Source organism: Nuphar pumila, chromosome 5 (assembly GCF_984573655.1).
Source record: "Nuphar pumila chromosome 5, dmNupPumi1.hap1.1, whole genome shotgun sequence".
Classification (NCBI taxonomy): domain Eukaryota; kingdom Viridiplantae; phylum Streptophyta; class Magnoliopsida; order Nymphaeales; family Nymphaeaceae; genus Nuphar; species Nuphar pumila.
In genome coordinates, this window is record NC_143253.1 from 134,289,327 (window position 1) to 134,361,415 (window position 72,089).

Sequence of the window (72,089 nt, forward strand, 5' to 3'; positions counted from 1 at the left end):
TCGCCCTTGTGAATAGCGGGATGGTTATAAGGATGCTGACAGGAAGGCATCAGATCAAACCCGGTTGGTGCATAGATGTATTTGTAACTTTCAGAGGTAAAGTGATTGTGGGGCTTGATCCTAAGTTTTTCTCGCTTTGGTGAGTAAGGATGGTAGCGGACCGGGACGGAGGTGGGGGACAAGGTCTCCACTCTTATTCCGTCTTAAAATCCTACCCTCTATCCCTGCATGGGTTTTGATTTTAACTTCCATCCCCGATTCAAACAGAACGAGATGGGGGATAGAGTCCATTTTTCCTCGATCTACTGCCATTTTTAAAGAAGGATCGGAGACAGGGCGGGGCAAGGCGGTTATCGAGAACGGGAATTAGGCGGGGCAAGGCGGTTATCGAGAACGGGAATTAGGCGGGGCACGGAAAGCATAAGTCCATCCCCACACAGGTTTTTATTTTAACCTTCATTCCGACCTCCATCCCGTTTGATGTCCTCCATCCCCGGTCCAAATTGAGGAAATGGGATGACATCCATTCAAACAACTGCCATCCCCGTCGGCGAGCGTTCTTTATCATAAAAAAATAAAATAAAAAAACTTGGCGGCAAAGAACCGATTCTTCTCCAATGGCCAAGAAAGGTTCTCTAAAGAGCCCGATCTGTCTCGCTGAGGACAAAACCCAGCCTACCAAAAGTCAAAAGCTACAAGCTCATTCTGTTGACTATTCTCTACGCCTGCAAAGCAACAAAAGAGACAAAGATGTAGAACTTGACCCACAAGAAATATGGGGGAGTTGGTGGACCCCAAACCTGACCTAGGTAGGCTCTTATCAACTGGTCAAACCTAACCTAACGTGTAGGCAATATGAGTGAGAACATGCCGATTCAGGTGATCAGGTTACAAATACTTTGATGGATAGGTGCAAGTGGGAACCCTGCTCAGGTTCAGGCCCACAAGGGTCCGACCCGTTTACATGCTCCATTTCCGGTCTCATCCGCTCGGCATTTCTTCTCATCACCCCACCCAATGTTGTCAATGTCAATATCGGTATCGGCCGATACCAATACTCAAATGAATCGTTCTATATCCCTCAAGGTGACACATGTTAAAATTACTAAAATAATATTAAAAATAGTTTTTAGTATTGTTTTACATTTATTAAAAAATATCCGATTCAGGAGTGTTGCGAATCGATTTTCTGCCCATATGATGCAGGGTGATACAAGCCGAATACGCACCGATACTGATAACAATGTCCACCCACTTTCGGCTTACAATTTAAGCTAAAAAAAAACTTTGGTTTTTTTGAAAAACCAGATTCAGAGCCAAATCGGTTCTCTCTAAGACTCGGATTGTTATGCGTGTCCCTGGACTCAGCTGCGCCTAAAGTTGCTTTATTGGATATTTGAAACTACAATCCAACCCAAATTCATTAATTTACATGTAAAGAGCTTAGTTTTTATTGTTTTTTTTTTTTCAGATCCATTATTACAACACATGGTTCGGATCTGGATTCAACTATACCATATCGGATTTCATTCAAATCCATATTCAGATTTGGATTTGGATTTTACATTTAACATTCAGATTTGGATCTGACAAGATCTAACCCGATGGGAGCGATTACTCGCTCATAGCCGACCCGATAAAAGCAAAAAAAAGTACAAGTTTAGAGATCCAAGTAATAAAAAGATAAAAAGAAGAGCCTTCGTCAAGAACTATCTCACTCCTTTGACTTTCGTACTGATGATGTTCAGCAGGTCACATCCGTCCGATTCTGCATTACTTTTGCTCTTTACTTTTTTTAATTAATTAACAAAAAGAAAAACCATGATAATTTCGTATAATATGTATGCCTTGAGTCGCTACATGATGCTCTACGCCAAAAACAGCTTTTCTTGTTTTTCTCTCTCTCAATTATTTCTAATTTATTGGGTTTACAATGATTCACTTGAGATCTCGAGCTTGACCTGTTTAATTAAAAATAGATATTTTTAAATTAAAATATTTAATCTATATAACACTGTCAAGATTTTGCATCGTGTTGGCATACATCGGATTCTAATGATCCCAAAGCTACTTCTTACACAAAGCATATCTATGAGGTTAGATTTATCAAAAATAAGAAAAAAATGAACAATAATTTAAAAAAAAAAATTATAAGTACACTTGGTTGCAGCAAGTTGTGTCCATGAATAAGAATAAAAATACGGATAAGATACGGTATACAGTAAATTGATACGTATATTTCCTGTACAGAATCCATTGGCTGAAAAGCAATGGTCCCATGTGAGTCTGCGACCTTACGTTCATGTTGACGACTGCTGACCGTGCTGCTCGTTCGCGTACGTGAAAGGTGGGGCCTGCTCTTACGTTGAAGTCAACTCTACCACTCTGGCGCCAGCTAAGCAGCCCCCCCCCACCTCGTGCCCCTTTCAATCACGTATCGGACGGTCAGGATTGATCGTCACCTCCTGGCCACCGGCTGTCGCCCGTGACTAGCCACGTCGATCGGAGCGCCCTCAGTCAACACTCTGACACTCTCTCGTCATAATTAAAGGCCCTCGATCCTGCCGTTTGACGGGGCCCGCCTTCTGGTGGTCCCCACCTGAAGGAAAACTGACCCCTCGGTCGCCCTCTGCCTTGTATCCCGAGAAAGCGGGTTTGATTCGATTCTCTCTATCCTACATCGAAAAATGTCCTTATTATCCTCATACAATTTTCTTGTGACGTTTCCATCCCCACTAGAGCGACCGCTAGGTAGGGGTGGCATTTTCTGACACGACCCGCCAACCCGACCCGCCAACCCGCCTCTTAGGCGGGTTCGGGTTGGGCTTAAGCCAACCCGTTTAATAAACGGGTCGACCCGCCTAACCCGTTTATTAAACAGGTCGGGTTCGGGTTGGGGGTATGCCAACCCGCCAACCCGGCTGACCCGTTTAATAAACGGGTTAGGTGGGTGGGTCAACCCGCCAACCCGTCTGCCAACCCGCCAACCCGACCCGTCAACCCGTCGACTCGTCAACCCATCAACCCGACCCGTCAACCTGACCACGAACCCGAGAACCCGTTTACCCGACCCAACCCATGTATTAAATGGGTTGGCGGGTGGGTTACCCGTTTATTAAACGGGTCGGGTTCGTGTTTGCCACAGCCGACCCGTTTAATAAACGGGTCGGGTTCGGGTTGAGGTATGCTGACCCGCCAACCCGTCGGGTCGACCCGCCAACCCGACACGATTGCCACCCCTACCGCTAGGGCTGCACAGCACAACTAGCCGAGCCCGCTCGAACTCGACTCGTTTAAACCTGACTCGGGTTTGTCTGAGTAATTAAACGAGCTGATATTGATCAGAGCTTGATTAGCTCGATTAAGCTCAGTTAATAGAGAGACATATGAACTACTTTCAAGATATGTTGTATTTTTATTGATTGATATTTGTAAAACTTGCCTTTAAATTGGGTAACGTGTTTGCTGTGCATGTGTGATGTCTTGAGTTCAAATCCTGCCTTGTATCAATAAATTTTATTTTAAATGAAAGTTAGTGAGGCTCGAGTTGGGCCCAATCTTGAACTCGAGTCAAGTTTGTACACAACCTTAAGCTCCCCTAGATTCCACTTGAGCTCAGCCATGGTCTTACTTGTCAAAACCTCAGTCACAAAGATACAATCACGAACCGACGCTATTGGAGAAAAAAATTTGATAGATGTTTTTTCTAATTCTTAAATATAAGCACTATTTTTTGATATTTTAATACGTGAAATGCATTTTTACCGGAATATTAACTAAAGTTATTGAGGTGTCGTATCTGTATCGTCGTGTCCGATCTTGACATACATCAAAACCCTCCAAGTACCACAGATGTCATTTTGGCAAAAAAAAAGGATAGAAAAGTCATTATGGATGCAAAGCGGCACAGACACAAGTCCACAACCTTCTTCCTTGCTATCCAATTGAGTTTTACTTTTTTAAGTTCTATTTTTTTTTTATTTTTTATATTTTGTTTTCTATCTCTAACTACCCCCGTCCTTCGCTTTTATAAAGGAGCTCCCCCTTCTCCCCACTTTTCATTCCCCCCCTACACCCGCCGGAAAACATGGCCGTCCAGCTGATGGGCTACCGAAATAATTTCCCGGCTTCCGCCGAGGTGGAAGAGCGGGCGGTGAAGGAGGCAGCGACGGCTGGGCTGGAGAGCATGGAGCAGCTGATCCGCATCTTCTCGCAGCAACCGACGGCTGCGATGGAGTCGGACTGCGGGGCGGTGGCGGATCTAGCGGTCGCCAAGTTCAAGAAGGTGATCTCCCTACTGAGCCGGACTGGCCACGCTCGGTTCCGGCGGGCTCCGCCCTCCTCCGCTTCATCCTCCTCCTACTCCTCCTCCTCCCCATCCTCCTCCTCCTCCCCACCTCCGCCACCAAAGGTATACTGCCCGACGCCCATCCACCGGCTGCCACCCTCTCTCACACCACCCCCACCACCACCACCACCTTCCCATCACCACCACTTGCAGTCTCTCTCTATCACTAGCTCCTTTAGTGTGGAGCCCACCATCTCCAAAGAAAAACTCCACCCTTCCTCTTTAGCCTACGGTAGGCCTCCTCTCTCTTCCTCCTCTTCTAAGAAGTGCCACTCTAAATCTGAAGATCATGGTGCTAAGAGTGGATCTGCTTCGAGGTGCCATTGTTCCAAACGAAGGTACCATAAAAAATAAAAAAAATTTCCCACCCGTTAATTCAGCCTTTCTTGTCTTTGTTTTGGAGTCAGAGTCGCTGAATCTTGACCGTTGGATTGTAGGAAATCAAGGGTGAAGAGGACGGTGAGAGTCCCGGCTATTAGTCTCAAGATGTCAGACATTCCTCCAGATGAGTACTCATGGAGGAAATATGGTCAAAAACCCATCAAAGGATCTCCTCACCCTAGGTATATACGTCTTATGCCAACATAAATGAGCAATACTCATGTTGTATTTTTTTTAATATGTAAACCATATATATTCTTTTCTTGGAGTCTTTTACAAGTGAAGGTTGTGATTTTCCTTTTGGCTATAACTTATAATATTAGAATGTGGTGACCATTGTGTTTTATCCCTTTTTTTTCCGCTGGTTATTGACTTGGGGTGTTTGGTTATGCAGGGGGTACTACAAGTGCAGTAGCGTGAGAGGGTGCCCTGCGAGAAAGCATGTGGAGAGGGCTTTGGACGATCCCTCCATGTTGGTTGTTACTTATGAGGGAGAGCACAACCATTCACAGTCTCTCTCAGAGCCAACGGGCTTGCTTGTGGACTGATCCCTTGTATAAATAATTAAATTTTTTTGGAGTTTTTCCCCTTTCTCGTGAATCCCCATCTTCTTGAAATCTCTAGTATGTTCGGCAATCAGCAACTACAAAAAGGAAAAAAATTTGCTGGTCTTCACTTCGATTTTTTTTTCTTGTTTGGCAGTAGGGGTATCTACTGTGTGAAGATAGGGTGTATATGGCGAGAGAGAGAGAGAGAGAGAGATTTGAGAGATTTGTTCGTGGTTGTGGTTACGATTTTCTACGTCTTTTTTGTTTTCTTCATCTATGTGAATTTGATTGGAGTTGTGGCGTTGGTGATGACGCAAATGAAGTTGGGGGAGCGTTGAATTTTGTTGGTGGGGATCATTTATTGTGGTTTGATCTTTGGTGGGCTGCTTGTCCCCCACTTGCTTTTCTAGCTGTGACTAACTGCATGGCCTTGTGACTGTGAGGGCATCCTTTTCTGTGTGTGAGTGAGAGAGTTGAATAAAGTGTGGTCAAGGGGGGCTGGTGGGAATTCGGGGGTGGTGCTTGTCTCGCCATAAATGTCTTTCTTCATTGTGGTCGACCACACCTACCACTCTCTCTCTTTCTCTCTCGTGAAGTCAAACAGAGGCTGTGGGGTCTTTCTCCATTAATGGTTGGGTATGGGGTCCCCCCCCCCCAATTTCCCAAAGTCTTCAATCTTAATCCCTAATAAAAACTGGGTGCCCCCTAATAAATTCCCAGCCCAGCCCAGCCCTTCATTCTCTATTGAAAAACTGAAAATGGGCAGTACCTGTTTCAGATATCCAGATCCTGGTTCTGTAAGAGGGCATTTCCCTGTATCCACATAGGTGGGACCCCCCCTCACAAATTAATATATCAGCAATTTATTGCTTGCCATTCATATCCCGTAGTGGTATATATTGTCAAATTAATGTACCGGCAATCAAGTTGCTATGAAACATAAAAAAAAAATCAAACATGCACTGAATGCATTAGCTCTAATGTTCAACTATTATTGGATATAACTAACATGTTCTTCCAACCTACAAGGTATTGAGAGGATCAATCATGTGGATTGAGGAACATACTCTTATTTTTCTTAACTGAATCCCTAAAAAATCTATAGTTTTGCTTATCTACATTATTTGAAAGGTTAAAGATTTCAATAGAAAAAATATGCCCAAAAGCTAGTGCCATCCTCTTTGTTGAAATATCAAAAGAGGATCAAGGTCCGAATGGTATTTGGATCCTAATTAACCGTAGCTGGATGGAGGTGCCTTTGGTCTACTTTCTCGGATTCTTGGCTATGATCAGACCCATTGTCACCCTTATTCTGCTGGGGTATATCAATAAAGCGTTTTTACCATCCTCTGATTGATTTGACTTCACCTTGACAAAAGGCAGTGGGGGCAACAGTCTCTGCAGGTGTCTCTGCCTCTTCTTACCTCACGAAAATTCAGGCCCATGTGGTTTTGTCCCCACCATGGGTGGGGGGAGTTGATTCCCTAGGTCTAACGTCAAAGGGCCTTTACCACATGGATGAGGTCATTCGGTCATGGATCCCTTGTCAATACACTGGATGCCAATAAGATTATGATACTTTGCTTTTAATCACCAAGGTTTTGTGTTTTTGTTTTCTACATAGAAAGCTAGCTGGGGTTAGGCTGACCTCTACCAGTTTATCGAAGGAAAAATAAAAAAAGAAATTTACATATTTACATCAATAGAATCCACTCAGGATTCATACTGAACCAGTGTCTGTCATTACTGGTTGTAGCCATTAAAGCAAGGGATCTTGCAAGATTATAAAGTACTTTAGGTACAAACCCAACCACAACTATATTAAATTGAAGCAAGCTTTGAGTGATCTCTAATAACATGAACATGCTACACATACACTTTCTCAAATGAGAGGAGGGCCTAGGAAACATTTTTAACCTTCCTTTAGTACACCAGTCATTGCTTCTCATCTTATCCTCTCTTTCTCTCTCTCTATAACTTAGATCCAAAGACACTCATTTCACAACTAATTTTATTCCAAATCCACTTTTTTAAGAATACCAATAATAGGGGCCGACCTTGATCCATTCAAATAAACAATACCTGTGTGGGTTGGGTTTAAAAATAAAGATCCCATACACAAATCGGTTTCATTTTTTCAATCTTAGTTTAAAAACTCAGAGGGTTGACCCGGTGACTCAGCCCAGATTATCCATTCACTGGGTCGAAAGGTCATGCATGTATATATGTATATATATATATAATTCTGGCTATACATGCATTAATAAATTATATATTATAAAAATTATCATATAATGCATATTATATATAATATATTAGTAAAATACTATATATATATATATATATATATATATATATATATATATATATATATATATATATATATAAAAAGTTAACATGTCAAAGTCAATCAAGGATGAGCTGCCGAGTCACTGGGTTTTAAAACCATGTTTTCAATTCTTAAACCCCATCATATTTATTCGAATGGATTTAATGCACATATATTATTTATTAACCACAATAACCAGTAAGCTGTTTGCGTTTTGCCTTTCAAATAAAAAACCTGGAACAAGTCCCATTAATTTTTTTAATGTAAGTTATAATGGCAAAAAAGATGTTTTAACAGGGTAAAATGGTAACTTCAACATATGGGTTAGTGTTAACCTAGTGACAACTCGACGTCAGTTTATGACTGGTCACTTTTGATTAAACAATAACAAAACTTTTGTGGGAAATTTCTCTCTCCCAAACTTTTGGTGTGCATGTGAATTGGCCCTAAAAGTTTGGTGGGTATTTGAAAATTCTCTTTTATTTTTGAGGGGCTGAAAGACTTGTTAATAACGGGCTCACCTCCCTGCTAAATTCAAACGATTCAAATCCGGAACAGCTAAATACATTGGGGGAGTCAGATTTGGTTGGATCCATAACAACCAAAATATGCAAAAACCTTCCTCTTGAATCTGACCCATTTCATCTCTACTGTGAGGTAAACCTTGGGGTGGGGTCGACGACATTCAAGCCCTTCCCGAGCCCACCAGTTAACACCTGTTGGGAGTTGAACATAGGACTAAGGGCTCAGCACTAGGGGTGCAAACAGGTTAGATTCAGGAAGAAAGGCTCTCAGCTAAAAACTGTGTCAAGTAAGTACGCCCACCCAACCCCCAAAGGGGGGTGGAGCCTTTGCTACTAGACGGGCAGTTAAAGTTCGATTCATTAATATGGTTTTAGTTAAGATGGTAAATATGATTTTAGTTAAGATAGTAAATTTGATTTTCGTTAAGATCATAAAAATTAAACTTATTTAAATAAGCAATCAAATATGTCAAAACAAAAAATCGTTTGATTGTTATACTATTTCATATTTGAAAAAAAAACAAATTTGACTTGAATAGGATCCGGAATTTGTTATACTATGTCAATGTCAAAACAAATTTGTTATACTATGTCAATGTCAGCATGTGCCATGTCATCGTGTCTGAACAAGTCCGATTCGTGTCCTTCTTGACACAAAGCATAAGTGGCGTGTCACTGTGACACAAGATGCTAATGATCAGGTTGAGTTCGGGATTAAATGAAAATATACCCAACCTAAACAGACGCGGCCCTTATTCTTGGGTTTGGGCTGCCTAAAACTTGGGTTTCAAGCATCATGTGCCATGTTTCACAAAAAAGGATGATAATTTCATATGAAAATGACTATTTTCCTGCAGGACGTAAAGCAAACGTGGCCCGTGTCGAGAAGCCGAGACATGGGTTTTCATATGAAAACCTTTTTCTAATTGCATCTAATATCCAGAAAACTGACTAATAAAATGCGTCCCAAGCTGAAATATCACGAGTACCACCTCATCTTGTACCATAGCTGTAAAAGCGAGAGTCAGGTGGGGGAAAGGATAAACCTCACACCCCAACCCCCAACGATTTCGCTAGGGTGAGGTTTATCCTGACCGACTGTGAGGGCTCTATTAAGAGCCCCTCACGGTGAGCCCATGCTCCACTACACAGTGAACAGAGAAAATTTGAGAGGGTTGACAGAGAAAAGGAGTAAAGAGAGGGAAGAGGGGTTCCGCCGGAGCACCACCGATGGGAAGAGCCACCACCAGGTAAGCGACTTCCCCTTTGCCCCTTCTCTTGTTTTCTTAGTTTCTATTTATTTTTTTGGGAAGGCCGGCAACCATGGTGGACGGCGTATTCGAAAAGAGAAGGTCGACAACAATTAATGACTTGTCGTATGTGAAAAGAAGAGACTGTCTGCCATGGCTGCCGATATCGTTACATAGAGAGAGAAAGAGAAAGAGCGAGAGGGAGGCTAAAGAATCCAGTCCAGTTATACCAAATTGGAATCGGATTTGCACCATTTTGTAAGCAGATCTGAGATGAATTTTAGAGAATCCAGATGAGTCTGAACCCAAACTTAGTTAGATCTGAACTAGGTTCAGTAAACCTAGTGTCTCTAACTCAGACCGAACCCAGTTTGACTTAAGTCAAGTAAGGTCTAATCAAAGAAAGGTGAAACGACAAAACTACCCTTGTGTATAACTCAATATTTTATTAAGTAAAATAAATATAACTTTGCACCGGAACTCAGAATTAAAAAAAAAATCATTTAAAAATTTTAGCAAATTTGATAAGAAAAATAGTCTAATATTTTGCAAACCATAAGAAGCCACCTTTTAAGTAAAGTACTTCAAGTACAGTAAACTTGAACACTTTAAGAAAGATTGTCAGAGTCACTCGAACAACAATAATAACAAGAACAACAAAAATACAAGCAAAAGGAGAGACATGATATAATCTATGTGATATCAAAATGCTCGTATATAGACTAGAAGCTTTCTAGATGGTAGGTGGACTTGTGAGTAATTTGACACATTGCCAAAAGCAAGAAAGTTGTGATGGACATGATAGAGTATAAACCCGAAAAAGATCGGGTGCACATGAGCAACAACACCTATTTTGATGTTATGGGTGTTGATAGTTATCGCATTGAAACACATGAATATAATATTTTGTTGATTGATATGCTTTATGTATCATCCATACGACATAATTTAGTGTTTGTTCCTGCCCTAACTAATAAAGGATTTGAAGTCAAGTTTGTCCATGAGAAGGTGACTGTAACGACCCCAACTCATCCCCTCGAAAATGCGGAATTTTTTTTTTGATGTGAAAATATTCCCAGAGACCTGGGGCCTTTACAGTTCCACTCAGCGCTGGATAACCACACACCACGATAGAGCTTACACTTATCTTCCAAACCAATATCAAATCATTATTCATTTATTGAAAAACTGATAAACATGTCTAGAGACACTTGCATAATGAATTACTGAAAGTGCAACATCAATTAATAGAACAAAAAAGGAAAACAAAAGTAAAGCCATTATGTTCCTCTAAGATGTATCCAGCAAGTGCGTAACACCCGTGACTTGCCGAGACACCAGTCGCTTCAATGAGTTCCTGCTCCTGTGAAAAACCATAAAAAGGAGGGGTCAGAAATCTAAAGGATTCTGCGTACACATCCCTCTAATGAAAATAAATGAGCATAAAGAACACAAGTACAATTTTATGCAATTCTCCTTGAGGAAAAGCAATTATTACATCTACTCAATCCAACTTAAGCATCCATGCAACATCATTTAAGTATGCATAAACTTTAATCAATAACAGGTATTCACTTTGAGTAAGCAGGGTATTCTACATACATTAAAGAGTAACCATCACCCATCAACAACATATATCAGGGAAAAGAAACAGACCATGCCTGATCTAATGCATAGCAAAATTATGCATGATATATGTGTAATGTATGAACACCTTATTTTCTTTTATCTAAGTTCATGTTTCCATATGCATGCCCTATTAAATGCATACAATTTTAAGTTCATCTTTTTAATTCCATCGCCCGCGGATACACCAAACGGGTAAAATCCCCGAGGTCAAGTTAGGTTCCCAGGGTAGCTTAGCACACAATTTATATTTTATTACTGGATTCCAACTTAGCTCTCGACCGAATCACCTTTGGAACATTTAGACCTCCACATCTAATGTCGGGGACACAAGGGACACCCCACGCCCACAAGTGCCACTTCCTTGGTACCATAACCTCACAACTGTGACTAACACACCACTTCCGGGTAAAGTGGCGGATTCTCCCTAAAACTGTGGCTAGGAGAAGAACCTCAATATCGGGTTCAGGGGCAACAACGCACACGGAGTTTTTGTATCCTCACAGTCTCCCTAAGACCGGATAGCTAAGATTCTCATACTCCAGATGAGATATCTCACAATGTATATTACACTGTTCTTGTTTCATTATATTTTTATTAAAGTCGATTCTTTAAGTTTACAACCCCATATGCAAAAGTAAAGTGAAAACCCGCATCCTCTCTGGCGGGAACCCTTACGGGACTCCAACCAGTGAGGACAACGGGAACAATGTAGTAGTGTGCCCTACCAACTTGTGTGGTTTGAGTGATGCTATTAAATATATCATTTTTACATTCTCACTGCGTGTACTACCTCCATCACATATGAGTATCCACCAATACATATCTCCTGTGACTATGTGCACGCGAATAAACCCCGCAATTTCGCATACTTATGTTAAATGAGACATCAATAGTCTAGTAGAAGCATGACTATACATTTTACACGTATACTCATAACACTACTCATTCCCATCAAAATGTACATCTATTAAAAACTCATACTCTTCCTGTCAAACCGAACAATATATCACTGAAGAAGAAAAGCAGGAATCATATATTATTTTTTTTTCTTTTTTTGTTTTAATAAACAAATCCAGCCCAGCCGACCTTGTCGGCTGGGTCTGACAACATATGCACAGGCCCGGTCTGGGCCTGTGTATGCTGTCAAGACCTAAACAGCATAAAGAAAATCCCCTTTATGAAATTCTGTATATATATTATTTCTTTTTAATCCTGCGAAACCCAGCCGACCCTATCGGCCTGGCCCAACAGAATACACACAGACCCAGTTTGGGCATGTGTGTGCTGCGAGTAAACAACATCTTACATGTTTAACAACTATTTATGTATATATTTTCCTGTAACATCTGTACCACAAGCCAGCAAAAGCAAGTCATTCATCACATGGAATAGACTACAGATTTCTCTCTAATTTAACTATACCATGAAGACATTATTTCGATAATATTCAATCATATGTAAGAAAAATAAAGAAAGCAAGAGTGTGAATGAATAACATGATTTCAAGCCCATCTCAAGCGAAACTCCATCCTGAAAGAACATGAACTGTACTATCAGCCTAGTGTGATCTCAGCCCACGACAACAAGGTAAAAATAAGCAGGCCAATATACACAGTTGAAGTCTTAAACAAAGCACAAGCTGCATTGTGAAAAGGCAATCCAACATAGGTTCATAAACACCCATTACTTGGTGGAACAACTCAGCGTGAACCCGACACGGATGTGTCCCTAATCATATGTAGAGTTCTCCCCCTACTTCCATTTAGACTATTCCAGAATATGCAAGAAGCTACACAGGGTTTTATCCATGGGTCCTAACATAAAAGGAATCCCACTACCGATACCCAGCCCATAGCCCCTTAAGAAAGTTTCTTAACGTAAGCCCACAATTCCAGATTTTTCCTTTACAGACAAAAAAAAATTATCACTATTGAAAAACATGCACAGGCTGATCAAATTTATGAAACATACAAAAAAAAAGAAATGACTAACGTCACATTCGAGTCAAAGATGTCAATGCACTTATCAATGCCAAGCAAGAACATCAGAATACTGAACCTAACCCCCCCCCCCTTTTTTTTTTTCTTTGCTTTACCTGAGATCCCAGGCCAACACCCAGCCGATTGACTGAGTCAGTTGGGCCTGCTCTGGCCCTGCCACAACCAGCACCTGTACCTAACCAACCGGGTCGGTTGGGTCCCTGCCAAAACTAACACCACGCCCAGCTGACTGCGTCGGCTGGGCCTGTCGCCTACCACCATCAACTAAAGTGATGACCCCAAATCCCCTTTATTTTTTTTCCATCCTAAGGAAAAACACAAAATCGAACCAGGGTTTCGATTTCTCATCCATTTCCATGAGAGGGGACCCGTAACTCTTACAGTGATTTTCCGTTGGCCGGAGACGGCCGTCGCAGAGGGGTGCCGACTGGTGACGCTCCTTCCAACCGCCGTGAAGGGAGATGCTCGAGGGGCCCTTGACGCCTGTGGTTGGCCGGTGATGGGCTCCTTCCTCCGGCGTGCGCACACACATCGAGAGAGAGAGAGAGAGAGAGAGAGAGAGAGAGAGAGAGAGAGAGAGAGAGAGAGAGAGAGAGAGAGAGAGATCTTTGGGGAAACAAAAAGCGAGAGGGGGAAACCCACCCGAGACCCCCCCTGCTTTTGAAAGGGATAGCCCGGCAAGGTCGGGGCCGAACCTCCCGCCGGCGGCTGCGCCTCAAGGCCTCCTCCCCCATGCGATACCGTTAGGGTTCTCTCTCAGAACCCTAACCTCTGAGTCCCTCTTTTGCTCCAGACTTATCGGGCAACCATTATCGGGTTGCCCCTTCTTCTATTTTTTTTTTCGTTTCAGATTTTATCGGGCAACCCTTATCGGGTTGCCCCTTACACTTATAAGCCCTGTTACACAAGGCTCGGCTCGGGTCCAGACCCGAAAGCCAACCCCAATGATATGGATCCACAGTTGGATCCAAATGGATCCAACTGTGGATCCCCAGATTAACCTTATAATAAATTTTTTTTTATTTTATTATTTTTTTATCTCCTTTTGGTTGATACTATTTATAACTGCTTGCCCCTTTATGGGTCCTAGATCCGAAATGTGGATCTAGGCCCAAATTGCCTTTTTTTTTTTTAAATATTTTGTAAGATAAACAAAAAATTTAGTAGCAACATTTTTCGGTTTTTACATCCTTTCCCCCTAAAAAGAATTTCGTCCTTGAAATTAGAACGTACCAAATAAATGAGGGTACTGCTGACGCATAGCCGCCTCAGGTTCCCAAGTGCACTCATCCAGCCCGTGATGCTGCCAACGCACTTTTACGAACGAAATCGTCCTATTTCGCAGCGTCTTTTCTTGATGGTCTACAATCTCTACTGGCTTTTCCTCCGCAGTCAAGTCAGGTTGCACCTCGATCACCTCATAGTGAATCACATGTGAGGGGTCAGGTATATATCTTCTCAACATCGAGACATGAAATACGTCATGGATCTGCGAAAACTGGGGAGGGAGTGCTACTCGGTATGCGGTCTCCCCAACGCGCCCGAGAATCTCGAAAGGTCCAACATATCGAGGACTCAGTTCCCCTTCTTTCCAAACCTGAAGACACTTTTCGTAGGCGAAATTCGAACAAACACATGATCGCCTACCTCAAACTTGAGCTTCCAGCGTCGTTGATCAGCATAGCTTTTCTGCCTGCTCTGTGCTGCAATCAATCGCCGTCGGATCAAACGCACCTGGTCCGCATAGTGCTGGATGATTTCGGGAGACTCCGTTGCTCTCACTCCAACCTCATCCCAGCACACTGGTGATCTACATGGTCGGCCGTACAAAGCTTCATACGGGGCTATGCCAATACTGGCATGAAAACTGTTATTGTACGAAAACTCTGCCAACTTCACATGTTTGTCCCAATCGCCTGCCCAATCTAAAACACATGCTCTCAGCATATCCTCAAGCGTCTGGATCGTACGTTCTGACTGTCCATCCGTCTGCGGGTGGAACGCAGTGCTAAACTTCAATGTTGTGCCTAAAGCTTTCTGAAGCTGGCGCCAAAATCAAGATGTGAAACGCGGATCTCGATCTGACACTATCGAACGTGGCACCCCATGAAGTCTAACTATCTCATCGACGTAAAGGTTGGCCAAACTTTCCAAACTCTGACTGATTCTAATTGGAAGAAAATGGGCACTCTTTGTCAACCGATCTACTATTACCCATATGGCATCTCGTTGTCGTCGGGTCGTAGGTAACCCTACTATGAAATCCATCGAGATGTCATCCCACTTCCACTCTGGAATCTCAAGTGGCTGAAGAAGTCCACCAGGTCTTTGGTGCTCAATCTTCACCTGCTGACAGGTAAGACACCGGGACACGAACTCCGCGATGTCCCGTTTCATCCCATTCCACCAATAGGTCCTCTGAAGATCTTTGAACATTTTAGTGGAACCAGGGTGAACAGAAAATCTCGATCTGTGAGCTTCACTCATCAGCTCTTCCCGTAACGCTTTTGGAACCCACCATCTGTCTCCGAACATGATGGTTCCGTCCTCCTCTCGACGAAACTGCGCTTCTGGCTTTTGGGCACTCTCACAAAGCTTCTCAAAATTCGGATCGACTGACTGGAGCTCCTCGATCCGATCTATGATCTCCGATCTTGCCTGCATCCCCGCACAAATGATGCATCCAGAATCTCCCGCAAATGGCTGCCATCTGACCAGCTCCTCGACCAAATTCCAACTGCGTCCGATCAGGCTAGCAGCTGTGACCGTCGTCTTTCTGCTAAGTGCGTCTGCCACCACATTCGCCTTGCCCGGATGGTAAGCGATGGAGAAGTCATAATCCTTCAAAAACTCCAACCACCTCCGCTGCCTCAAATTCAATTTCCTTTGAGTGAAAATATATTTGAGGCTCTTGTGATCGGACATAACCTCAAATTGTTCCCCATAAAGGTAGTGGCGCCAAATCTTTAATGCGAAGACTACTGCCGCCAACTCCAAATCATGCGTGGGATAATTCTTCTCGTGTACCTTCAATTGTCTAGAAGCATACGCTATAACCTTGCCATGCTGCATGAGCACACAGCCCAGTCCGGTCCCGGAAGCATCACTGTACACGACGAAACCACCTGCCCCAGAGGGCAATGTCAAAACGGGAGCAGTGGTCAACCTATTCTTCAACTCTTGAAAACTGTCCTCACATCGAGGTTACCACACGAACTTTACTCCTTTCTGCAACAGTCGAGTCATAGGGGCAGCTATACGCGAGAAGTCTTGAATAAATCGACGGTAGTAGCCCGCCAATCCCAAGAAGCTTCTGATATCAGTCACCGTCTTTGGTTGCTCCCATGACAATACAGCCTCTACCTTGGCTGGGTCAACCTCAACTCCTCTCTCGGAAATTACGTGACCGAGAAACATTACTCTATCAATCCAAAACTCACACTTTGAGAACTTAGCATAGAGTTGATGTTCCCTCAGTGTTTGTAATACGATTCGTAGATGTTCTCGGTGTTCTTCTACACTCTCTGAGTAAATCAGAATGTCATCTATGAACACGATGACAAACGAGTCCAACCATAAACTAAAAACCCGATTCATCAGGTCCATAAACGCCGCAGGGGCATTTGTAAGTCCAAAGGACATCACTAGAAACTCATAATGCCCATATCTGGACCTAAATGCTGTTTTTGGAATGTCCTCCGTCTTGATTCTCAACTGATGATACCCAGAACGAAGGTCAATCTTCGAGAACACCTTTGCCTTCCTCAGCTGATCAAACAGATCGTCAATCCTCGGCAGTGGGTACTTGTTCTTCACCGTCACTTGGTTTAGCATACGGTAATCGATACAAAGTCGCATTGAGCCATCCTTTTTCTTAACAAAGAGGACTGGTGCACCCCAAGAGGACACACTTGGTCTAATAAATCCTTTGTCAAGAAGCTCCTGCAACTGCTTCTTCAATTCTACTAACTCTGCAGGTGCCATGCGATATGGAGCTCGAGAAACAGGTGTTGTACCAGGCACTAGCTCGATTGAGAACTTGATTTCCCGATATGGCGGTAAGCCCGACAAATCCTCTGGAAAGACATCCGGGAACTCACGAACAACATCTAACTGCTCCAAGGGTGTCGCCTGACTATCTTGAGCAGACACACTGGCCAGAAACATCATGCAACCTTGTTTGTGGTACTTGAGGACCTTCAAAGCTGAGACAACTCTCACCCCGTCAGTCGGTCTCGTTGAACGACGCAATAACGTAGACAAATTGGGACGCTCCAAGATAACCTTCTTACCCCGACACTGGAGGGTCGCATTATGCTTGGACAACCAGTCCATGCCCAAAATGACATCATAAAATGTCATATCTAAAATGACCAAATCGACAGACAAATCATGGCCTTCTATCACCACACAAACTGCTGGGAAATATTTCCCGCAGGAGGAGGATGCACCCATGGGTGACATCACATCCAGAGCCCTTTCGAGGCTAGAAGGTACCAAATCAAGCAACTTTGTAAACGAAGAAGAAATAAAGCTGTGTGTTGCACCAGAATCAAACATCACACGTGCAAAGTGTTCAGCAACTAAGAATATACCTTCGATCAGATCAGACTGATGGCCCTGAGTAGCTGTTGTAGCCGCGTAGACTCGCCCATTGGTCCTGCGCTGATCTTGTTGTTGTTGTTGCCTCTGTTGTCGCTGTTGTGGTGGTTGCTGTCCTCCCGGAACCGCAGGCTTGTTCGAACAGAAAGGAGCGATGTGCCCAGGTTGCTGACACTGAAAACAGACCCCCTTGAACAAAGGGCAAAAGCCAGGTTGATGGTTCTTGCCACACTTGCGACACACTGGCAGGGCCCTTCCCTGTTGCCTCTGCTGCTGGAATCGATTGTGTTGTCGCCCATCATGGGTCCGTTGTTTCTTGCCACCTTGAACCCTTCCGCCTGCTGGTGGATTCTTCCTTGCCGTGACCGAAAAACCATCTCCATTGCCACCCCCTTTCTTAATTGTAGCCCTGGACTTCTCCCAATCTTTAGTCAGAACGGTAGCTGACTCAATCGCATCGGCCAAAGTAGTAGGCCGACTCGTCAGGACGCGAGTTCGCAACCCATCCTTCAATCCGTGCACATACTTCCCCGCCCTTGCTTTCTCACTCTTGAAGAGGTTCAGACAGTACCTCTCGAGGTTCCGGAACCTTGTAGTGTAGTCCACTAGACTCATGGTCCCCTGAGTCAAATCGAGGAACTCTCGTTGCATTTGTTCCTCGGCATAGGAGGGAAAGTATGCATCCAGAAACTCCTCTCTGAACGTCTCCCAGGGAATCTCGTCCCAGTCAGCGAACTTCACCCTTCGCAGGGTGTCCCACCACTTCTTGGCATCGCCCTTCAAACGGTACGTGCCAAAAGATGTCTTTCTGTCCTCAGGGACAGATAGGACGTCGAACGCCCGCTCCACCTCCTCAACCCAGTTCTCCGCTGCCTCTGGGTCTGTCTTTCCTGAAAAAGTTGGCGGATCCAACTTCAGGAACCTTTCGAAGAAAGCGCCGCCCACGTTTGGAACAACATTGACAGGTGGGTCGCGAGCTGCTGCTTGTGCGACTGCCTGCGCAGCTGCCTGGGCAGCCTGTGCCGCTTGAGCAACCTGTGCCGCTTGCGCAGCCTGTGCCGCTTGCGCCACCTGTGCCGCCTGCATAGCCTGAGCCGCTTGCACGACCTGTGCTGTCTGTGCCGCCTGAGCCGTCATGGTCTCGGTCAGGGTGTGGATGGCTTCCATCATAAAATCTCTCTGCTCCTGCCAGTTTGCGGGAGCAGCAGTAGAGGACGAGGCACCTCTGCGAGTATACGACATCTACAACACACATGCATTTCACAAATTAGACCCTCTCTGATCCTATCCCTCTTGAGTTGATACCGAACAACTATATATATATATTTTTTTAAAGATCACATACGATTTCTAGTGTATTCTATAATAAAGTTTACTCCTACATACAATCAAGCATACTAAATATCAATGCTTAAATAAAAGTACTTAAATAACCTTACCAGTGAAGACGACTGCTCTGGAGTACGAGACACGACTTGCTGATACTTCAGGACATGGCTCACTTTCAAAAATTAAAATTTATTGCAAAAATAATGATAAAAGTATAAGATATTGTGGTGGCTCTGATACCAAACCTGTAACGACCCCAACTTATCCCCTCGAAAATGCGATTTTTTTTATGTGAAAATATTCCCAGAGACCTGGGGCCTTTACAGTTCCACTCACCGCTGGATAACCACACACCACGATAGAGCTTACACTTATCTTCCAAACCAACATCAAATCATTATTCATTTATTGAAAAACTGATAAACATGTCTAGAGACACTTGCATAATGAATTACTGAAAGTGCAACATCAATTAATAGAACCAAAAAGGAAAACAAAAGTAAAGCCATGATGTCCCTCTAAGATGTATCCAGCAAGTGCGTAACACCCGTGACTTGCCGAGACACCAGTCGCTTCAATGAGTTCCTGCTCCTGTGAAAAACCATAAAAAGGAGGGGTCAGAAATCCAAAGGATTCTGCATACAGATCCCTCTAACAAAAATAAATGAGCATAAAGAACACAAGTACAATTTTATGCAATTCTCCTTGAGGAAAAGCAATTATTATATATACTCAATCCAACTTAAGCATCCATGCAACATCATTTAAGTATGCATAAACTTTAATCAATAACAGGTATTCACTTTGAGTAAGCAGGGTATTCTACATACATTAAAGAGTAACCATCACCCATCAACAACATATATCAGGGAAAAGAAACAGACCATGCCTGATCTAATGCATAGCAAAATTATGCATGATATATGTGTAATGTATGAACACCTTATTTTCTTTTATCTAAGTTCATGTTTCCATATGCATGCCCTATTAAATGCATACAATTTTAAGTTCCTTTTTTTAATTCCATCGCCCGCGGATACACCAAACGGGTAAAATCCCTGAGGTCAAGTTAGGTTCCCAGGGTAGCTTAGCACACAATTTATATTTTATTACTGGGTTCCAACTTAGCTCTCGACCGAATCACCTTTGGAACATTTAGACCTCCACATCTAATGTCGGGAACACAAGGGACACCCCACGCCCACAAGTGCCACTTCCTTGATACCATAACCTCACAGTTGTGACTAACACACCACTCCCGGGTAAAGTGACGGATTCTCCCTAAAACCGTGGCCAAGAGAAGAACCTCAATATCGGGTTCAGTGGCAACAACGCACACGGAGTTTTTGTATCCTCACAGTCTCCCCAAGACCGGATAACTAAGATTCTCATACTCCAGATGAGATATCTCACAATGTATTTTACATTGTTCTTGTTTCATTATATTTTTATTAATTCGATTCTTTTAGTTTACAACCCCATATGCAAAAGTAAAGTGAAAACCCGCATCCTCCCTTGCGGGAACCCTTACGGGACTCCAGCCCGTGAAGACAACGGGAACAGTGTAGTAGTGTGCCCTACCAACTTGTGTGGTTTGAGTGATGCTATTAAACATATCATTTTTACATTCTCACTACGTGTACTACCTCCATCACATATGGGTATCCACCAATACATATCTCCTGTGAGTATGTGCACGCGAATAAACCCCGCAATTTCGCATACTTATGTTAAATGAGACATCAATAGTCTAGTAGAAGCATGACTATACATTTTACACGTATACTCATAACACTACTCATTCCCATCAAAATGTACATCTATTAAAAACTCATACTCCTCCTGTCAAACCGAACAATATATCACTGAAGAAGAAAAGCAGGAATCATATATTATTTTTTTTCTTTTTTTGTTTTAATAAACAAATCCAGCCCAGCCGACCTTGTCGGCTGGGTCTGACAGCATATGCACAGGCCCGGTCTGGGCCTGTGTATGCTGTCAAGACCTAAACAGCATAAAGGAAATCCCCTTTATGAAATTCTGTATATATATTATTTCTTTTTAATCCTGCGAAACCCAACCGACCCTATCGGCCGGGCCCAACAGAATACACACAGACCCAGTTTGGGCATGTGTGTGCTGCGAGTAAACAACATCTTACATGTTTAACAACTATTTATGTATATATTTTCCTGTAACATCTGTACCACAAGCCAGCAAAAGCAAGTCATTCATCACATGGAATAGACTACAGATTTCTCTCTAATTTAACTATACCATGAAGACATTATTTCGATAATATTCAATCATATGTAAGAAAAATAAAGAAAGCAAGAGTGTGAATGGATAACATGATTTGAAGCCCATCTCAAGCGAAACTCTATCCTGAAAGAACATGAACTGTACTATCAGCCTAGTGTGATCTCAGCCCACGACAACAAGGTAAAAATAAGCAGGCCAATATACACAGTTGAAGTCTTAAACAAAGCACAAGCTGCATTGTGAAAAGGCAATCCAACATAGGTTCATAAACACCCATTACTTGGTGGAACAACTCAGCGTGAACCCGACACGGATGTGTCCCTAATCATATGTAGAGTTCTCCCCCTACTTCCATTTAGACTATTCCAGAATATGCAAGAAGCTACACAGGGTTTTATCCATGGGTCCTAACATAAAAGGAATCCCACTACCGATACCCAGCCCATAGCCCCTTAAGAAAGTTTCTTAGCGTAAGCCCACAATTCCAGATTTTTCCTTTACAGACAAACAAAAATTATCACTATTGAAAAACATGCACAGGCTGATCAAATTTATGAAACATACAAAAAAAAGAAATGACTAACGTCACATTCGAGTCAAAGATGTCAATGCACTTATCAATGCCAAGCAAGAACATCAGAATACTGAACCTAAACCCCCCCCCCCTTTTTTTTTTCTTTGCTTTACCTGAGATCCCAGGCCAACACCCAGCCGATTGACTGAGTCGGTTGGGCCTGCCCTGGCTCTGCCACAACCAGCACCTGTACCCAACCAACTGGGTCGATTGGGTCCCTGCCAAAACTAACACCACGCCCAGCCGACTGCGTCGGCTGGGCCTGTCGCCTACCACCATCAACTAAAGTGATGACCCCAAATCCCCTTTATTTTTTTTTTAGGGTTTCCATCCTAAGGAAAAACACAAAATCGAACCAGGGTTTCGATTTCTCATCCATTTCCATGAGAGGGGACCCATACCTCTTACGGTGATTTTTCGGTGGCTGGAGACGGCTGTCGCAAAGGGGTGCCGACTGGTGACGCTCCTTCCAACCGCCGTGAAGGGAGATGCTCGAGGGGCTCTTGACGCCTGTGGTTGGCCGGTGATGGGCTCCTTCCTCTGGCGTGCGCACACACAGCGAGAGAGAGAGAGAGAGAGAGAGAGAGAGAGAGAGAGAGAGAGAGAGAGAGAGAGAGAGATCTTTGGAGAAACAAAAAGCGAGAGGGGGAAACCCACCCGAGAGCCCCCTGCTTTTGAAAGGGATAGCCCGGCAAGGTCGGGGCCAAACCTCCCGCCGGCGGCTGCGCCTCAAGGCCTCCTCCCCCATGCGATACCGTTAGGGTTCTCTCTCAGAACCCTAACCTCTGAGTCCCTCTTTTGCTCCAGACTTATCGGGCAACCCTTATCGGGTTGCCCCTTCTTCAATTTTTTTTTTCCGTTTCAGATTTTGTCGGTTAACCCTTATCGGGTTGCCCCTTACACTTATAAGCCCTGTTATAAAAGGCTCGGCTCGGGTCCGGACCCGATACCCGTAAGCCAACCCCAATGATATGGATCCATAGTTGGATCCAAATGGATCCAACTGTGGATCCCCAGATTAACCTTATAATAAAAAATTTTTTATTTTATTATTTTTTTATCTCCTTTTGGTTGATACTATTTATAACTGCTTGCCCCTTTATGGGTCCTAGATCCGAAATGTGGATCTAGGCCCAAATTGCCTTTTTTTTTTTTGAAATATTTTGTAAGATAAACAAAAAAATTAGTAGCAACATTTTTCGGTTTTTACAGTGACTGGGAAAGCATGGTTGTGTCAAGTTTATAGAGTTTTTTTTATAAAGAGGATGGATTGTACAAATTATAAGTGTCTCAAATGAATAAAACTACATCTTCAGCTGTTTATATTGATAGTGTTTTTAATGTGGATGTGAATGCATGACACCAAAGACTAGGTCATATTAGTCTAAAATAAAATAAAAAAACTTGTCAAATTAAATTTAATAACTAATTTTTGAAGAAACATCATTATTTCTTATAAAGTAGGGTCTAGATCTGGATCATCTGGGAAAGTGGTGAATAATAGATCAAGTACGTCCAAGTTCAAAGTCTTGAGAATGGCTGATGCCATTGAGAAAGGAATTCAGACCTTACAACCCGACATTCATGGAGATAGGCAGAATATGTTGCAGGCTGGTCTGTCAATGTCTAATCCTAGTGAGGTGCGTTCCCTCGAGTCAGATTTGCATGCTCAGATAGAAGGTTCATCTACTGAAACTTTGAATTTACTTTCTTTTGCCATCACTGGTTAGAAGATGGGGTGGCTTGCTAGGCTTCCACAAGCTTCCACTAGGAAGTGGTTTTGGAGGAAAGAGCTTCTTGGTGAAGTGAATCACTCTCACATTGCAATGGAGAGTTCAAGGAAGGATGTCGTCTGTAGGATCTTCAAAGCTATGACTCAAAGCATTCAGCAGAAGCACAGTGTGTTCAGAGTTATTAGATTTATTTAGAAAGTTTGATTATTTTGTTTGTAGGTGGACCCCAAAGGGATGCAACAATGTGCCATTTCCTGTAATAATGAAGATTTGTTTTAGATAAGTAACTTTTGCCTTCAATCCATGATATTATTTCTAATTGTTGACTGCATGTGTGACTTGTTTTCAGAGTCCTCATATTAAGGGTAATTTTTTGTCAGTACGTAAACTTACTGTATTAGAGCTCATGAAAATAAATTTCCACTATAATGCTAGCTGCACTGCTGCAGTTTTGATTGTTACATTGTAGTCCAGAAACTTGGTTGTTTTTTCACATGATGTCCATTAGAATGCTATCATGGTCTTTGCTTTGCCTGCCAAGAGAGGATTAACAGAGTTGGCTGGTGACTTTATGATCCATTTTCATTATCGTCAAGGAGATTTTTATTTGTAAATAACTATTTTGCTTTTCTTTTTTGCTGGTTGAATATGATTGATGTTAAACAGGAAAACCTAGAACACTTCTTAACATGATGGTTTTGACAAGGTAATGCTTTTGTTAAAAAGAAAAAAAAAACATAATCTTTGGGTTTCTGTTCTGTGTGGTTGTTGGTTTCTTTTTAGTTAGTTTCCGTCCTTAAATTAATTTTCTTCCCATTCAAAAGATATTCTGGGTTGCTATTTTCTATAGATCAGAGGAATTCATAAAAAGATCAATTCAGGGTGTCTAAAGAAGCCATCTTTATCGGTGACTGCTTTGGCCCTTACCAGTGAGTCTTTTCTTTTAATGGTATATGAAAGCATTGCTGACGGCCCAAAGCCGTCACCGATGTTAACTGTAGTAGCTAATTTTGCTGTAGTGTCCTCATGCGGATTGATCATACAAAACTCAATTGAGAACGTGTTCTTTTTTTTTCAATCAAACATGGAAAGGTTAAGAGAAAGAAGGAACTTCATTTTTTTTGGATTGCTGAACAAGAACTTGTTTTCAAACTTTTAGATCATGAAAAATCAAATTCATCAAGTATACGAAGCCACTTTCTTCAAACATAAGGTTTGAATCATGTTGAGCTAAGAAAAATCTCATGTATATATAGAGATGGGAGTAGGCGTCAGACAAACCTCAGCCGCTGATCGTGCGAACAATCAACAGCAAAGAAAAGTTCTGCCGCCGTGCTATTGTCGGACAAGATAGGCGTTCAACAATACTTTCAATTCTCTCTCTCTATATATATAGTAGAGCATAGGTGCTTAAACATTAGGTGCTTGATGGGGTTTTAAGGGTTTTTTTTAATCTTATTTCAAAATTCTGACCTTACAGATGTGATCTATTTTCTTAATTTTATAGGGGTCAGCTTTTGAAGTGTTTGATTCAGACACATGGGTGAATTTTTATAAGGTTTTAAAAATCAACCGTTCAAAATCTTTATCATTTTCTTCATTGAAAACAGATGATCCATGTGTGGATTCCTCATAAATCGACCCTGCCCAACACATTTATGGGGCTTGAAAAGACACTGGAAGAGCAGAAAAACCAATCAAGCATGTATTGCAAGCACCTAGGCTCTACTATATATATACACGTATGTTTTTTATGAAAAAAAAGATATTTGAAGCCTAAAAATTTACAAAAATTTTGGACTGTTGATTTTTTGAACCATATACAAACCCACCCATGTGTTGGAATCGAATACTTCAAAAGCTGATCCCTATAAAATCAAGTACATAGATCACATCTCTACTGTCAGAATTTAAAAATAAAACAAAAAACCCATCAAGCACATATCACAAGCACCCACACTACTCTCTCTCTATATACATATATTTGTTAATGTTCACTACAATTAGTTGTATTTACAATAGACTTAGCAAAAACTTTTTTTTATTTTTTCTCATATATAACACAATAAATGTGATCTACATGTTTTTATTAGTGGAAGCCGACTTTTATATTGCCAGAATCTGACATGTATGCAGGGTTTTTTAGCGATCCAAAAATCAATGGTTATAAATGCATCATTTTTTTAACTTATAAAAAAAGAACTTTTTTGGTAAAAAAAACTTGAACTGAAGGTCAATTCATGCTAAATGAGTGTGTTGAACACATGTATGGCATTAGATTGACTCAAAACAACTTCCATCATGAGATCCCAACTAGATTATAGCAAATATATATCCTACTGTGTGAACTTAGATTTTTATCGGGTTTTTGATCTTCTCAATTAAATTTAACCGGATGTGATCTACTTGGTTTGACATCAAGTTACATAGTTTTCATTCTTAGATGTATAATTATGAACGACTTATATTGCACTACAGTAAGACCATCATCTTTGGAGAACCGAAGTGCATAAGTGTGTTTCGTGGCTTTTAAGACAAGTGAAACGATATACACTATACACTTGAAACTGCACTCAAGGAGTGCAAACTGACAAAGGGCAAACCCATGTACATACTAATACAATGGCAAATCAAGGGGCAAGACTCGATGCGTGAAGTTGCACCTCGAGTGCAAAACGCACAAGCCACACATGAGGTATGAAATCATACCTTGACCATCGAAACACACAAGCAGACAACTACATAAGCAACTCACAATGTATGAGATCCTATACTGACTAAGCAAGTGTAAAGGATGACTCACGAGGCATGGGGTTGTACCTCGATTAAACGATAAGCGTAAGCAAGTAAAGGAGCATACGATAGAGATAAGAATACATGCAGGAAGTGTAGCAGCAAAGTAAGGACGAACAACACATACAAAAAGTAAGTGCAAAAGAAGTACGACAACAACAGAAAAGTAAGGTACGAAGAGCAAAAGCAAGTAGTAAGGCCATGGTGCATAAAGCGCAGGGCAATAAAGGTAAATGCAGAAAGCAAAGTGCGAGAATGTAAAAGAGGACCAGGATTGCATCCTGGAGTAAAAAGGTATACAAGTAAATGCCATAACACATAAAGCGTGGGGCAACAGAAAAGACAAGACATAAAGTAAATGCCAAGGCGCATAAAACGCAGGGCAGCAAGCAAGTAAAGTACGAAAAAGTAAAAAGGACAAGGATCGTGAAACAACGTCCTTGAGTTAAAAGACATAAAATATAAGGACATGAATTAAAAGCCTAGGCACATATAGCGCGGCGGCAACAAAAAGAAAAGTTCAAGAAAAGTAAAGAGAACAATGATCGCGAAACCACATCCTTGAATGTAAAGACATACACACACACACACACACACACACACACACATATATATATATATTATATATCATCCTCTTTTAGTTATCTTTTCTTATTTTGGCATTTATTCGTTCATTGTCCTTTTACGCAAGAATCCCCTACCTTGAGGGGTTGCGGGTCCTCGTACGCCTGCGGCGTAAGTAAGCGCAAACTCGAGCCACTATGGCGAGCTCGATCCACCATTCAACTTGCCGAGAAGCAAAACAAAGGCAGGGGGACCTCACCCCCTACCGAGAAACACAAGAGGTGGGGGAAACACAAGAGGTGGGGGGGGGGGGGGAAGAGAGAGGGGGCGAAGCCCCCTTCCGAACATAGGATGGGGGTAGGGGGCAGAGCCCCCTAACAGAGGACCATAGGAGGCATGGGGGCAAAATCCCTTGCTGAAAAACAACAAAGCGACGGGGGGTAGAGCCCCCTGTCGACGAGAGGCAATGACAGGGGGGCTCAACCCCCCCTGTCGTCAACAATCTAAGGTTTTTCATTAAATCAATTTGATGTAAATCATGCTTTTCAATAAACTATAGGATTAATAACTATGATTCAATAGTATGGCTGTTGGCATTAACTCATCCAACCAATCAAAGTTTAAGGCATGTAAAAATTGGATTCGATCATCTCGTGTACATTAATTTCAATTGTTTTCAAACGACACCAAAGTGATTGTTGAGATGCCATCAACAAAACACCTCCATCCTTGTGCCCCACACTCCTTAAACTGGTTGTAGACGTTGGATGAGAGGTACGACTCAACCACACAAGGGCATGCACCTACTGTCCCCTTCTCAAGTTAGCTATACTTTGCCCTTATTACAAGCCTCATTGCTCTCTCTCTCTCTCTCTCTCTCTCTCTCTCTCTCTCTCTCTCTCTTTCTCTCTCTCTCTCTCTCTCTATATATATATATATATATGTTACTAATGAATGTACATAACTATTGAGCTAGAAATCATAGTTTCAAATCGTATAAACTAAATCTGATCAAATAGATGTATTCAGCATGGTTTATTTGCTATGGACCAAACTTTGGATAGTAGTTTTTTGATGTAAAAATGACATTTTAAGATATCAAATTTTGGTAGATTGTAAGCTGTTGATTTTTGAAGCCTTTAAAAAACATACTTATATGTCATAATCATGTGATTTAAAATGCATTTCGATTACACAAGTCTTTTAGATCACATCAATGGGGTCGAATCTATTAAAAATTCAAAATAAATAAATAAAGGTGATTTCTATTCAATTATTCTTCACCTCCCTTAGTAACAAATATTACCCTATATATATACAATCCAGTTTGAATCTCACAATGAGAGTTGTTTTGACATAATCTAGCCTCATAGATGTGTTCAACATGCTCAATTGAGTAGGCATTGATTCTTAAATCATGTTTTTGGATGAAAAATATATTTTTATGAGTAAAAATTGATATCTTCATAGTCATTATTTTTGGATCATCAGAGAAACCTGTATACAGTCAGATTCAATGAAACATGTAGATCACATTTAATTAGACATGTGAGAAAAAAAATACCAAAGTAGGGAGTTCTGCCCATTTGCTAGGTTGATTGTACCTATATATAATTGACTGTAGCATATATATATATATATATATATATATATATATATATATATATATATATATATATATATATATATATATATATATATATATATATATGTGTTTGGTGCTATTGAAAGCAAGAAACTATTGAGTATGAAACAGTTTTTTTTTTTTTACATTTTTGGAAACTTTTTTTTTGTAGAGTGGACCTTATGGTGGATGTGATCTACAAGGTTAATTTAGCAGAAAATGAGTTTTGATTCAAGTGATCATGGTTTTTAAGGGCTTCAAAAATCAAAGGTCTACAAAACACTAAAATTTTATGATTAAAAAAATCATATCTTTATAATAAAACATGTTTCAAAGTTTGATTCTTAGCAATCATGTCCATAATGCTTGAACCTATGATTTTCAGTTTAATAGTTTCGTCTCTTCAATAACACCATATATATATATATATATATATATATACCAACTACTGATGAAGGTAAGAAACTAATGAGTAGAAATCATTCTTTTCTTCAAAAATTTATAATTTTCTGTGGATCAAATGTTACCATTGTGATCTACATGCTTTGTTGAGTAGAAAACTTGTTTTGAATCATGTGGTTATGACAAGTAATTAGGTTTTTAAAGGTATCCAAAATTCAACATCCCACAATGTGTTAAACTTTCATAACTCAAAAGATCACATGTTTACATATAAAAAAAAAATCCAAGACTTGATCCTTAGCAAACAGAACATGTTAAACACATCTATGTGGTTAGATTGAGTCGATACAGCTTGCACCTATGATTTCTAGCTCATTAGATCCTTACCTTCATTAATAACAAATAATTTCTATATATATAATGAATCAGTCTCGTTGACAACAATAGTTGCAACACTGTAGTTTTTGTGGAAGAAGGGGCTTAACAATTAATTGGTATAGTCACTCTCTAATAACAGAGCAATAAACAAGGAGATGTGCGCTATCATATCTGTCTCTATTATGGTAGGTGCAATTTATGATACTAGAAGGCCAAAAGTAGACAAACTTTAACATAAATCTTTCTTGATTCTACTTTGAATTTCTTTTGCCACACAGATTTGGTGACCTATGATTAGGGGTGTCAACGGGTCGTGTTTGGTTCAGACTCAGGTGAAACCAGACTTGTACAGATTTTATGGTATGGTATCGGGTTTGTACCTGGGTCTAATCGGGTCCACTATAAGAAAAACAATATCTAGACCCGATAAGATCTACATGAACCTAATTAACCTGGACCAAACCCAATCAAACCATATTTTTTTTATCATTTTTACATTGAAAAATTGCTGGTCTTAATTGAAACTCTGGTAGGGTATGGGTCTGGTATAAAATTTCACAAACTATAACCAGGTAAAAGCATGAATGAGAACTTGAGGTCTAGACCCAGGTCTTCTTATTTATCACCGTACCCGAACCTTATAGGGTTTGGATCGGGCCAAATTCGTGTAAACCATACTCATTGACAATCCTCTACCTATGATGTTTCATTGTGTCAAATAGGTGTGCACCTATAATTTTTAGAGGGGCCAATATATATATATATATATATATATATATATATATATATATATATATATATATATATATATATATATATATATATATATATATATATATGATATCTATTGAATAAATAATGATAAACACAACTTATGATTCAGATCTTTCATAAAACATCTAAAAGTATATTTTTTTAGGCTCTTAAAAGTGAATTACACTACAAGAAAAACTCTAATTAGTGACAGAAATTTGCAACAAATTTTTTCCGTCACAAATTTGTGATGGATTAGCTAGAGAAAACTATCCGTCACTAACATTCGAATTATTTGCGGAATTAGCGACGAAAAAAATTCTGTTGTGAATCTGTCGCTAATTAGCAACAGATTCACGATGGAACAATTTTGTCTCAAACTCCATCGCAACTTAGCGACAGATCAGCAGTAGAAATTTTTCGTTGTCAATCTATCGCTAATTAGCGCCAGATTCGCAATAAAAAAATTCTGTCGCCAATCTATTACTAATTTCTCCCATAAAACCCTAATGCGAGCCCTTTTCTTTTCCTTTCTGTTTCATCCCTCCTCCGTCGCCCACCGCCCTTCGCCTGTCGTCGATCGCCCATCGTCCGTCGCCTGCCGCCCGTTGAGCTCCCCATTTGACTCAGTCCCCCTCTCACCTCCGCTCCCCTCTCTTTCGCTCTCATCATTTTTCTGGCTGGCGAGCCCCATCTGGCAACCCCCTTCCGACCTCACCCTGTCTCCCTCTCCCGACTCTGGTCTCTCTCATCTGCCGACACCAACACCGACTCCTTTCAGGTAACCCCTGACGCCCCTCTCTCTTTCCTTTTTCGCCGGCCAACGATCCCCTTTCATTCCCTCCGTTTCCTTTTTTGCCAAGGAGGGGCCGAGCTCCCTAACTGTCTCTTGATCTTACGAGATGCGAGGGAGGGGCTCAACCTTCTCCATGTTCTTTTTTTGCCTGGGAAGGGCTGAGCCCCCTCCCTGTCTCCCTGTCTTACAGGATGCAAGGGAGGGGCTCAACCCCCTCTCTGTTTTATTTTCACTAGGGAGGGGCTGAGTCCCCTCCTTGTCTCCATGTCTTACGGAATGCGAGGGAGGGGCTCGACCCCCTCTCTATTTTATTTTCGTCAGGGAGGGGCTGAGCCACCTCCCTGTCTTACGGGATGCGAGGGAGGGGCTCAACCCCCTCCCTGTTCTATTTTCGCCAGGGAGGGTCCAAGCTCCCTCCCTGTCTCTCTGTCTTACAGGATGCGAGGGAGGGGCTCGACCCCCTCCCTATTCTTTTTTTCTCCAGGGAGGGGCCGAGCTACCTCCCTGTCTCTCTGTTTTACGAGATGTGAGGGAGGGGCTCGACCCCCTCCCTGTTCTTTTTTTGCTAGGGAGGGGCCGAGCCCCCCCTCCCTGTCTCTCTGTATTATGGGATGCGAGGGAGGGACTTGGCTCCCTCCCTATTCTTTATGTGCCAAGAAGGGGCCGAGCCACCTCCTTGTCTCCCTATCTTACGGGATGCGAGGGAGGGACTCATCCCCCTCCTTGTTCTTTTTTTGCCAGGGAGGGGCCGACCCCCCTCCTTATCTCTGTTTTACGGGATGCGAGGGAGTATATTATTTTCTATTGTATTGTTTTGTATATTTGTGCTTTACAGGTACGTAGCTGAGCTAATTGCGTGATGCTTAGTGCTAAGCATCACATGCGGTTAAAAATGCAATGTAAAAAGAAAAAAGAAAAAAATGCAAAGGCAAAAGCAATACAAATCGGGTAAGTACCTGTGCTGAGTAAGTGATGCATGCGCATCACAGGTTATTTAATTTCTTGGATGCAACACTTTTCTGTTCAGACACTCACTTAGTTGTGGATATCTAGGACTGCTTTGATGGAGTTCGGAGATCATGCTGAGCATGATTTTAATGTATGAAAATAGAAGTATTTTTATTTTTGAAGTTCGGATTTCATGCTAGTCATGGTAGTAGTTAGCGGGATATTGGAGTGTATTTACTGCAGGTACATATTTGACATTGTTTTGATATAAATGATTTGAATGTATTGCAATGTTTGATGTTACTGTATCCATGCTTGCATGAAGTTATTTTCAATTTGATTATGCCTTCCATATGAAATTGTATCATGAAAACATGCTTCAAATGAATGTATCATGTTATGAATGAGTTTGTACATGAAAATGAATGATAAGTTATCAATGCTACAAATGAATGGTTTTGCACATGAAAATATTAAGTTATTAATGCATGCATCATAGTTCTTCTGATTGAATGACATCATATATATATATATATATATATATATATATATATATATATATATATATATATATATATATATATATATATATATATATATATATATATATATATATATATATATATATATATATATCAAACCATTACATTTACCATGAATGCATAATAAATTAGATATTTTCTTCATCATAGCATTCTTATGATTCTCTTTTAACTTGTCACTACAAGAAAATCATGGATTAGCGACGGCTTATATCCATCGTTAATCTGTCGCTAAGCCGTCGCTAAACTGTTTAGCGACGGATTAGCGATGGATAGAGGTCATCGTGATTTTTTGCTCGCTAATTAGCGGAAAAACTTATCTGTCGTTAATTTCGTCGCTAATTTGCGACAGATTAGCGACAGACATTATCCATCGCTATTCCGTCGCTAAATTTAAAAAAGAAATAAAAAAAAAATGATCCTTGTCGGGCGGTATTCCGGCAGCAATAAGCCAGACTTATACCACATCTGACAGGCATTGCACATAATGATCACTCTGCCTCATCGCCGGACTTGTATCGTCCTCCGTGAACCAGTGCTCTCCGGCATCGCCGTCCTCCGTGAACCGGCGTCGTCGTCCTCCGTGAAACGGCGTCACCGTCTTCCGTGAACCGTCCTCCGTGAACCGATGCTCTTCGACGCCATCCTCCATGAACCGGTGCTGTCATCTTCCGTGAACCAGCGTCGCCGTCATCTTCCGTTAACCAGCGTCGCCGTCCTCCGTGAACCGGCGTCATCGTCCTTCGTGAACCAGCGCCGACGTCCTCCTGTAAACACCCCAAATTTTCACCCTCATCCAGTACTTGCATTTCATGTGTCATTGCATATCATTACATGTATTCTGCATATCATTTCATCGCATTGCATAGCATTGCATGTCGTTGCATGTCATTGCATTTCATTTTCGAGATCTAGCACTCCTATTTCAAAACATTCAATCCAGATTTGAATTTTAAAGCTTTTATTTCAAAATCAATTTCAAAACCTGGGTTTTATTCAATACTCTGTCATTTTCCAACCCCAGGACTTTATATTTCGAAATATTTTCTCAGAAAACAATCTGGATTCATTTCAAATTCAAATTTTAATCGATTTCAATTCACAGATGAGACCCATTGAGGTGGTGTCGCTTCTGAATTCCTCTATTCATCAAATTTCTTAAATTTTTGAAAGTTTCAGTCCGATCAGGACTCTATCTCAGAGTCCTAATCCGGTCAGAAGTCTGTTTTGAAATCTGTTTTACTTTCATTTTCAGTCTTTTTCGATTATTGTCAAAATTTAGGTCATTTTACAGAGTCCAGTTAGTTCAAAACTCTATTTTAGAGTTCGGTCGAGTTAAGAGTCTAACCCTGACTGTGTTTTCCGACTTATTTCATCATTTCTTGATAAAATCTTTCAAAAAAATTTACATTTGAATTCTAAAATTTAAAATCTCAGAGTCCTAAGAGTTCAGGACTCTAACTCGGAGTTCCAGTTCGCTTGAGACCCTATTTTCAAAGATCTTGCATTCGAGTAAGTCAGGGCTAGACTAGGGTTAGTCAGTGTCTTGGTTAGTGTTAGAGGTTTAGAAGAGTCAAAATTCATTTTAAAAACTCATTTTGAAGTTTAGTTTTTAAAACTAGTGTTTTTAAAGGTTTTTAAAAGATGTTTTAAAATTCAAATGTTAAAAATGCCAAGTGGCATTACATTTGGGGATTTTTTAGGAGAGTCTAGGGGTTAATTAGGTATTAAATAGGATAATTTAGGCTAGGGGTAGGATATTCTTTACACCCCAAAATCGCCCCCCTTAGAGAGTCCAAAAATTTTAGAAAAACTTGATTTTTTTAACCTAAAAAATTTTCTTTATAAAGAGGCCCTATGGGGGATGATTTTTCCAGCCACCTCCTATTGGATTCTTGGAGCTTCTCTCTCCTCTCCAGCCTTCCTCCATTGCTGCAACTCCAAGGTAAATAATTTCTTCAATTTTTAATATTTTATTTAGTGTTTTTAATGATTTAAACCTAGATCTAGGCTTGGACACCCCTCCTTATGAAGATCCAACCATGGTTTAACCTCAAGAACCATCAAGAATCAGCAAGAACGATCCAAGAAGGTGATCTAACCCTGTTTTATGTGATTTACAGGGATTTTAATCCATTAGAATTGATTTTAATATGATTCTTTACATTATTAACCAATAAAATATATGATTTACCCTTTTAATGGGTTAAATCTATGTTTTAAAGGTGATATCAAATTCCAGCCATTGATTCCCTGTTTTTATTTTATTTTCATGGTTTATTCATGTTTGTTTTACGTTCTATAGCATAAAATTAATTTTTATTTACTGTTTTATGGTTTATTTTATTGATTTACCTTAGTTAATGCATGGTTTTTTAAGTTTCTTAAATTTCTGTGTGTTTTAGGTTTAGAACAGTAAAGATAATGTTATTTCGGATTGAAGTACTCATTGTTTATTTCTGATTTTTTTATATGTAGTGCATGCATGAGCTATTGAGTTACTGTAGAAAAATCAGAGGTTTTGGATCTCAGGAACCCTGTCAAAAAAATTAGACATCAAATCGGGGTTTTAAAGCTTTAAAATCATGGTTAAAATCAAGAAGGTAACTTGCTGTTATGATATTTCTCTCATCTTATATCCGATTTTAGATCTGTAAATTGCTATGGATTCACATTGAGTAGATCTGTCTGCTGAGAAATTTTAGGATTTTTTGGTTACTGTTTAGTATTTTTCCCCTTTCAGGGAATCTGTTTTTAAATTTAAAACTCATTAGGGTTTACCAAAACCCTAATCAGACTTGTGTTAGTCATAAATCCCAAACCACAGATCCGATTCATGATCTGTAAAAAGTGAGTATTATTATTTTTCTGTATACTGTTCACCACTAAAATTTCAGAGATTGTTGTTTAGAATTACTATTTATGTATGTATTTTCAATCTGAAGTAGCCGTTTTAATCCCTGTTAAAAGTGATATATTTTAGCTCAGATTGCCGGAAGGGTTTCTCCCTAACCGGAGATGATTTTTCCAATCTGTAAATTGGGAAATCTCTGTATTTATTCTTAGTTAGTCTCTGTAAATTTTCATAAATTTCCATAGAGATTTGACCCCTGGTTCAGGTCTTGGATTGAAACTGGTTGGTGAATTAGGTCAAAAATAGCATATTTTTAGGGTTTAATGCAATTTTCGGATTAATTCAATGTCAAAAAATTATTTTTACAATTCCAATTCGACATTAGGGTTATAAAAAGTGCAGGTACCAATTTTTATGGATTTTGGAATCCATTTGATCTCTGAATTAAGCAAATTGCAAAACCGGGTTCCTGAAAGATCCAAAAACACTGCTAAAATCACAGTTTTTGTGATATTATTGGATTTTCGTGCATGAGCATATATTTTTAGGATTTAATCATGTTCATAATCATATTAGGATGCTTTAGGTTTAATTTTGTGCTCATTTGATTTCATTTAGTGTATAAAACTTAAGTTTTTACCAAAAATCTATTTCTAAAAACCCTGATTTCAAGGCCATAGTCTTGCTATCAGAGGCAATTTAGTCATTTGACCTAAATTTCGAAATCCCTAACCTTAATTTTCATGTGTTTAAGTATGTCATATCATATTTTAGCCTAATTTATTTGCATTCAAATTTCAAAACTTGCATTTTACCAAAATATCTTTCTGAAAACCCTAATTTCAAGGCCATAGTCTTGTTATTAGGGGTATTTTGGTCATTTTGACCCCAACTTCGAAATTTCATATCTTCTCTTTCATATTTATTTAATTTTATTTCATACTTTATCAATTTTGATTTAAGGGAATCATGGAAAAGGCTTATATCTAGCAAAATCCAGTAATTTCTAGATATTACTGGATAAACCTAGAAAAGCCAACATATCATCACTAACAAAGTTTTCTAGTTTTGCAGGTACATTGAAGACTTTATTTTTCATGTATTTAAATTTCAATAGTGATGTAATTTGTAATTAAACTTTGGAATAAGAATTTACATTTCCTGCTTAGCTTAGGCAGCATTGCATATAGTTTATTTTTTTAATAATGTGTGATGGATGATGATTCATGCATATTTTTACAAATTCACCATGGTCTACACGAATGGCATATGCACTAGCTTCTATGAAGTTTATAAACTTGGTGGAATTTGTATTTATGGCCATAGTCAGAATACGAATGATACTTAGATTTATGATTTTCACATTAGCCACATTCAGCCTACACTCTTAGGCTAACTTAAAAAAATGCACTGCATTTCTCAAAAATACAAAAAGTATTTCTCAATTCCTCAAATCCATATTCATTCATTTCATGCATTTGCCAATTCCAATCTCAATTCAAAGAAGTTCATTTTCTCAAAATCTCCTAAGTCTTATAGCAAAATCGATTTTCCCAAAAGCATTGAATTTCAAAGAATATTTCAAGTGTTTTTCAAGTTCATAAAATCAATTTTCCAAAGTTATGCAGTCAATTTCAAAGTTTGAAGTTAGAATTTTTCTAAGTCTTATTCAAAAGAATATGGATTTGCCAATGATATTTCAAGCATTTCCCAAGTTCCAAATTCAAATTTTCTAAGTTAGAATTTCAATTTCAAAGTTTGAATTCAGAGAAACCAAGTCTCTCAGAATCGATTTTCACCAAATGTCAAGGATTCCTCAAAATCGATTTTTACTTTTCTCAGAAGTACATTTCAAATCCCATTTCACGATTTTTCATATGATATCATTTCCAAGATTTACATTTTCTAAATATTTCAATCATTCAAAGCAAACATCATGTTTTCAAATGTGCATTTTCTGAAAATTCATAGCACATGCCTGATTCTATGTGCATTTAGAAATTAGAATATGATTTAGATAAGTTGAATAGAGCAGAGCAGTAGATTGATCCTTGGTTCGATTACGCCTGTTAAAGGTGGCAGGAACGGTCGAACCTCGAACCGACAGGCGAGTCCCATTCTACGGAATTTTCCCGCATTTTAAAACGGAGGCGAGTTATTTTCAAAAACTATTTCAAAGGTCAGTTTGATTCGCAAAAAGTTAAAAATTTTATGATGATAACAGGTTTGGCGACCGTGATGGGACCTGTCTTTGCCTGATCAATCTAATGCTCTACTTAGTTCAAATTGTCAAAATCGATTTCCATGGAATGTCAGCTTTGCTTTATGATATCATGTGAACCTAGGAGCCTAGAGTTCAACCCAGCTGACATGAAATGCATATAGACTAAGTATGGTTTGGTAGGACCATATTGAGGAGGAAATTTTCATGCTCACATAGACTTAGGTCTAATACAACCCTCCTCAATCTAGGCTTGATTGAAAACAATGTTTGCTCCTTCAAAATTTTCAAAATCTCTATCTCTTTAGGTTTTAGAGCCTTCTGATTTGATTGCATGTGCTCATGTTTTCAAAAACCACCCCACCTATATTGTCCCGGTCTTCACGTTGCTGGGCTCTCTTCCAAAACCATAGTTTGGGACAGAGCCTCACAACTGGGCCACCTATTTGTGTGAAACCCCCCCTGCCACGTACCAAGGGCCATAGTCCAACGTATATCGGCAGGTGCTCAAGGATGTTGGAAAACTTGAACCTAGAATCGGAGAAATTGATTTTATGCCACGTACATCGAGCCTTGACTTGAGTATATAGGCATAACTGGATTGGATACAGTTGATCTGAACCTTAGAGTTAGGATTAAGGTCCTACAACTATTTCAAAATTTGTGCATCTAGAGTCAGCTTTTAGGGAATGCTGTTTGTGCATACTTGTTTATGCAGAATTTGATTGAATATGTTATTTCCTTTTTATTTTCCATATTTTTCCCAATTTTCTAAAATACTGGACGATTTTCTCAAAATTCCCCAATCTATGTCCATGTACTGTCCATGTTTTAAACCTTGAATGATTTTCCAAATACTTTATTTTCCATTTATTTCTTCAAACCCTGGACGATTTTTCAAATTTCCCTTAATTTTCTTCAAAACTCCAGGTGATTTCCCATCTTTCCTGTCTTCTGGATCTCGAATTTCCTACTTTATTTTTATCCTGCCTGCATTTTCCTCAAATTTCCTGTATTTTCCCAAGTCTTATTCCAATTTTCCATGTTTTCCAGTCTGATGGCATCCAGTCAGCTTGATTCAGTCTTCCCTGAGGGTCACATCTCCTACGAGGTGCGACAAAGTCTTCCCGAACATCGAGTCCTCAGCACCGGATCCTTCTTTCCCCGGTGGTACTATTTATGGTTCAAAAACTTCTATCGTATGTTTCCGGACCATTTGGACGATTGTGGGTTAGAACTGGCGTTCGCAGTGGGAAAGCAGACAGTCAACGACAACTTGATCCATGCACTAGCAGAACGGTGGAATCCGAGCACTTCTACCTTCTGGTTCCCGTGGGGCGAGATGACGGTGCTGATAGATGAATTTTCAGAGATTATGGGATTGCCCGAGCCAGCCGGTCAGCCTGGAGATCCATTGGAGAAGCAATTTTTGATCAATGTCAAGGGCCTGGATCCCCGAGATGCTTTAGCTCGCATGACAGGACGCAAGTCTTGGCCATTGATAGAGGAGGATGAAAACGAATATGTGGACCTGCTCGAAATCTACAGACAGTATGGGACATTCGTAGAAGTCAGCTCGTTGTTCAGGATAGCTCGAGAAAGAATTCAGCATGCGATGGTTCTGTGCACGGTGGGATTAGCTTTCTTTCCCGACGGACAGAATTATATGATATCAGAATAGTTCAGCTTCTTAGGAGATGGGGAAGTCGACAGACCAGCCGCCTCTCCATTGCCATGGCCGCACTCGCCTTTTTATACCGAGGATTGACCCGTTTCACACTCGGAGAATCAATTCTAGTCGAAGGGTGCACCTACGCGTTGCAGTCTTGGTTCCTCCGACATGTGCCAGCCCGAGCCAGTTCCTTCAGATACAATGGTGAAAAGCTTCTACCAGTTGCGCGATATCGGTTCTTGATCGATAACCTTCAGAAGGAAGAAGTCGTATGGGACTACTTCGATCGTCAGAAATCACCTCCCAGATATACCTACGCTTATGGCAAGCGATTCAGGCTACTTGGCCCGTTCTTCTGCGCATACTATCATCCAGAGCGGTGCGTCAGGCAGTTCTCTCAGAGGCAGAAGCGCGTAGAGATTCATCCACTAGCAGGGGTTCTGCCAGAATTCGACCTCGCATCAGATCAGTGGTCCGGAGCATACCATTCTGCCAGACATGGCTGGGATTCCTTTGTCAATCTTACTATTTTTCCCGGTCCTCGTGTATCCTCTGATTATCCGGAGTGGTGAAAATTTGTCTGTCCCCCTCCCCTCTGTCAAGTGTATTATTGATGAAATCATGTTTTTCCCCTTAATAAAATTCCTTTATTTTACATTTCACTTTGGTTTGACGACCTCGCCTAGGTAACAAGGCATATTTCCAGTTGTTTATCTTGCAAAGAATAGCAACGCAATTGTCGTAATCCCAGCGACGACTCAATCCTTAGTAATGGGATATTATTTCAATTGTCTACCAAAATTCTCAACAAATATTTTCCTCCAAACCAAATTTCCTTCAGAAGCCTAATCATCAGTTCTACCTTGCAGAGAGCATCAGCAATATCCAAGAGAACATTTGTGATACCCGATGGGGAGGTCCACAGTTCTTCAAGATTGGGGGACGAATTGATTACAACACACTTAAGGGTCATCCTCTATTCTCCCAATTTATGAAGGCTAAAAAGGGATTTGATTTACTAGTAAAGCATGGCTACCAGCCTTTCCAAGGCTTAGGCAAAAATGAAGATGGTCGTCTTGAACCAGTGATTCCTCAACACTGCCCTAAAAGGGCTGAATTGGGCTTTAATGGCCGAAGATCTCAGAAAGGGACTGTTTTCATTAAGGGAGTGCATTAGAAGAATTTATTTGTCTTTCCTTTTCTATTCTTTTGTCGAGATGATATCCCATTTCATTTTCATCATTGTCATTTTGATTAATTCTATCTTTCAATAAAGTTGCCAGTTTCCTTTGTCTATCTTGGTGTCATTTGTCTCTTTACTCCTCAATATTAAATCTTCACAAAATTGAAATCATTTTGCTCTTTTATCTTTCCAATTATTTTCAATAAAAGTAATTTATTTCATGATGAGCAATTTCCCTAAATCAATTTATCCTCCAATTTTCAGAATGTCTTCCCGATCTATCAAGAAGCTCGTCTTTAATCCAAAAGCTTGTTCGAAATTAGCAATAATTCATCAGGTCAGAATAAGAACAGAATGTAGTCAAACTGCAAAGCAGTCAGAAGAATCCGCAGAGTTCGATTCAGCTCTTCAGGAACTGCCAGAATTTGCATCGGTTCAGAAACAAGATGAGCCATCATCCTTAGTTCAAGACCCGACTGAGGATATCAATATCGGATCAGAAGACGATCCTAGAATTCTCAAGATTGGCAGTGGTTTGAGCCCAGGAGAGAAAGAAAGGCTCACTAATTTCCTCAAGCAGCATGAAGAAGTATTCGCATGGACTTATGAGGATATGTCAGGTTTAGATCTGAAATTGGTGGAACATCGCCTCGTTTTGAAGCCTGAGGCGAAACCAGTCAAGCAGAAGTTGAGAAAAATGGATCCTCGAATCGAGCAACAGGTCAAGGAAGGACTTGAGGATCTGCTTAAAGCAGGATTCATTCGAGCAATTGATTACCCGAATTGGTTGGCGAATATCGTAGTAGTTCCTAAGAAGAATGGGAAAGTGCGAATCTGTATCGACTTTCGTGATCTCAATAAAGCCACTCCAAAGGATGACTATCCGCTCCCAAACATTGATCTCCTAGTCGATAACACAGCCGGGCATGCTATGTTCTCCTTTATGGACGGATACTCCGGATATAATCAAATCAAGTTGGCCACTCGTGACCAATCTAAAACATCCTTTACCACGCCATGGGGCACTTTCTGTTACACGGTTATGCCTTTTGGGCTTAAGAATGCTGGAGCCACTTATCAGCGCGCTATGGCCGTTATTTTCCATGATCAGATGCACAAGAGTATGGATGCATATGTCGATGATATTCTGGTGAAATCCAAAGAAGAGGAAGATCACATCGAAGCTCTCAATCAAGTCTTCAAGCGACTCATTCTTTACAAGCTAAGACTCAATCCACAAAAATGTGTCTTTGGAGTCGAATCAGGCAAGTTGCTAGGCTTCTTGGTCAGCAAGAAGGGGATAGAAATGGATCCCACTAAGGCCAAATCTATCATTGGCATGCCGCCCCCGACTAATCTCAAAGAATTGCGTAGCCTTCAAGGACGCATGCAATCAATTCAGCGATTCATTTCTAATTTGGCCATGAGATGTGAGCCTTTCAATCATTTGCTCAGAAAAGGAGTGAGGTTCGAATGGGGACCAGAGTGTCAGCAGTCGTTCGAACGCATCAAGAAATATCTTCTCAATCCTCCTGTTTTAAAGCCGCCAGAATTAGGGAACCCCTTATTGCTATACATTTCAATTAATCGAGTTGCTTGCGGCGGATTCTTGGCGCAATACAAAGAAGGCAGCTTGATAGAACATGTCATTTACTATGTGAGCAAGACCTTTATTGATTACGAGAAGAAATACTCTCAGATAGAGAAGACATGTTTAGCTCTGGTATGGATGTGTCAGAAATTGAGACATTATCTATTGGCGTCTGAAGTCAAGATTCTATCTAAATTAAATCCTCTCAAGTATATTCTTGAACAACCATTTCTCAGCGGACGAATCGCCAAATGGCAAGTCCTATTAATGCAATACGACTTGGAATATGTCTCTCAGCAATCTATCAAAGGCCAAGCAATTGCAGACCAATTAACAGATTTTCCTCTAGCAGAGGATGTTAAAGCTGAGGATGATTTTCCCGATGAGCGGATCTGCAATATTCAACAATCCCCAATTGGGAATTTATTCTTCGACGTTTCCAAGAATATGGCAGGCATAGGAATCGGAATTCTGCTAATTACATCAAAGAAGGAGATGATTCCCTTTTCTCTTAAACTGGATTTTCAGTGCACTCATAATATGGCCGAGTATGAAGCTTTGATACAAGGTCTGAAAATTCTACAGGACTTCAATGTCAAAAGAGTGCATGCTTATGGCGATTCTTTGTTAATCGTCAATCAAGTTCTAGCCGAATGGCAAGTGAAAGATCAGAAATTACTTCCTTACCAGAAGATTGTCTCAGCTCTTGCCAACAAATTCGAAGAATTCTAACTTTTTCATATCAAGAGAGATTTCAATCAAGTTGCAGACAGTTTAGCTAATCTGGGATCCATCATGTCTTTCAGGAGTGGAGAATCTTGTCGCTCATTTGAAATTGGCAGACTTGATCAACCCGCTTTCGTCCCAGTAGAGCAGATAAACCAGGCTGAGCAGAAGAAGAAGCCTTGGTATCATGATATCAAGAATTTCATTAAAACTGGCAAATTTCCTCCAGAATTATCAAAGAGAGAGCAACGAGCAATTCAACGCATGTCTGCTCGATATTTTATTCTTGCCGACGTCCTTTATCATCGTGGATTCAGTTCTGAGTATTCCAGATGTTTGGACGAAGAAGAAGCCAAAGAAGTTGTGCAAGAAGCACATGAAGGCATTTGCGGTGGTCATGTTGGCTATCAGACTCTCGTCAAACAAATCATCCGAGCAGGATATTATTGGAGAACTATGCAACAAGATTGCTATCGTTTTGTGAAGAAGTGCGTTCAATGTCAGATGCATGCGCCTTCCTTACATGCGCCAGCGACATACTTGCAATCTGTCATCTCGCCATGGCCATTTTCCATGTGGGCTTTCGATGTTGTAGGTCCCATCACTCCTTCAGCCTCCAATGGTCATAAACATTTTCTGGTCGCAACAGAATATTTTACTAAATGGGTAAAAGCAGTCACTCTACGCACAAAAGGTCGACACGTGGTTTCTTTCATCCATAAGAATATCCTTTGTCGTTTCGGTATACCGCATGATATTGTGTCGGATAATGGCAGTCATTTCAAGAATGAGAGAATGAGGACATTCTGCTCAAAGTTCAAAATTCATCATCATTTTTCCGCTCCTTATTATCCTCAAGGGAATGGTCAGGCAGAGGCCACCAACAAGATTCTGATTCGAATCCTGGAGCGAACTTTAGAAACGGGCCGTGATTGGCATGAAAAGATTCATGATGCATTATGGGCATACAGAACCACCATTCGAACTCCAACGAATGCTACTCCGTCAGAACTTGTCTACGGAACTGAAGTAGTACTACCTCTACATATTCAGAAACCTGCTCTGAAATTTGCATCACTTCTAGAATTACCTCTTGATCAGTATCAGCAACAACGACTGGTACAACTTGATTTGCTCGATGAAAGAAGGCTCAGAGCAGCAGAGCATGCTCAATCCTATCGCCAGAGGATAGCCCGACAATATGCAAAATCTGTCATTGAGAGAAAATTTCGGGTCAATGATCTAGTGCTCAGATCAATAGCTTATCTCAAGCACCGCCCGGGTGGCAAACGGGCGCCAAATTGGGAAGGTCCTTATGTTGTCAAAGAGGCACTACCTCGCAATTCATATCGGCTCATCAATGCTGATGGAATAGAATTACCAGATCCCATCAATGCTCGACATTTGAAAAAATTCTATACTTGAACAATTCCCTATTCTTTGTAATTCTTCCAAATTTTCTTCAATAATAATCAAAATTCTTTTTCCCAGTTACACTGGGGCATCTTAAAATTTTGTTTTTATCTACAAATATCCTGTATGCAGGCAGGATAAACAAGTCTCTCATTTCACGCACTTATGCATTCATGTGCATCAATTTGCATTCATTTGCATACAATCGCATTAATAACGATCTGGTCAGTATTGAGATTTCAACTATCAATCCCATCACAATTCCTAATGATTCAAGATTGAAAGACAATCACCAGAACTGAACCAAAATCCAGTATCCAAACTGGTACATTTTTAAACCGGTATGCATACCGGTATCTTTTCAAAATCGAGCACTCGTGTTAGTGTTCCACTGAATGGTCATGTCAGTCGACCTCTTGAGTTCAGTCCTCGTGTTGATCACTCATAATATTTCAATTTCCAATTATCAATTTCCAAATTCCAAAATTCCAAATTCCAATTTCCAATTTCCAATTATCAATTTCCAAATTTCCAATTTCCAATTTCCAAATTTCCAATTTCCAATTTCCAATTTCCAATTTCCAATTTCCAATTTCCAATTTCCAATTTCCAATTTCCAATTTCCAATTTCCAATTTCTAATTTCCAATTTCCAATTTCCAATTTCCAATTATCAATTTCCAAATTTCCAATTTCCAATTTCCAATTTCCAATTTCCAATTTCCAATTATCAATTTCCAAATTCCAAAATTCCAAATTCCAATTTCCAATTATCAATTTCCAAATTTCCAATTTCCAATTTCCAATTTCCAAATTTCCAATTTCCAATTTCCAATTTCCAATTATCAATTTCCAAATTTCCAATTTCCAATTTCCAATTTCCAATTTCCAATTTCCAATTTCCAATTTCCAATTTCCAATTTCCAATTTCCAATTTCCAATTATCATTTTCCAAATTTCCAATTTCCAATTTCCAATTTCAAATATCAAATTTCAAAATTCCAATTTCCAAATTTCGACCTTTTGGTCACCCAATACCCAATTCCAAAAAAAAAAAAAATTCTCTTGCGAGAGACCCTTTTTATAGGGAGAGTTCGAGGGAGCTCGCTCTTTTCGCATGCTATCCAATTCGTTCACTTAGCCCCTTTTCAGGGAGAGTTTGAAGGGACTCGTGTCTTTGTGAACCGTTTGCAAAACAAAATTCTAAATTTCACACAAGAAACCCTTTTTATAGGGAGAGACTCGACGGAGACTTGCCTTCCTTGTGGCCCCATAATTTCAGACTAGGCCATTTCATCATGAAGGACCCTCTTTTCAGGGAGAGTGTGATGAACTCGTTCCTTCATGACCAATTTACCAATCTCACCAATTCCGGCTCCCTTTCCATAAGAGAAGCCTAATGTTAGGAAGTTTTGACGAAAGCTTAATTTCTCTTAGAAAGTTCGTTTTGCAAACACGTCCTCTTCAGGGAAGAGAGGAGTAATTCCCAATTCTAATTTCTGAATCTTCTCCTTTGGGGAAAGGAGAAGATAATTTTTGTCATGGATGTGTTGCGTTGTGCTTCAAATGCTCGATTTCACAAAAGGATTTCAAGAAAATTTTGCCAATTTGTCATTAAATATTTGTTGATTTCAAAAATCTTTATTGCACAAAATTATTACTTCAGAATACCTCCACTATTACTTCCGAAAGGGCAATGCTTTCACGAAAAAGGATTCAAAGTTCAAAATCTTTTTATTGGCCAACCAAAAGGATGAAGAATAAATCCGCGATATGGCCAGTAAAGAGAATTCAATGTTGTTGCAAAGCCATGAGTGATCGATATTGATCGCAGTCAATGACACATTTTTAAAGACCATTCTTGAAGAAAAAAGCGGTCGAAATATCCTGAGTGATACAGAAAAATCCACTCAATTTTTATATCTCCTCAATCACCTAAGCTGCAATTAAATATCTGCAAAAGGGATCTCTCAATTGTCGTCAAGATGAAGGCGAATTAAGCGAGTCGATCCCCGGGGCCAAAGAAAATTTGGATCATCTCCAAGATGACGGAGTTTGTGACGGATCCTTCCAGAAAAAGTTCAGATCACCGTCGAGATGAAGGTGAGTGTGATGAGCCTACCGACAAACCCTAAAAGATATTTGATTCCAGCTATCATCAAGAGATTCCCAACCAATGAGCCAATAACTATCATGATAATCCCTGAGAGAAAAGAAGGATCGGAACATCTCTGAGATGAAGGAGTTTGTGACGTACCCTTCCAAAAAAAAAAAAGAGAGAGACAAGTCAGGACATCTCCAAAATGAAGGATGATGTAATTCCCGAAAAATCCAAGAGAGCTCCAATCTGCTAAAAAGAGAGTGCAGAAAGATCCCAGGATATCAGACTTCCAAATCTATCAAGAATCTTCTTTAATTTTGTGAAATTCTTTTATCAATATTCTTTCACCAATAGCTCTCGCAATATCAAGAATACTTTCTTTTTCGTTCATATCAAGGAAATTGATAGCTTCCTTGAAAGAAAGTCAATCGCAAGCAATTTGAATTCGAATCTTGATTCTACGGAGTTAAGCTCAGTTGGAGATAATACTTCAGATAGAAAAGAGGGAATACTTTCAAAACAATGTGCATCATTTTCAATTATTTTGAATCAACAACAATTTTCAACATTCTGACAATATTTTCTAGTTATCCTGGCATGAAACGAGAGCTTTGGGTTCATCTTTGGCGCATCCTGACACCATCCCTTTTTAGGACTTGATAACGGGAGTTTTCAATATTCCTTCCCTTCTTCGGTATAATCTGAGCGCACGGGCTCTCAGATTCGCATACTTCCCTGTGACCCCACTGTCCCACCATATACAGTCCAATTTCGGCTTGAGGTTAAGCCACCAATTCCAGCAAAAGGCAATTTTAAAAGTTAATTAGTCTCAGCAATGAGACGCCCAAAATCAATCCCTTTTCAAACTTTAGGGACCCCAATTTCCTTCCTTTTGCAAAACCCCTATCGGATTCATTGTGCGGAAATCCGAAGGTTTCATCACGGTCTCTTCTTTCGAGGATTCCGTCCATTTTCTGCCCAATCAGGTTAAGGGTACAAACCTGAGCCTCACGTGATGAGGTATTTCATTTCCCAATCAGGTTAAAGGTTAAGCCTGAGCTTCGTTCCATACGAGGTATTTCCCGTCCCATCCAGGTTAAGGGCAAAATCTGAATCTCATTTCTTTTGAAATAAAATTTTCTACTTATTTTCCATTTCATATCTACCATCATCACTTGAACTAATTCTTTCATACCCAATCAGATTCATCTAACTGGGGCATTTTTATAATCCAAATTTGGTGTGTTTTCTTTGCCACTAAGCTCGGCTTTCAACCTGCTTAGCAGCAAAGAGGGGCATCTGTAAACACCCCAAATTTTTACCCTCATCCAGTACTTGCATTTCATGTGTCATTGCATATCATTACATGTATTCTGCATATCATTTCATCGCATTGCATAGCATTGCATGTCGTTGCATGTCATTGCATTTCATTTTCGAGATCTAGCACTCCTATTTCAAAACATTCAATCCAGATTTGAATTTTAAAGCTTTTATTTCAAAATCAATTTCAAAACCTGGGTTTTATTCAATACTCTGTCATTTTCCAACCCCAGGACTTTATATTTCGAAATATTTTCTCAGAAAACAATCTAGATTCATTTTAAATTCAAATTTTAATCGATTTCAATTCACAGATGAGACCCATTGAGGTGGTGTCGCTTCTGAATTCCTCTATTCATCAAATTTCTTAAATTTTTGAAAGTTTCAGTCCGATCAGGACTCTATCTCAGAGTCCTAATCTGGTCAGAAGTCTGTTTTGAAATCTGTTTTACTTCCATTTTCAGTCTTTTTCGATTATTGTCAAAATTTAGGTCATTTTACAGAGTCCAGTTAGTTCAAAACTCTATTTTAGAGTTCGGTCGAGTTAAGAGTCTAACCCTGACTGTGTTTTCCGACTTATTTCATCATTTCTTGATAAAATCTTTCAAAAAATTTTACATTTGAATTCTAAAATTTAAAATCTCAGAGTCCTAAGAGTTCAGGACTCTAACTCGGAGTTCCAGTTCGCTTGAGACCCTATTTTCAAAGATCTTGAATTTCAAATGTCGATTTTAACCATCTTTCAAAGCCATTTTCAGTGTTTATTTCAAAATTTCCAAAACTCGATGTGGGCCCACTCAGTTGGCACCATATCCAGAGGAATTCTAATTCAGTTAGAACCCTATGCCATTTCAAAAATTCAAATTTTAAGATTACTTTTGAAAATCCTTTTGAAAACTCCTTCAATTTCAAGTTTTAAAATCATCTTTTTGTAAAAACTCAAGTAGGGCCCACTCGGGGTGGCGCCATATTCGAGTAAGTCAGGGCTAGACTAGGGTTAGTCAGTGTCTTGGTTAGTGTTAGAGGTTTAGAAGAGTCAAAATTCATTTTAAAAACTCATTTTGAAGTTTAGTTTTTAAAACTAGTGTTTTTAAAGGTTTTTAAAAGGTGTTTTAAAATTCAAATGTTAAAAATGCCAAGTGGCATTACATTTGGGGATTTTTTAGGAGAGTCTAGGGGTTAATTAGGTATTAAATAGGATAATTTAGGCTAGGGGTAGGATAGTCTTTACACCCCAAAATCGCCCCCCTTAGAGAGTCCAAAAATTTTAGAAAAACTTGATTTTTTTAACCTAAAAAATTTTCTTTATAAAGAGGCCCTATGGGGGATGATTTTTCCAGCCACCTCCTATTGGATTCTTGGAGCTTCTCTCTCCTCTCCAGCCTTCCTCCATTGCTGCAACTCCAAGGTAAATAATTTCTTCAATTTTTAATATTTTATTTAGTGTTTTTAATGATTTAAACCTAGATCTAGGCTTGGACACCCCTCCTTATGAAGATCCAACCATGGTTTAACCTCAAGAACCATCAAGAATCAGCAAGAACGATCCAAGAAGGTGATCTAACCCTGTTTTATGTGATTTACAGGGATTTTAATCCATTAGAATTGATTTTAATATGATTCTTTACATTATTAACCAATAAAATATATGATTTACCCTTTTAATGGGTTAAATCTATGTTTTAAAGGTGATATCAAATTCCAGCCATTGATTCCCTGTTTTTATTTTATTTTCATGGTTTATTCATGTTTGTTTTACGTTCTATAGCATAAAAATAATTTTTATTTACTGTTTTATGGTTTATTTTATTGATTTACCTTAGTTAATGCATGGTTTTTCAAGTTTCTTAAATTTCTGTGTGTTTTAGGTTTAGAACAGTAAAGATAATGTTATTTCGGATTGAAGTACTCATTGTTTATTTCTGATTTTTTTATATGTGGTGCATGCATGAGTTATTGAATTACTGTAGAAAAATCAGAGGTTTTGGATCTCGGGAACCCTGTCAAAAAAATCAGACATCAAATCGGGTTTTTAAAGCTTTAAAATCGTGGTTAAAATCAAGAAGGTAACTTGCTGTTATGATATTTCTCTCATCTTATATCCGATTTTAGTTCTGTAAATTGATATGGATTCACATTGAGTAGATCTGTCTGCTATAAAATTTTCGGAGTTTTTGGTTACTGTTTAGTATTTTTCCCCTTTCAGGGAATCTGTTTTTAAATTTAAAACTCATTAGGGTTTACCAAAACCCTAATCAGACTTGTGTTAGTCATAAATCCCAAACCACAGATCCTATTCATGATCTGTAAAAAGTGAGTATTGTTATTTTTCTGTCTACTGTTCACCACTAAAATTTTAAAGATTTGTGTTTAAAATTACTATTTATGTATGTATTTTCAATCTGAAGTAGCCGTTTTAATCCCTGTTAAAAGTGATATATTTTAGCTCAGATTGCCGTAAGGGTTTCTCCCTAACCGGAGATGATTTTTACAATCTGTAAATTGGGAAATCTCTGTTTTTTTTCTTAGTTAGTCTCTGTAAATTTTCATAAATTTCTATGGAGATTTGACCCCTGGTTCAGGTCTTGGATTGAAACTGGTTGGTGAATTAGGTCAAAAATAGCATATTTTTAGGGTTTAATGCAATTTTCGGATTAATTCAATGTCAAAAAATTATTTTTATAATTCCAATTCGACATTAGGGTTATAACAAGTGCAGGTACCAATTTTTATGAATTTTGGAATCCATTTGATCTCTGAATTAAGCAAATTGCAAAACCGGGTTCTTGAAAGATCCAAAAACACTGCTAAAATCACAGTTTTTGTGATATTATTGGATTTTCGTGCATGAGCATATATTTTTAGGATTTAATCATGTTCATAATCATATTAGGATGCTTTAGGTTTAATTTTGTGCTCATTTGATTTCATTTAGTGCATAAAACCTAAGTTTTTACCAAAAATCTATTTCTAAAAACCCTGATTTCAAGGCCATAGTCTTGCTATCAAGGGCAATTTAGTCATTTGACCTAAATTTCGAAATCCCTAACCTTAATTTTCATGTGTTTAAGTATGTCATATCATATTTTAGCCTAATTTATTTGCATTCAAATTTCAAAACTTGCATTTTACCAAAATATCTTTCTGAAAACCCTAATTTCAAGGCGATAGTCTTGTTATTAGGGGTATTTTGGTCATTTTGACCCCAATTTTGAAATTTCATATCTTCTTTTTCATATTTATTCAATTTTATTTCATACTTTATCAATTTTGATTTAAGGGAATCATGGAAAAGGCTTATATCTAGCAAAATCCAGTAATTTCTAGATATTACTGGATAAACCTAGAAAAGCCAACATATCATCACTAACAAAGTTTTCTAGTTTTGCAGGTACATTGAAGACTTTATTTTTCATGTATTTAAATTTCAATAGTGATGTAATTTGTAATTAAACTTTGGAATAAGAATTTACATTTCCTGCTTAGCTTAGGCAGCATTGCATATAGTTTATTTTTTTAATAATGTGTGATGGATGATGATTCATGCATATTTTTACAAATTCACCATGGTCTACACGAATGGCATATGCACTAGCTTCTATGAAGTTTATAAACTTGGTGGAATTTGTATTTATGGCCATAGTCAGAATACGAATGATACTTAGATTTATGATTTTCACATTAGCCACATTCAGCCTACACTCTTAGGCTAACTTAAAAAAATGCACTGCATTTCTCAAAAATACAAAAAGTATTTCTCAATTCCTCAAATCCATATTCATTCATTTCATGCATTTGCCAATTCCAATCTCAATTCAAAGAAGTTCATTTTCTCAAAATCTCCTAAGTCTTATAGCAAAATCGATTTTCCCAAAAGCATTGAATTTCAAAGAATATTTCAAGTGTTTTTCAAGTTCATAAACTCAATTTTCCAAAGTTATGCAGTCAATTTCAAAGTTTGAAGTTAGAATTTTTCTAAGTCTTATTCAAAAGAATATGGATTTGCCAATGATATTTCAAGCATTTCCCAAGTTCCAAATTCAAATTTTCTAAGTTAGAATTTCAATTTCAAGTTTGAATTCAGAGAAACCAAGTCTCTCATAATAGATTTTCACCAAATGTCAAGGATTCCTCAAAATCGATTTTTACTTCTCTCAGAAGTACATTTCAAATCCCATTTCACGATTTTTCATGTGATATCATTTCCAAGATTTACATTTTCTAAATATTTCAATCATTCAAAGCAAACATCATGTTTTCAAATGTGCATTTTCTGAAAATTCATAGCACATGCCTGATTCTATGTGCATTTAGAAATTAGAATATGATTTAGATAAGTTGAATAGAGCAGAGCAGTAGATTGATCCTTGGTTCGATTACCCCTGTTAAAGGTGGCAGGAACGGTCGAACCTCGTACCGACAGGCGAGTCCCATTCTACGGAATTTTCCCGCATTTTAAAACGGAGGCGAGTTATTTTCAAAAACTATTTCAAAGGTCAGTTTGATTCGCAAAAAGTTAAAAATTTTGCGATGATAACACCTCCAGCGATCGCCGATCGTCCTTCGGCGTCGCCTTCCTCCGTGAACCGTCCTCCGTGAACCGGTGCTCTCCGGCGTCGCCATCCTCCATGAACTGGCACCGTCATCTTCCGTGAACCGGCGTCACCGTCATCCTCCGTGAACCAGCGTCGCCGTCCTCCGTGAACCGGCGTCGTCATCCTCCGTGAACCGGCGCCGACGTCCTCCAGCGATCGCCGACCGTCCTCCGGCGTCACCTTCCTCCACTCTCCAACGCCCTCTCCGACGTCGCCATCCTCCGAAGAAGTCGGTTTAAATCGAGCGCAATCGATTTAAATTTCGAACGGGGAGAGAGGGAAAATTTCGCGCTCGGTTTAAATCAAAAATTAGCGAGGGATTTAGAGAGGGAATTTTTCCGTCGCTAATTAGCAACATATTAGAGACAAAAAAATTCCCTCGCTAAATCCCTCGCTAAAATGTTTTTCTTGTATTGAGAATTAGCGACGAAACAATTGTTGTCGTTAATCCGTCGCTAATTAGCGACATATTTGCTAGAGAAAACTTTCATCGCTAATCCGTCGCTACTTAGCGACAGATTCATTAAGAAAGTTTTCTCTAGCTAATCTGTCACTAATTTGCGACAAAAAAAATCTGTCGCAAATTTTCGTCGCTAGTTAACATTTTTCTTGTAGTGTGTTAAGATAAATTAGATATTCTCTTTTAACATGTCACATCTTCATTGTCCGGTGACACACATATAGAAGAATGTGATCCAAATGATATACTAAGTGGATAGACGCCCAATGAAGAAGAAGATGACAAAGAAGAGGAGGAGAAAGAAAAAGAATATGAAAGTCAAACAAGTGATGAGGAAGTATACTCAAGCTAGTGAAATACATTTTGTAATACATACCTTATGTTTGATATGGATGATTTAAATGATTTGAATGTATTGAAATGTATTGTAATGATTTGAATTATTTGAATGTATTGCAATGTTTGATGTGAACGATTTGAATGTATTGCAATGATTTGATGTGAATGATTTGAATATATTGCAATTATTGCAATGATTTGAATATATTGTAATGTTTGAATGTATTGCATGAAGTTATTTTCGATTTGATTATGTATCCATGAAGATATAGAGTTATGTAACTGATCCAAATAAAATTTTTATTTGTTAGAATATGGTTCGTGGAGGTCACAATGGTCGAGCACCCAGTGGTAGTCAGTCTCAACCTTCATCTTCACAGGCTGCTTAGATAGGTATATCATTTAAATAATTGTATACTTGATTAGTTTAAATGTGCATTGTGTGAATTTCTAACTCAATTTTCTATAGATGATGTTTCATCTGCATATGACCCACCTACACCATCTATTCATACACGTCACGAGACAACGTCGGATGCATGGTCTTCTCAGTCTGACACACGATGACTCATTCAAATAGTGTATATTGATAGTCGACCGTAATTATTTCATTGTCACTTGTCCAATACTTATCTTATAAATAGTGTATATCGACAGTCGATTATTAATATGTATCAATTCATATGCAGTATGAGATTCGAGCCATAAGAAGTAGTACGAGAAATTAGAAAGTCACTACTACAACATCTTCCAAGACCAGTCGCTCAATGAAAAGAGTACCCGAATGAGGTGTTAGACAGATTATTGTCCTCATTCATGGTATGCAATCATTTATCATAACTAATGTATTTCATATTTAATTTTTTATTATAGTCATGTGTGTTAACTTTCTGAAAGTATTTGTAGACTTCGCAACTGCGAACGAAGAGAAGGACGCGAGGGTAGTGTGACAAAAGGTGACTGTCAATCGATTTGTTGACATGTTGCATAATATAAAGACTGCAACAATAAAGGCAGTTGGTGGGATAGATGATCCACTGCAGTGGAAGGGCTATGACCTTTCTACTATCAAAAGAGATTATTGGGAGGGAATGTGCGACAAGTGAGCGAACAATAAATTTTGAAACCGCTCAGCAAAAGTTGCATAAAACCAAGAAAAGATGCCTGATGCCCATCTACACACAGGTGGATCTAGGACTTTTGAGAGCCACCAGAAGAAAATAGTAACTCATTAATATATATCTTGTCAAATTTATAAGTATTTCTGCATACTTTTTAATTGATTTTTTTTTATCATATAACCTTGCAAGAAGCAGAAAAAGAAGTCATTATGCCTTACAAAGATGTGTTTGTTGAAACACATAAACGTAAGAGCATGAGAGAGTTTGTATTAGAGAAGGCGAGAGCGACATCGGTATGTATTTATTGTATTAATAAACATTGTAATATATAAATTACTATGAATTACATTATCATAAATATTATAATTCTTAATTCTTAATTCATATTATAATCATTACTTTGTAGGAGTCATACGAGCAACAGATGGTAAAGCGATATGACGATGACTCCACTCAGCATCTGCCTTTTGATCCTACTGCATAGGTGACTACAACCAGTGAACCAAAAAAGAGTCATATGTTCAGGTTTGAGAGTAACATGAACACCACACCAGTCGTTGCCTCCTACAACTAAGGCTCTCAGATTTCTCCCGCCAGCATCAACTCCCACAGTTTGATTGATCCTGCTATGTCTTGAGATGGTGTCTGTCAGCATCTTGAGGACAAAATACATGACTTTTTACATGAAGCCATTCTTAACCTTATCCATAATGAGTTGTGCAACTTTTGTTGGGACAAGAGAACTTCGTCTGAATTCAACATGAGATCCAGTGCCCGTTAGGTATAAAGATTCATGTAATTTATTTCATGTCGTTAGATTTCAAGCTAGTATATGCATTATTGAACACATATAAGCATGATTTCATCACTATAAAATTTTTTACTGCCTTATAACACATATATGCATGATTGAATCACTATGAAAGATTTTTGACAACCTTAGAACACATACGAGCATTCTTTCATCACTATGACAACTTTAGAACACATATGAGCATGATATTAGCATATATGAAAGTTTTTTGACTGCCTTATAACACATATATCCATGATTGAATCAATATGAAAGTTTTTTGACAACCTTAAAACACATATATGTATGATTGAATAACTATGAAAGTTTTTTGACTGCTACACATATGAGCATGATTGAATCACTATGAAAGTTTTTTGACAACCTTAGAATACATATGAGCATGATATTAACATATATGAAAGTTTTTGACTGCCTTATAACACATATATGCATGATTGAATCAATATGAAAGTTTTTTGACAACCTTAGAACACATATATGCATGATTGAATCACTATTAAAGTTTTTTGACAACCTTAGAACACATATAAGCATGATTTCATCATTATGAATTTGTTTTATTGCCTTAGAATACATATATGCATGATTGCATCACTATATTTTTTTTTACTGCCTTAGAACACATATATGCATGATTGGATCACTATAAAAGTTTTTTGACAACCTTATAATACATATAAGCATGATTTCATCACTATGAAAGTTTTTTGACTGCCTTATAACACATATATGCATGATTATGATAAATAACACATTATTTGACAACCTTATAAACATTATATGCATGCGTGAATCACTGTGACATTTTTTTGACAACCTTAGAACACATATCTGCCTGATTAAATCACTATTAATTTTTTTTGTCAGTCTTAGAACACATATTTGAATTCTGTTATTGTTCTTCACTCTATTGCTAGTCTATGTGTCATTCAATCATTTACTTTGATTGCATTAGAATAGGTGCATTGCGTATAATTTATTTTATTATATTTTGTTTATCAATACTAACATTTCAGTTCTCTTGTAGGATGCTGGAGATGATCAACGTAGAGGAGCTGATGGAGACATGGATGGAGGGGCAAATCGAGACAATGAAGAGGATGATACCTCGAATCTTGACGAGGATTAGATTCATCTGTTTAATTTATTTTACGTACTTGTAACTAATTAAAACTTGGCGAGGACTGTATTGTAACTTATAACTTATGTTAAATTTATTTCACCTGCTTTGTATATATATTTTTTATGTGTACTTTATTTTTAATACACAAGTTATATAAATTGTATAACGAGAAAATTTTCTCGATATTCATATTTCATTTTTTTTTAAAATTTACGATGGATTAGCGACGGATATTATCCATCACTAATATCCATTGCCAATTTAAATTAGTCGATGTTTTGCGATAGAATTTAATCTGTTGCTAATCCCTCACTAAATTGACGACAGACATTTGCGACAGATACGTATTCGTCGTTAAATTTTAGCGACGTATTAGCAACAAAATGCATTCCTTCACAAAACCAAATAAGTTCTTATTTAGTGACAAATTAGTGATAGACATGATCCGTCGCTAATTAGCGACAGATAAATTCTGTCGCATTTTAGCGACCAGGATTATACGATGATCGATTTCCGTCGTTAATCCATCATTAATTCATCACTAAACACGTTAGCGACAGATAGCGTTCGTCGCTAATCCACATTTTTCTGTTATAATCCGCACGTTAGTGACAGATAACGAAAAAGAAGGCCTCAATCACAAACAATGCCTTACCGTCTTTAATTTCCATTTGTTTGCTGCTTCTGGCTCTGTAGGCATCGTAATCTTATTGCCCAACATAACATTTCAAAGATTCTGACCGTGGAAGTACGATTCCATGCTGGACTTCCAGTAACGATAATTACTATGGTTTAACTTCTTAATACTACTTAATGTAACTGCCAAATCCGCTATTATCTCACTTTACAATGTCACTGACAAACAGAGTCTATGTATCTATTAGGATACTCAACATAGCTCTGATACCACTTGTTGAGCATGGTGGACCCCACACTAAATCAAACTCTGATATCGATTATAGGATTTTTGGACCCGTACCCACAACTCAATACTAAACTAGTGTATACTTAATGAATTTCGGCAGAGCTTCCGCACTCCTAGACCAAAATGGGTTTGAATTCGATAGAGATTTAATATCCAAGATCCAATTAAAATCCATACAACAGGATCTACTATCCAAATAGTATATCCAAAGATGACAAGTGAACATGCGTACCTGACGTCGCACAATGACTGAGCCGAACCAAACCAAACTGAATCAACATGAGCGAGCACAATTTACATCACTCAGGCTCACACACCACTCACATCACTCATTACGCACTTCCACACACTTGATACCCAACTCCTGCACCTCACTTGTTACACCACTCTACTCATATAGTGAGTCACTCTATTCAATACTCATGGATCCACACGCTCACTTGAGGCACTCACTCGTCTGCACAACATGAGCTCACCACCCCTATTTATAACCACAAAGGGCGGTTCACACTACCACCTCTTCAAAATACAAAATATTATTTTATTTCTTATGTGGGCCCCATTGGGCCACCACCTTTGTAAAATCGGCTTTAAAGAAATCAGACGATATTTCTAGAGAGATCCAATACTGACTTCATAGAAGTCTCTCTTCCTTTCTGGATGAGTCTTACCGACTTGGTTAAGTCGGCAAAGACTAACATAGATCCAGGTCAAGTATGTCCTCTTTGACTTTGGTCTATTTTTTTGAATTGAATTGGTTGATATTCCTTTGGAATCAAACCCTAGTTAGCTGAGAATTTGATCACCAAGTTGCACACTAAAAATCAGCCACCCACCATTCCTTGAACCCTTAGTTAGGTGCAACTGAATCGGGTGCTTCCTAGCCTTAAGTTGCCACTGGAAACTTTAAGACCAAACACTAGATTGGCAGCGAGAATCACACAAGTACCACTTGATCCTGATTCTAGAATCTTATGCCGAAATTTGTAATGAAAATGCGGATTAGCGACAGATAACGAAAAAGAAGGCTGCACAATTTTCATATATATATATCTATATATATCTCTATATATATATATATATATATATATATATATAGAGAGAGAGAGAGAGAGAGAGAGGAACATGTTTACCACAGAACAACCTCTCCCTCTCCCCCAAAGACCGGGGGGGTTATATGTCCCCACCAGCACCCACTAACACGCAACACCCTCTTTCCAAAGACAATGCATTGATAGGGAAGGCACTGGCCCATTGATAGAGAAGGCACTCGTCCCTCCTCGTGGTTGCCTCCTACGTTTCGTCCCTCCTTGTCGGAGGGCTGGGCTGCCTCCTCTTGAGTCAGCTGGAGTACTGAAGGAGGTGGAGGCATTGGTGGTGATGATGGAGGAGATTTGCCAGCTTTCGCCCCCATGCTGCTGGGTCTTTCTCATGATGAGGACCTACAGTTGATGTGGTTCAGGGGCGTGGGCATGGTGGTGCCTGACTGGGTGCCACTACCTTTGTTCAGGGGCAGCAGAGAGGCCGCCCAGTGGGAATGTGACGGCGAAGTGGTGGAGGAAGGGGGTGGAAGTTAAAGGAAGGGGCGGTGGGAGGTGAAAGGAAAAAAAAAACTGAAGTTCGAAATGCTCATGTTGATTCAAACCAGCAAACACAATTTGCTGGTATGCATATTCTAGTTTATATATATATATATATATATATATATATATATATATATATATATATATATATATATATATATATATATAAGAGAGAGTAACTAAAATATGTTTAATGGTATGAACTAAGATTTTAATAATTTTTTTTTACTTTTTTCAAAAATTTCACTGTATGAATGTGATGGATCATCAGATTACAATACGATGATCCATCAGTCGATTCTTAGCAAATAGACTACGCCGAATGCATCTAGTTAGATTTGCAAAAAAACTATCAAAATTTTTATTCATACCAGCAAACATATTTGGTTGGTAAACATATTTCAGTTTTCTTATATATATATATATGAAACGATGTATCATCAAACAAGTTTTCTTGTTTGATGATAACTGGACACAATGCACGCAGATCAACAATGCAATTTTTTTTTCAGGCAGTGGCAGTGGTCGTGGACCGCTCCTAAAACCTCTGAAAGTGAAAAAAATCCAACAGACGCATCAGGCACATCCAATGGATGTCGGATGATAAGGAGGTCGGACGATACCCTTCTCTCTCTCTCTCTCTGAAAACATTCACCATTCAACATTACCAAAATACAAATATTGGATGGGAGAGAAACAAAAGAGAAACATAAAAGCAAAACAGCCACAGTCTAGATGGTGATTGTGAGTACAAGCAGATCAACCCCTTCCCCTACTATATAATTTAAGAGAGAGAAAGAGAGATTAATCATATATAAAACCCATCGATTCCTTTTAATTATTAGCCTGCAAAGTAAGAATCAGTTAAGTGAGAGTTAGTGAACTATATAGCTCCCTGATAATGACTCGTATTTGAGTTAATCATCCAGCCTTCTACCAAGTTTGATACTTTTCGTTATCTTTTCTGCTTGGAGTCTGTGAGATGCGGTGCACATCACGAGGACTTCCCTAGGGTTGTCACTCTACAACAGCTATTTACATGGGTAGATGTTAAGTAGAGGTGTCAATGGGTCGGGTTTGACTCGAGCCCTACCCCACACCAAACACTATAGCGTCAGGGTTTGGTAATAAATGTGAAGGTCAGATTTGAATTCGGGTCAGAATTGAAGGGTCCTATTAATACATGGAGCCCGGTATGGTTTGTGAAATTTCATACCAGACCTGAGCTCGATGGGAGTTCCGACTAAGATCTGCAATTTTTTATTATATATAAAAAAGATAAAAAAAATTATTTTACTGAATATGGTCAGTTTCTAGTTCATGTAATCCTTATAGGATCCCGGTATGATTTATCTTATGATGGGTTTGATTGAACCCAAGTCTAGACCCTACACCATCATCTCAAATTAGGTCTGGATCTGGTTTCACCTGGGTCCGAACCAAACCCAACCCATTGACACCCTTAATGTGACTTAGGATCAGGTGCCATCACATGACACATATTCTTCGTAGATGTATCTTTGGTTGCATTTCATGTGATTTGGAATCATATGAAATGAAATCAAATGTGCTTAGACTTCAAATCACATATAATTCCACCATGTGATTTGGAAGAGTCGCTCCAAATGTGATTTCAAATCACATTCAGTTTTTTGTTTGTGTGTTAGATTCCAAATCACATGTTTGATTATATGTGTAAATGAGATTCATTATTCTCTCATTTTCATGAGACTCCAAATCAATGTTGTGTATCGGTATTGGCCCTGAATTGTTGGGCCACCGATTCAGCTGTATCGTCCGATACAATCAAGTGAATAGTTCTGTATCAGCCAGAAAATAATAAAAATATATTATGTATCAATCATAATATGACACGTATTAAAACTATTAAAATAATATTAAAATTAAAAATTACTATTTTTTTGCATTTATTTTAAAAATAGCCAATTCAGGTGAAGTGTTTCAATTTTCTGCCGATGTGTATCGCCTATGATACACACTGATACTGATAACATTGCTCCAAATCGCATGTTCAGTTAGCTGTGCAAATGAGATTCATTCTCTCATTTGCATGAGATTCCAAATTACATTTGAATGTATGTCTAACCACCTCAGTCTTTAAATGTTTATGATAAATGCCTGCCTTTTCTTGAAAAACACAACTAAGCTCATTTCCAATGTTCCTACCGATGGTAGAAGCAGTGAAGTTCACAAACTTGATCACATTCTATGCGATAACCAAACAGAAACTGCAATACAGCATCCATTTTCATTCAGCTCTATCCAGAAGGCAGTTTTCATTTAAATTTTAAGTGTACATAAATTCATCATATTTGCCATGTCAAGTAGTCCTCTAACAGTTTCAGAGAAGCTACTGACGGCAGGAGTCCGGTAGGCCTGCCGGAGTTTGACATGGACAAACTGCTTGATTTTATGGTAACAATGTCATCATATGTCTCAAAGACACGGGTACGAGTTCAATGCTTGAACTTGCATTTTTTTTAAATAGAACACCAGGACATAGATTTTTCTCATTATTTAATTAATTGATTAAAATTATTTTTGATATTTTAATATATAAATATATGTATGTTACTAAAAAGTTATTTTTTAATTACATGTCACATTCTGATTGACACATAATATTTTTTGACAGATACAGAACGATTCACTTGAGTATCGGTATAGGCCCATACAGATGAATCGTTGGCCAAATTCAGGGCCGATACCGATACTGACAACATTGCCCTGGGCAATTAGGTCAAAATGGCTATAACATCTGTGTAGGCCTGCATGCAGGGAGCCATTGAAACATGCCGTAGGAGGGTGAGGTCATCTATAATGATCAGGATCCAACCAAAACTCACCCCAACTCTCACGCTTACCAATCAAAATTAATGAACCTACCATTCTCCACCTTGTGGTCCTAGAAAAGACAATTGACTCAACTCAATTATATGAACACCCCATTGTACGGCTCTCTCTCTCTCTATCTCTCCCTCTCTCTCTCTCTAGATCTTTCTTGTGCAAGAGTTGGATCCAGACGTATCTGGGTCAAAACAGACACACTTTCAGGGTTCTTACCGCAAAACAGGTACTGTCTGAAATCAGACAGGGCCTGAGTTTCGGGTCAGACCCTGTGAAATGTTAGGTCAAGGTGGCAGTGCCCACCCCAACCCAGACCTGACTTCTAAGTGCTCTCTCTCTCTCTATCTGGTTTCTTGGATTATTTGCCTATAATCTGCTCTATGTGGATTCATTCTCTAAAGAAATTTTACCTTGGACAAAGTTAGGCCCGTTTGGATAATATTTTGGAAAAGACGTTTTAAAAAAAAAAATCATTTTGAAGGTGAATTTGTTAAAGAAATAAACAAGTTGCCTCTTCAAAACGTCTGCTATTACAATCTTAGACCTCCCAACCCAGTGTAGTTGCTAAATCTTTGTTTGGAACTGTGGACAAACGTTGTGACAAGCCATGATCACATGTATGAATTATTTTCTTTTATTTTTTTAATATTTTGAATAAAAAATGTTTTTAAAATTTGTTTAGTCATTTGAATAATTAAAAAATTTGTTTCCACGTGTCTCATTTTTGTAATATTTTAAAAATGCACATCTAGTCGTATCAAATCGTGGTTGGTACTGTTCGTATCTATGTAATTCCATACAACAATCACCAATGCACAACTTGAGTTAGATTCCAAATAATCTGAAAAGATTAATCTTGAGAACATAATGCATCCCTTGATTGCTTTGCTTTGCTGAGAGAGAGAGAGAGAGAGAGAGAGAGAGAGAGAGAGAGAGAGAGATGGTTCTTTGAACACTACATCTAGCATGAAATATTGATTGCATAAACTTACCCCTCCCCCCACCACCTCTACCCTTTTCTCATGGAAGCTAGTCTTCTTTTGATGAGAAGTACCAATAAGTGTGAGTTAAATCATCCCCATCTTCTTAATCACATATTAATCACTAGAACTTAAACGGTGAATATGAAAACTATCTTTTAGACCACTAAGACCCCAACATCCTCAAGATTCATTAGTATTTTCTGCTTTTGTTTAAATTATCATATGTTTCCAACTAATCACAAAGAAAATCGAGTAACTTCTCAGAACTTGTAAAGTAATAGATAAAAGTAACGGATCTTTAGTAATATAGGTTTAACTCATAACCACAACTCTTATGCTCAGCAATGAGGCCTTTCTCAAGAGTGTTTTTTAAAGTGTATTTTCTTGCAAAAAATCTCAGAAAAAATCTTGAATGTTTAAAAAAATAAAAATTGTAAAGGATAGGAAACATATAAGTTTTAACAATAATTTTTAATCAAAACATAAAGAAACAATTATTTTTTTAAATCGAATAAACAAAAATAGAAAAATATACTTAAAATATATAAAATAAGCTTTTTCAATAGTATGATATTGTTGGTATATTTATGTTACTATTTGAAAATATCGTGATATATTCTATTTAATATCAATTGTTATGTTTTTTTTTTCTTTTTACTGTTCATTTGTGCCCACCATAGTTTAGATTCCTGTCTCCGTCCCTGCCTCAAGGTGATTCTTTTGGCGAAGTTACCTTGATTTGGATATGATCTGGTTCATGCACATCTTAGTGAGGTCCGGCTCAATCTGTTCTTGGTCCTACATTGCCCGAAGTGAGAAGCTTATCAAACTAATTAAGTTTGGATTGGAGTCTGTGGGGTTGGAAACTATCAAGACCCATATCTGATTCTTTGTTTTTTTTTAGGGAAACGACATGAATGATACAATAAGAACGAGAGAAGAAAACAAGAAGAAGCAAGAGGAAATCGATTTGGGAAGCGAGGGGAAAGTCCGTATCCCACTAAAGAAAAGTACATTTTGTGACACTTTTCCTACCTTCCATAAAGCATAGGAGTTGAGATCAAAGGAGCGGCTAAGTGCCATAACCAATCACATGACAGAATTGTATGGAGCCTAGGTGCTTTCAAAGATAAAAAAACGAGTCCTTGGTGTTCCCAAAGGACAATATATAATGCCCATTTGTAATGCATGCAGGACATCATTAAGATATCATAGCATACAACTGCAGATGGTTACTAGACTATATAGAATGGGCATTCATGTCGATTTTCAAGAGCGTTTTCCCATCAGTAAAATTCAGTGGTTAACTACTAAAAAAATTTGACTAGATTTTAACAAGGGACTTCCAAGTGTTTGAAACCCATGGGGGACATCCCTTGCCGTAAGGTTGAAGCTAGTAAGTGTACTCTCACTCAAGGGTTTTACTAATCAGAGGTCTGCCAATGTGCAGTCAGTATTTGTAGGGAGGGATCTCCCTTGGGCTAGCAAAAAAAAAAAAAAAGTAACAGTAAAGCTAATTGAGCCATAATTCAGGGAGTCTTAGTAAAAACCAATATAAAATTAACAAAATGATCACAAAACCAGGCAAAAACGTTGGAAAATATAAATTTGACAGAACAAATAAGAAAGAAAATGCAATCAAGGACATGCACCTGATCTTCCCTCGTGGGGTTATTATTTCTTAATTATATCTGTCGACCCCTACACCTTTTTTATTAGTTCCTCAACAAAGAATCAGATCCCCACTTCATTCTTCTTCTTGTGCAGCTCTGTTTCTCACCTGACATCGGGAACGATGATATAAGTCCGTTATTGGAAGTCATAAAGTCATGAGAGATTGAAATATTGTCTCAATCCTTTAAGAGGTTATAACTTATACATATTCAAAAGCCACGGAAGAGTCACACCAATTTATACAGTTCATCAATATATGGTTCTTCATCAGGAAAAAGCAAACTTGGGAGTCAAGAAAATAAAAGGAAATTAGCTAAGCAATCCATGCTATAGCTCAGCATACCGTAACAATGAATGAAAAATGAACATCCTTAACAAGTACAGCTAGGTGCTTGTAGAAAGATTAATGTAGCCACAGTGGTTCAAGATGATGTCTAACAAATTCACAGATCCGCAGTGTACTTGCATTTATTTGATTTCAGTAGTGGCATTGATGAGGAAAATTTACAGAGGGGGGGTAAGTTTTAGAATATGTAATGGAATTGAGAGAGAGAAATCCAAAAAGGTTGAAATGAGGGAATTGGAAAAGGCCAAAAGCGTCTTCTTCTGTTCACGTTTTCTTCTGCATCACTTGTCGTCTCTCTCAAAGCGATAAGCGATGCCCCTGGGTTTTCCTCCCCTTGGTCCCACCTCCAACGTCCTAATTCAGACCCCCTATCCTTCTCTTCAGATAGCAAGGATATCACCAAAGGCTCTATACCATAATCAAATATTAGTCGATTTTTTGAAAAATAATGTGAATTTAACCTGATATTTTCAATAACTGTCAAAAATACAATATTTAAAAAAAGTTATTTATTTTGAAAATATCATGGTTTTTTTAATAGGCAAGCTATGGGTAACCTTCCTAAGATTAGAACCTGAGACCCTTGGGTTATTATGACAGTGTAACCTAATCATTGAACCCTATAAATGCACGTTTTGCTTCTTCTTCTTTTTTTTCGAGAAAGCTGGGGTTAGGCAAACTCCTGCCAGTTATACAACCATACCATTTGGGGTTCGAACCTGCAACGTCCCAACACAACTGCGCCTATCAGACAAGCGAAGCACCTGTTGGTCACTTTTTGCTTTCCTAGTTAGGCCAAGGAAAAACCATTTTCACAATTGATGCCCTTTAAGCATGACTGTTGATCATTAACCCACAATTTTTGCGACTTGCACTAGTAGTAAAAACACTATAATAATACCAATGGGGGCTCGGCTTGTTGGTAGGTGCAGCTAGTGCATGTCACCTTGTGTTGGGACGTTGCAGGTTCAAAACCGAATGGCATAGTTGTATAACTGGTAAGGGTCTGCGGCCTAACCCCAGCTTGCCTTTCAAAAAAAAAAAAAAAACTATATTAATAGCATGAGATTGATCACTATTCACTTCCCAAAACTTGCTCTCATTATTTTCTTTAATGAGAAAAAAAAACTTGCTCTACATGTCCATTCAAAGGACAGACGGCTAGGATGCAAAGGCTTCGTGCTAGAGTGTAAAGTGACACCAAAGTAAAGATTTTGAGGGGTGAGAGGATGATGAGGGCAGTAACAAATATAACGTTCAAAAAATAGCAAAAAAAATAAAAAAGATTACATGGATTAAAAAAAGGAGGCGAGGTGATTATAATAAAACCTAATTAATAGAAGAACGTTACTGTAATTAAATTCAAAATCTCCCATGGTTTTCAGAGAAGCAAATTGGCGATCATTAACCTCACTCCGATGCAAATGATAACGTTGAGGCAGAGAGCCCAATGTGGGATCCACAGCTCCTACTCATTTACTTTACCCTTGGATCTTGCCACGTGTCAGAATCGTGAGGCCTTTATCTTTTCAATTAAATGACCAAATTGCCCCGCGTAGAATTTGAGTTAGATGGTAAGGGGTTGCAACTGTGTCATAGGTAGAGAGAACAGACCTGGGCTAGCTCACCAAATGGACCTAGAAAATGTGGCTAGGTTTGACCGAATGCCTGATGAGCTCGATCGAAGTACTTCAGTCCATGGCCAAACAAGGTGCATTTGATCATAGAGCCTTAGGCATAGCGCGATTAGACTTGTAATTAACTAATTTACTAAACGAAATACAAAATTACATTCATCTAGCAATTGATTTGGGTCCCAATTAGACATTTTTTTTCTTCTAGCCACCAGATTGTGCCAAAAGAAGAATGGGACTGACGAGGGGCACAACCAGGAATTTAAACTAGGGTGGGCACGAATGCACAGTGAAAAATAAAAATAAATCTTAATAAACTATACTAACAGCATTTCCAAAAAAATCAATTATTCTAAAGCATAACTTTTACAATAAACCCTAATTCTTACAACTAACATAATTATATATTTATATTAATTGTTTAAAAAACAAAACCCTTAATATTTTTATTAAAATCAAGCATTTATTTTTTGTTGTTCATGGATTTGTGTCTAATTATCATGAAAAATTAAAAAACCCTGAAACCATAAAAACATTTATGTCATTTTATAAAAAACTAAATCAAAACCTTAAATCCTAACATGCATAACTCATTTATAGGTTATTTAATAAAAAGAGTTAAATTTCTAACTAAGAAAAAACATGTGGAATCAAATTTAATATTGATTTTAAAAAACAAAATACCTAATTTAATAATCAACTCATTAAAAAAACCCAGAAAATGCTAATTAAAAAATACAAAAACCTTAAAACCTAATCATATATTCATGCTACTAAAAAAAAATCAAAAACCTATTTCCTAACAAACATTATATATATATATGTATATATAATTAAGAAAAAAATACAAAACCCCTAAAAGTCTAGCTAAAATCAGGCATGTAGATTACCTAATTAAATATTCATCTTATTTAGAAAACTAAAATAAAAAATATAAATGCTAATTTAAAAAGTAAAAAGACCATAAAACCTAATTATATATGCATGATATTAAAAAAAAATCAAAAACATGTTCGCTAACAAAAATCATTCAAATATACATGCTAATTGAGAAAACATGAAACACCTAAAATTATAACTAAAATAAAGCATGTGGAATCATATCTAACGTTGATTAAAAAAAGATAGAAATACCTAATTAAAACATTCATCTCATTGAAAAAACCACAATAAAAAAACCCAAATGCTAATTAGACGAAAACACACAAGAAACTCCAAACCCTATAAAAAACACACAAGAAGTAGAAAAAAGACCGAATGATATGTCAGAGAAGTCGTCCGGCAGCAGACAACCCAATGCAGGTGAGGTGGCATGCAGCAGTCCGAAAAGAGAGAGAGAGAGAGAGAGGGGGTGTGGTCGAGGTTGGGCAGGGGCACATAGTTTGTACGATGTGGGTCTGACACGGGTGGTGCCCACCCTGACGGCACATGACAAGTCAGGGTGGGCACTGCCCACCTTTACCCGGTACCCCTTATTGGGGGGATTTTCAGGTCAGGGTGGTCACATGCTCACCCTGACTACAATGTAGCTCTGCCCCTGGGCTCGATGCACTGGCAGACCACGAAAGGCTGGTCTGCTTCGGTTTCGGTTCGTGTGGGCCAGGGCCTGTCCAGGGATCAAAGCCCTAAAACGGCTTGGCATACAAGCAAGCCTGAACCCAGCTTGACACCTTTTTAGTAGTTAAATCCCATCTGACTGTACTGTCTGGACGCAAAGGAAAGCTAAAGCAGAAGGGGGGGGCAGGGGAGCAGTGCCACACTTTTTATTCTTTTTTATTTTTGGCCTATAATGACTGTTATGTCCCCTCGTCCCAAGGGCTGATCCGTCATCCCATAGAACCATGAAAGTAATATGGGTAAAGATCGGAGGACAAAACGGTTATTTCCCAGTCAAGCTCTGAAATATAGAATGGAAGTTAGGAAAGCTCTGGCCCACGTCGGTGTTAGTTGAACTGGTTCTCGAAAGATGCAAAAGCAAAGCTTGTAAAAAAAAAAGGCATAGTTTTCAAATGGGCACCTATGGTTTCAGCAAATTTGGGAATAGTGCCTCATATTTTTCAGATATTACTGGAAAATCTCGAGTAAGGGAGGATCAGGTGCAATTTGGTTGCGAGCTACTGCACCTGATCACCCCCACCATCTTTGAGATACATATGCTGTCAGCCGCGGCGAGGTGCAGCAGTGCACTTTAAAGTGTGTGAGATCACATTGCACCTGATCTCAATTTCACCGAGTATCGAAGTTGTGGCATCTTTTAATTGAATGTCTTAGGGTGGCCCACCTATCCATGTGGGAGGAACCCTTATGGGTTCATTGTTGGAGGGTTAAAAAGCTTATATCTCATGACAAGTGAGTCCCATCTGCAATTGGTTTCAAATTAAAACGATTTCTTCAATTTGCATAGACAAAGCCATGGCGGTTTTTTGAAAAAAAAAATTCAAACATTAAGTTGATTTTCATAATTGCCTTAAAAAGTTCAGTATCAAAAAGGGGAAAATAAAAGAAAGAAACGAACAAAAAAAACCCTAATTTTTACCCTTCCCCCTCTCTGCATACCTCTCTCTCTTATATATATATATATATATATATATATATATATATATATATATATATATATATATATATATCATTCTCTCTCTCTCTCTCTCTGATCACCACCACCCACCGAGCTTTATATATCATCATATATCGCCCACGCCTGAGAAGGAGGGTCGATCGCGCAATTCATGACGACGCTGGGACGCTGCTGAGCTCTCGCGCACGACTTCTATCCAACAGTGTTGGGGGTTTAGGTCTTGTGAGCTTATTATGGAGATGGTCCATATGCATAGCCGCGACCCGCCGGAGAGCCTCGCCAAGATGATCCCGCCACCAACGCTGCAGATCAAGATCCCACGGCCAGAATTCGACCACGAGAACGACGATCCGACCGTTGAGGAGAGGGAGAAGGGAAATCAAGTGCCGGAGGAAGAGCGGAGAGCCGAGGAAGTGCAGAAGGAAGAGTGCACGACTCCGAAGGGGGAGGCGAGTAGAATCACGGTATCGTTGTGCCCGCCGCCGCCACCGGCGAGGAGACACCAGCGACGGAGCAAGCGGAGGAGGGAAATTCCGGCCGAGAGGTTCTTTCCGGTCCCGGACGATCTGAATTCCGTGTTCGTCCCTCTCAAGAAGATCCGAGCGGGTTAGGTTTCCGGTTTCCTGCAGCCGGAATCTCCGTAGTTTTTATCGCCACGTACGGAAGTTGATACTCGGGCTGCCGGAGCACACGCTCCTCCGGAGAGATCCGGCTTCGGATTGGATTTGATAATATTGTAATTTGACGAAAGCTTGAAAGTTTCTTTTTTCTTTTTTCTTGATTTTTTAATTTCGTTTTTTTTTATAAATTCCCTTGTTTGAAGGTTTGAATTGATATATGAATCGATAAAATTGCTTGCCTATATTTTTTCTTTATTATTCTATTTTAATGTTTATTTTTCTAGGGTTTCAGATCTGGATAAATTTCTGTAACGGGAATTTCAGAGAGAGAGAGAGAGAGACTGGAGGAGGAAGGAAGCATCAAGGCGGCAGGAATCCGATGACGGTCAAAGAATCGGAGGAGGGGGAGGGGTCGGTCGGTGATTGAGAGTTCGCGTAAAGCAAAAAAAAAACAAAGGAAGCGGGAAGGAAAACAAGGGATCGGTATGGAAGGAATGAGAGGCTGAGAACAAAAAAAAGAAAAAGAAAAGAAAAGAAAAGCAAAAGCAAAAGAGAGAAGAAGAGGAAGATGGAGAGGAGTAGAGTAAAGAATACGTGAAGGCAACCTCTCTTTCTCCCATGCAAGTATTTCAAAAAATCTATCTCATTATTTTTTTTTTTGTTTCTGACAAAAAATAAAAATAGAATCCAAAATTGAAACGGTGGGATAGTTGGAGTATATTGCCGAAACGGCTCGGGACAGTAGAATCGGGTTCCATAGGAGAACAGGGGACTCGGGAATTGGGGGCCAACTCGATAACTCCATCCGAGTCTCAATGTTTGGAGGCCGATTCGAACATAGAAACTTTGAGATGGCAAACTATTTCTCCTGAGGAGGTTTAATCGTTTACATGATTTTCTTTTTCTTTTTCTTTTTTGAATAACCCGAGAAAGCCCATCTCTCTCTCTCTCTAAAATTTCTGTTGCAGAACTATGGGTTTCGAACTCGGGATGTTGCTCCTACCAGATGAGCCAAGTCCTCGTGGCTAGGCTGTACCCCCAGGAAGGCTGTCAGTGCCCACACCTCGCCTTGCCTCACCCCGTTTGGACTGGGGATGGAGGTGGGGATGAAGGTTAAAATCAAAACCCGTGCAATGATGGACTTAACCCTTTTCCCTGTCTCATTTCGTTCCCATCCTCAATCCCCGTCTTGCCCCACCCCCCACCACATCTCCGATCCTTCTTTAGAGATGGTAGTGGACCGAGGGAAAACAGGATCCCATCCCCCCTTACCTTGTTTTAAGTGGGGATAGAAGACATGAAACGGGGATGAAGGTTAAAATCAAAACCCTTGTAGGATGAAGGTATAGAGATGAAAGGTAGGATTTTTTGAAGGGGCAGGTAGAGATCTTGTCCCCCGCCCTGGTCCACTGCCATCTCTACTTGATCTGTATCAATGTCAATAATGTACCACACCTGCTACAGCATAGACTAAGACTAGGGATATTAGACCTCGTTTCATTAAGCCAAGTACATCGATGTACAGAGATGGTGTTTTTTCAGAACACGATCCCATCATTTGAAATAGAATCGTACGTTCAATCCTAGCCATTCAGCAGAACCAACTAGCCATTGATTGGATGGCTAGCATTGAATGTATGTTCAAATGATAGGATCCGTGTTCGTTTTTCCAAGATTGGCCGTTTTCTCTTCTTCTACTGAATGTTTTAGTGTCAGTGTCATCATCATTTTAAAGCATGTCAAGTTTCAGTCAGCTCTAGTCCTGTTCGTCCAGCGCACCAACCTTGGGGACAAATTTTATAGAGTAAAATATGCTTGCTACCTAACCACGGTGGGAAGCTATACTTGAAGCGGGAGAGGAAGAGAGTGGTGTGAAAAAAGTGGAGAAAGCTAAAACGGGAAAAGATACGAGAAGTCAGATTTAAAAATGTATAAAAGGTGAGGAATGAAGTCTTATTTTAAAAGAGAAATAAGAATTGAATAGGAAACCAACAAAAAACAAATAAAAACTAAAATAAAATTGATCATTTTTATATTTTATGATTTTTTAATAATAAAATTAATTTTTTATTAAAATCTAACAATGATTGTTATCAATTTAGGTACATAGAAAGTAAGTGAAAGCGTACCAAAGGAAGCTTATTGAAAATATGAAAAGAAACGTGAGAAAAACATATAGGAAGCATGAATAATGCGTGTGAAAAGTATATAGGAAGCATGAATAATGCAGGTAAAAAGTATCTAAGAAGGATGGGTGAATCAAGATTCTCATGAAATTTTAGAAGTGAAGAGTATCGCGCTTTCAAAACGAGTTTTTTGGGAAGCACACTTCCCACCTACCTAAGATGTTTTTGGTAACTCAAGCGTGAAGTAAGATTCATTTTGAAAGCAGCTGTATAAGTATGTGCTAAGTGAAAAAAATGATCACGTGAAAAGCGAGGAAAAACAAAAAAAAAAAAAACAATAAACACAAAAAAAAAAGCAAGTAAGAAACAAGGAAATGCCATTAGAAAATGGAGAAACGAATGGGTAAAGAAAGGATCGAATGACAGAGGGAAGTGATTTGAGAAGTGAGTGGAAAGGGACCTTCCCACTTCAGAAGTGTGCTTCCCCTCCATAGGCGGGCGCTTTTGGCGACTATGGGTTAGACAAAAAGGCCCAAACGAACTGGGCTAGGACCGATCCGATGCAGGTTCAGTATTCAGAGTCATATTAGATATGAATATGCATGAGCCACACAGTTTACTATTGAATTATGTCCAAGCTGGGTAGATCTATGTTGACCAATACTTTACGAGCTTTTATGAGTGGGTTTGATTTCATATCCATGTCTGACTTGAAACACATGGAAGAGTTCTGGTACTGGATCTGATTTGACCTCCATTGACACTGGATTCCACAACAGGGGTGAACGTGAGAATTGTATGTCTAAGGAACCTCTCTTGTACGATTGTGGTGTCTATTGTATCATGTTTTCTTTTTTCGATGATGAAGTTCCTCACCAAAGCAGATAATCTGGGGTTACCGACACCCA

General features: G+C 39.0%; 1 protein-coding gene and 1 long non-coding RNA gene across 2 annotated transcripts; both read left to right on the forward strand.

The window, feature by feature from the left end:
- The first annotated feature begins 4,039 nt into the window (after positions 1-4,039).
- Positions 4,040-5,404, forward strand: LOC149838855 (putative WRKY transcription factor 11). Its single transcript, XM_090006843.1, has 3 exons — positions 4,040-4,686; positions 4,786-4,911; positions 5,124-5,404. The coding sequence occupies exons 1-3, from the start codon at positions 4,088-4,090 to the stop codon at positions 5,275-5,277; spliced, it is 879 nt and encodes a 292-aa protein (XP_089862969.1). The 5' UTR covers positions 4,040-4,087; the 3' UTR covers positions 5,278-5,404.
- Positions 5,405-9,147: 3,743 nt separating this feature from the next.
- On the forward strand, positions 9,148-23,828 carry LOC149838856 (uncharacterized). The gene is made up of 2 exons (XR_016431994.1): positions 9,148-9,380; positions 23,510-23,828. It is a non-coding gene; the product is annotated as an uncharacterized LOC149838856 (long non-coding RNA).
- The last annotated feature ends 48,261 nt before the right edge of the window (positions 23,829-72,089 follow it).

Coding starts and splice junctions, on each gene's coding strand:
- LOC149838855 (XM_090006843.1), top strand. CDS start 4,088: ATGGCCGTCCAGCTGATGGGCTACCGAAATAATTTCCCGGCTTCCGCC. Junction 4,687..4,785: donor TGCCATTGTTCCAAACGAAG/GTACCATAAAAA, acceptor GTTGGATTGTAG/GAAATCAAGGGTGAAGAGGA. Junction 4,912..5,123: donor AAAGGATCTCCTCACCCTAG/GTATATACGTCT, acceptor TTGGTTATGCAG/GGGGTACTACAAGTGCAGTA.